We start from the raw sequence: 50,627 nt of genomic DNA on the forward strand, positions 1-50,627 counted from the left end.
GAGAGTCAGTGTGTGTGGGACCCGTACCCCAGTGAGAGTCAGTGTGTGTGGGACCCCCAGTGAGAGTCAGTGAGTGTTGGACCTGTACCCCAGTGAGAGTCAGTGTGTGTGGGACCCGTACCCCAGTGAGAGTCAGTGTGTGTGGGACCCCAGTGAGAGTCAGTGTGTGTGGGACCCTACCCCAGTGAGAATCAGTGTGTGTGGGACCTGTACCCCAGTGAGAGTCAGTGTGTGTGGGACCCGTACCCCAGTGAGAGTCAGTGTGTGTGGGACCCATACCCCAGTGAGAGTCAGTGTGTGTGGGACCCCAGTGAGAGTCAGTGTGTGTGGGACCCGTACCCCAGTGAGAGTCAGTGTGTTGGGACCCTGTACCCCAGTGAGAGTCAGTGTGTGTGGGACCCGTACCCCAGTGAGAGTCAGTGTGTGTGGGACCCTACCCCAGTGATGAGTCAGTGTGTGTGGGACCCGTACCCCAGTGAGAGTCAGTGTGTGTGGGACCGTACCCCAGTGAGAGTCAGTGTGTGTGGGACCCTACCCCAGTGAGAGTCAGTGTGTGGGACCCGTACCCCAGTGATAGTCAGTGTGTGTGGGACCCGTACCCCAGTGTGAGTCAGTGTGTGTGGGACCCGTACCCCAGTGAGAGTCATGTGTGTGGGACCCGTACCCCAGTGAGAGTCAGTGGTGTGGGACCCGTACCCCAGTGAGAGTCAGTGTGTGTGGCCCGTACCCAGTGAGAGTCAGTGTGTGTGGGACCGTCCCCAGTGAGAGTCATGTGTGTGGGACCCGTACCCCATGAGAGTCAGTGTGTGGGACCCGTACCCCAGTGAGAGTCAGTGTGTGTGGGACCCGTACCCCAGTGATCAGTGTTGTGGGACCCTACCCCAGTGAGAGTCAGTGTGTGTGGGACCCGTACCCCAGTGAGAGTCAGTGTGTGTGGGACCCGTACCCCAGTGAGAGTCAGTGTGTGGGACCCGTACCCCAGTGAGAGTCAGTGTGTGTGGGGACCCGTACCCCAGTGAGAGTCAGTGTGTGGGACCCGTACCCCAGTGAGAGTCAGTGTGTGTGGGACCCGTACCCCAGTGAGAGTCAGTGTGTGTGGGGCCCGTACCCCAGTGAGAGTCAGTGTGTGTGGGACCCGTACCCCAGTGAGAGTCAGTGTGTGTGGGACCCGTACCCCAGTGAGAGTCAGTGTGTGTGGGGACCCGTACCCCAGTGAGAGTCAGTGTGTGTGGGACCCGTACCCCAGTGAGAGTCAGTGGTGTGGGACCCGTACCCCAGTGAGAGTCAGTGTGTGTGGGACCCGTACCCCAGTGAGAGTCAGTGTGTGTGGGACCCGTACCCCAGTGAGAGTCAGTGTGTGGGACCCGTACCCCAGTGAGAGTCAGTGTGTGTGGGACCCGTACCCCAGTGAGAGTCAGTGTGTGTGGGACCCCATTGAGAGTCAGTGTGTGTGGGACCTGTACCCCAGTGAGAGTCAGTGTGTGTGGGACCCGTACCCCAGTGAGAGTCAGTGTGTGTGGGACCCGTACCCAGTGAGAGTCATGTGTGGTGGGACCCCCAGTGAGAGTCAGTGAGTGTGGGACTGTACCCCAGTGAGAGTCAGTGTGTGTGGGACCCGTACCCCAGTGAGAGTCAGTGTGTGTGGACCCCAGTGAGTGTCAGTGTGTGTGGGACCTGTACCCCAGTGAGAGTCAGTGTGTGTGGGACCTGTACCCCAGTGAGAGTCAGTGTGTGTGGGACCCGTACCCCAGTGAGAGTCAGTGTGTGTGGGACCCCAGTGAGAGTCAGTGTGTGTGGGACCCCAGTGAGGAGTCAGTGTATGTGGGACCCGATACCCCAGTGAGAGTCAGTGTGTGTGGGACCCGTACCCCAGTGAGAGTCAGTGTGTGTGGGACCCGTACCCAGTGAGAGTCAGTGTCTGTGGGACCCGTACCCCAGTGAGAGTCAGTGTGTGTGGGACCCGTACCCCAGTGAGAGTCAGTGTGTGTGGGACCCGTACCCCAGTGAGAGTCAGTGTGTGTGGGACCCGTACCCCAGTGAGAGTCAGTGTGTGTGGGACCCGTACCCAGTGAGAGTCAGTGTGTGTGGGACCCATACCCCAGTGAGAGTCAGTGTGTGTGGGACCCGTACCCCAGTGAGAGTCAGTGTGTGTGGGACCCCAGTGAGTGTCAGTGTGTGTGGGACCTGTACCCCAGTGAGAGTCAGTGTGTGGGACCCGTACCCCAGTGAGAGTCAGTGTGTGTGGGACCCCAGTGAGAGTCAGTGTGTGTGGGACCCCAGTGAGAGTCAGTGTATGTGGGACCCGTACCCCAGTGAGAGTCAGTGTGTGTGGCACCCGTACCCCAGTGACAGTCAGTGTGTGTGGGACCCGTACCCCAGTGAGAGTCAGTGTGTGTGGGACCCCAGTGAGAGTCAGTGTGTGTGGGACCCGTACCCCAGTGAGAGTCAGTGTGTGTGGGACCCCTACCCCAGTGAGAGTCAGTGTGTGTGGGACTCCTACCCCAGTGAGAGTCAGTGTGTGTGGGACTCGTACCCCAGTGAGAGTCAGTGTGTGGAACTGTATTCCAATGAGAGTGAAACACACTTAAAGGACCCTGTTTTCCTGTGAGACACTTCTATAATAATCTTTATTGTCACAAGTAGGCATTCATTAACATTGCATTGAAGTTACTGTGACGAGCCCCTAGTCTCCACATCCCGGCGCCTGTTCGGGTACACAGAGGGAGAATTCATTATGTCCAAATTTCCATACAGCACGTCTTTCGTGACTTGCGGGAGGAAACCGGAGCACCTGGAGGAAACCCACGGAGACACGGGGAGAACATACAGACTCCGCGCAGATAGTGACCCAAGCCGGGAATCGAACCTGGGACCCTGGTGCTGTGAAGCAACGATGCCAACCACTGTGATACCGTGCTGCCCTTACTTCCCACTTGAAGATATAGTGTCAGGGATGTAGGCAGGGAGAGAATGTTAGGCTACAGCTCAGGTTTCCCAGCCTCTGACCTGCCCTGGTAGCCACAGTATTAATGTGGCTGGGTCCAGTTCAGTTTCTGATCAATGGTAACCCCCAGGATGTTGATACAGTAGTGGGGGATTCAGCGATGGTAATGGGCGATGGTTATACCCTCCTTTATTACGATACTATAAAACACCTTAAAGAACCTTGGGTCTACCTGACGAACTTTGACAACCCCTGGAACACTTTTGAAAGTGTAGAAAATGCAGCCGCACAGTAAGCTGATAGCAACGTGATAATTATCAGACAATTTGATTTAGTGATGGAGGTGATAAATATCGGCCAGGGTCTACTTCAAGATTTTTTTTGCCACAAAAACATTTAGCCTGGGAAAGTAGACGGGGCTCCAGTTTTGCATCTCTATCTGAAGGCTGGCACCTCCGTCTACGCCACCGGGAGTGTCAGCCCAGATGTCCGCGTCCCAGTCTCTGGAGAGAGACTTCAACCCACAGACCCGCTCACAGTGAGGCGAGGGTGCTACCTACCGTGATACCAGAGCAGTCACGGCGACGATGAAAATGGCGCAGTGTCAACCTTGAAGTGAGGATTTGGTTTATTTAAATGTCAAGCTGTTTGTGCACAACACGTTACGTAGGGAATAACTGAGGGACAGAAGGTAGAACATAGAACAATAGAACATTACAGCGCAGTACAGGCCCTTCGGCCCTCGATGTTGCGCCGACCTGTGAAAACCCTCTACAGCCCATCTACACTATTCCCTTATCGTCCATATGCCTATCCAATGACCATTTAAATGCGTTTAGTGTTGGCGAGTCCACTACTGTTGCAGGCAGGGCATTCCACGCCCTTACTACTCTCTGAGTAAAGAACCTACCTCTGACATCTGTCCTATATCTATCTCCCCTCAATTTAAAGCTATGTCCCCTCGTGCTAGACATCACCATCCGAGGAAAAAGACTCTCACTGTCCACCCTATCTAACCCTCTAATCATCTTGTATGCCTCAATTAAGTCACCTCTTAACCTTCTTCTCTCTAACGAAAACAGCTTCAAGTCCCTCAGCCTTTCCTCGTAATATCTTCCCTCCATACCAGGCAACATCCTGGTAAATCTCCTCTGCACCCTTTCCAATGCTTCCACATCCTTCCTATAATGCGGCGACCAGAATTGCACGCAATTACTCCAAATGCGGCCGTACCAGAGTTTTGTACAGCTGCAACATGACCTCATGGCTCCGAAACTCAATTCCTCTACCAATAAAAGCTAACACACCGTACGCCTTCTTAACAACCCTCTCAACCTGGGTGGCAACTTTCAGGGATCTATGTACGTGGACACCGAGATCTCTCTGCTCGTCCACACTACCGAGAATCTTCCCATTAGCCCAGTACTCCTGCCTTCCTGTCAGTGGGATTAATACACAAGGGCCAGGTTTCCTGGTTAAGCTGGTGGTTCTTTCAATGTACTACCAAGCGGATGAAACCTCCATAAGATCCATTTGTATTTTGCTTCTGTATAAACTTATATCTTACAGATAAATTTCATTCACTGTTTTAGCCTGAAATATATGGTCTGTATAAACAGGAATGATCCAAATTAGGTGAGGGTGGGGTGTTCCCAATTTTCTCTCTCTTCTTCCCCCCCCCCCGCAAACTGCACCCCTCCCTTCCATCCTCACCTCTGTCTGCGACATGGCAGGCGCTGATGGCCCCCTCCTCCCCCATGTGGATGGGTAAGGCAGGCAGCGACGCAGGAATGGAGACCCAATGAAAAACCAGGAGGGAAGGGGCTAACAGTGTGCTGGCCTTTACATCTGGGGCCTTGGATACAAATTAAGTCATCTTCAGTTATGCAAAGACTCAAGTACTGAGAGGGCAGCACGGTAGCATGGTGGTTAGCATAAATGCTTCACAGCTCCAGGGTCCCAGGTTCGATTCCCGGCTGGGTCACTGTCTGTGCGGAGTCTGCACGTCCTCCCCGTGTGTGCGTGGGTTTCCTCCGGGTGCTCCGGTTTCCTCCCACAGTCCAAAGATGTGCGGGTTAGGTGGATTGGCCATGCTAAATTGCCCATAGTGTCCTAATAAAGTAAGGTTAAGGGGGGGTTATTGGGTTACGGGTATAGGGTGGTTACGTGGGTTTGAGTAGGGTGATCATGGCTCGGCACAACATCGAGGGCCGAAGGGCCTGTTCTGTGCTGTACTGTTCTATGTTCTATGTTCTAAGTTAAACCTGGAGTTACTATGAACAGATCTGGGCATCTCCACTCTGGGATGGATATATTGTCCCCGGATGGATTTTCCAGAATTTACCCAAATTAGTGCTAACGTTCATTAGCAGAGGGATTGAATTTAAGAGCCATGAGGTGATGATGAAGCTGTACAAATCCTTGGTCAGGCCACATTTGGAGTACTGTGTGCAGTTCTGGTCGCCTCATTTTTAGGAAGGATGTGAAAATTTGGAAAAGGTGCAAAGGAGATTTACCAGGATGTTGCCTGGAATGGAGAGTAGGTCATACAAGGAAAGGTTGAGGGTGCTAGGCCTTTTCTCATTAGAACGGAGAAGGATGAGGGGCGACTTGATAGAGGTTTATAAGATGATCAGGGGAATAGATAGAGTAGACAGTCAGAGACTTTTTCCCCGGGTGGAACACACCATTACAAGGGGACATAAATTTAAGGTGATGGTGGAAGATATAGAGGGGATGTCAGAGGTAGGTTCTTTACCCAGAGAGTAGTGGGGGCATGGAATGCACTGCCTGTGGAAGTAGTTGAGTCGGAAACGTTAGGGACCTTCAAGCGGCTATTGGATAGGTACATAGATTAGGGTAGAATGAAATGAAATGAAAATGAAAGGAATGAAAACCGCTTATTGTCACGAGTAGGCTTCGATGTGTCTGTGTACCTGTGTGTGTGTGGGTTTGAGTGTGTGTGTGGGTGTGAGTGTGTGTGTGTGTGTCTGAGTGTGTGTCTGAGTGTGTGACTGTGTATCTGTGTGTGTGTCTGTGTATTTGTGTGTGTGTCTGTGTATCTGTGTGTGTGAGTGTGTGTGTGTGTGTGTCTGTGTATTTGTGTGTGTGTCTGTGTATCTGTGTGTGTATGTGTGTCTGTGTATTTGTGTGTGTGCGTGTCTGAGTGTGTGTCTGTGTATCTGTGTGAGTGTGTGTGTGTGTGTCTGTGTATTTGTGTGTGTGTCTGAGTGTGTGTGTGTATCTGTGTATCTGTGTGTGTGTGTGTGTGTGTCTGAGTGTGTGTCTGAGTGTGTGTCTGTGTGTCTGTGTGAGTGTGTGTGTGTGCGTCAGTGTGAGTGTGTGAGTGTGTGTGTGTGCGTGAGTGTGTGTGAGTGTGTGTGTCTGAGTGTGTGCATTGGGTGCGGGCAGAGAGTGAGGGGAGAAGGTCAGAGCGAGGGGAGAGAGTTTGGGGAGGGTGAGAGGGGAGGGAGTCAGGGATGAGAGTGCGGGTCAGAATGAAGAGAGAGAGTGGAGAGAAAGGGAGAAAGTGATGAGTGAGAGTCAATGGAGAGAGTGAGGAGAGAGGGGCAGAGTGAGTGAAGGAAGATAAAAGAGCAGAGAAAGGAGAGAAAGAGGGGGCAGGTGCAGACTGAGAGGGAGTGGGAGAGACGGAGAGCCTATAATGCTGAAAGTACCCCCAACTTCACCCCCTCCTCCCCACCAGTAACCCCAGGAGAGGGTCATGGATAGTTGTCCCCTGTCCACATTGCACAGTACACAGAGTTAAATGACAGTGACGCTCTCTGAGGCTCTCGCACATTCCTCTTCCTGCACTTGGGCCTATCCAAATGGTGACTGCCAGGCCAGCACTGAGAGCCAGGCCCACAACATACAACAGCGAGACAAGGCAGCTCAGCTCCACTGCCGGCCCCTCGGGCGCAGGAACGTTGCTCACTGGGGGGGGGGGGGGGGGGAGAAAGAAGACAATCAATTAATCATCAAACCTTACCCCCACATCACCTTCCAACCTCACCCTGACCCCCAGCCCTCCCCTCCCCCAGCCCCAACCTCACCCCTCCCCCACCCCTCCCCCCCGCCCCAACCACACCCTGTCCCAAACCCACCCCTCCCCCAACCCCAACCTCACCCTGTCCCAAACCCACCCCTCCCCCAGCCCCAACCTCACCCCTCCCCACCCCTCCCCAACCCCAACCTCACCCCTCCCCCACCCCTCCCCCAACCCCAACCTCTCCCAAACCCACCCCTCCCCCAGCCCCAACCTCACCCTGACCCCCCACCCCTCCCCTTCCCCAACCTCACCCTGTCCTCACCCCCACCCCACCCCCCACCCCTCCCCCACCCCTCCCCTTCCCCAGCCCCAACCTCACCCTGACCCCCACCCCTCCCCCACCCCTCCCCCAACCCCAACCTCACCCTGTCCCAAACCCACCCCTCCCCCAGCCCCAACCTCACCCCACCCCCACCCCTCCCCCACCCCCACATCACCTTCCAACCTCACCCTGACCCCCCACCCCACCCTGTCCCAAACCCACCCCTCCCCCAGCCCCAGCTTCACCCTGTCCTAAACCCACCCCTCCCCCAGCCCCAACCCCACCCTGACCCCCACCCCTCCCCCAGCCCCAACCTCACCCTGTCCCAAACCCACCCCTCCCCAGCCCCAACGTCACCCTGTCCCAAACCCACCCCTCCCCCAGCCCCAACCTCACCCCTCCCCCACCCCTCCCCCAACCCCAACCTCACCCTGTCCCAAACCCACCCCTCCCCCAGCCCCAACCTCACCCTGTCCCAAACCCACCCCTCCCCCAGCCCCAACCTCACCCCTCCCCACCCCTCCCCTAGCCCCAACCTCACCCTGACCCCCACCCCTCCCCTTCCCCCCCACCCCACCCCTCCCCCAGCCCCAACCTCACCCCTCCCCCACCCCCACCCTCACCTTGTCCCCCACCCCCACACTTCCCCCCACCCCTTCCCCACCCCCACCCCTTCCCCACCCCCACCCTATCCCCCACACTTCCCCCCACCCCTTCCCCACCCCCACCCCCCACCCGCAACCTCCCCACCCCTTGCACACCCTCAATCCCTCACATTGTCGCTATCTCTCCAATTCTCTCTCTCTCTCGCTCTCTCTCTCCCTCTCCCTGTCTCTCAGTGTGTCAGACGCTGGCTGTATTCCCAGATATATTAGGGATGATTGAGGCTAAACTGTTGACTTGTGAAATTCCCCAGTGAACTTCCACAGGAAACGTGCTTCTGGCGACCGCCCCTCAGAGAGAGAGAGAGACACCTCACTCACGCTGAGCAGATGATTGAACCCATTGCAAGATTTCCCCACCTGGAGCCTCCTCGAGATGCTGACTCTGGCTTTGCACTGTGTGATTTGCCACCCAAATCGCCCAGGCCGTTACCCCAGGAGTTACATTGGGGCTGGGCGTCCCCTGATTTGCAATGTGCACCGGCTGGGGAGAGGCGGTGAATCCCAGCCACCCTCTACTGGTAAACGGTCCACCTAGCCTTTGCTGTGGAGTTGGACCGAGGTAGGGGCGGTGCAGACTTGATGGGCCGAATGGCCTCCTTCTGCACGGTAGTGACTCTATGATTCACATTAGAAGGATGAGCAGAGATGTCATTGGGATTACTTCACACCTTATCCTCCTTATATTTGGGGGCAGCACGGTAGCATGGTGGTTAGCATAAATGCTTCACAGCTCCAGGGTCCCAGGTTCGATTCCCGGCTGGGTCACTGTCTGTGCGGAGTCTGCACGTCCTCCCCCTGTTTGCGTGGGTTTTCTCTGGGTGCTCCGGTTTCCTCCCACAGTCCAAAGATGTGCGGGTTAGGTGGATTGGCCATGATAAATTGCCCGTAGTGTCCTAATAAAAGTAAGGTTAAGGGGGGGGTTGTTGGGGGTATAGGGTGGATACGTGGGTTTGAGTAGGGTGATCATGGCTCGGCACAACATTGAGGGCCGAAGGGCCTGTTCTGTGCTGTACTGTTCTATGTTCTATATCCGACATTCCCTCTAAGCAGCCCAAAGCGTCTCCTCAACCAGAGATAGATTTACACACACTTACCATGAAGGATTGTGATCACTTTAGATTCATTGGTTCCTGGATGTGCCTCATTACCTGGCAGGCAAGAGGGGATAACGTGAGTTTATATCATTCACATCTCCAGAGTCATCGAACTTGACAGCACAAAAAGAGGCCATTCGGCCCATCGTGTGTTTGTCGGCCATCGAGCCCCTCTCTACTCTAATCCCATTGTCGTTCCAATCGCTCATCTAAATGCTTCTTAAATGTGGTGAGGGTTCCCGCCTCTCCCACCCTTTCAGGGAGCGAGTTCCAGACTCCCAGCATCCTCTGGGTGGTTGACGTTAATCAAAGTACTGTACACACCCCTGTCAGCATCAACGGGGCCGAGGTGGAGATGGTTAGCAGTTTCAGATTCCTGGGGTACACATCACCAAAAATCTGTCCTGGTCCACCCACGTCGACGCTATCACCAAGAAAACACAACAGCGCCTACACTTCCTCAGGAAACGGAGGAAATTCGGCATGTCCACATTAACCCTTACCAACTTTTACAGACGCACTATAGAAAAAAAAATGAAAATCGCTTTATTGTCACGAGTAGGCTTCAATGAAGTTACTGTGAAAAGCCCCTAGTCGCCACATTCCGGCGCCTGTCCGGGGAGGCTGGTACGGGAATCGAACCGTGCTGCTGGCCTGCTTGGTCTGCTTTCAAAGCCAGCAATTTAGCATTGTGCTAAACAGAGGTTGATAGCACCCTCTCTGGCTGCATCACAGCCTGGGTATGGCAACTGCTCGGCCATGGACCGCAAGAAACTTCAGAGAGTCGTGAACACAGCCCAGTCCATCACACTCTCCCATCCACTGACTCCATCTACACCTCCCGCTGCCTGGGGAAAGCGGGCAGCATAATCAAGGATCCCTCCCACCCAGCTTACTCACTCTTCCAACTTCTTCCATCGGGCAGGAGATACAGAAGTCTGAGAACACGCACGGACAGATTCAAAAACAGCTTTTTCCCCACTGTCACCAGACTCCTAAATGACCCTCTTATGGACTGACCTCATTAACACTACACCCTGTATGCTTCATCCGATGCTGGTGTTCTGGGCCAGAGTTTATAGAACCCCAAAGTGTATCATGGAGTTCACCTGACCCCCAACTGTTACTAGATTGTGGTATGGGGAGCACACGGCCCACTCTACAGGGGTGGTACAGCAGAAATGGGAAAGTATTTTTTAAAGCAAAACAATGTTTATTCTATGAACTAAAGTTAACCTTTTTAAAACATGCAGTGAACATCTTAGCAACCATCAATTCAAATACAACCCCCAAAGAATACAACACTAAGTAATCCTTAATAAATTCCCAAAGAACATCCAGAAGACAAAAGAAACACCTTTTACCAGAAGCACATCAGGTTTACATTCACTACTGAGAACATTTCTAATTCTGAATTCACCAAATGATCAAGAGATAGTCTTTTCATGGCAGAGAGAACAGAACTCCTGCTCTGTCTGGCTTCAGCTCCAACACTGAAAACAAAACTAAAACACACCCTGCAACAAACAGCCTAAAACAAAAGTAGAAACCTGACAGACAGCCCAGCTCCACCCACTCTCTGACATCACTGCAGCAATAAACACCCATTTCTTAAAGGTACTCTCACATGACACCGGTGTTTATGTAGTTACATTGTGGATCTTGTGTTGCCCTATTATGTATTTTCTTTTATTTTCATGTACTTAATGATCTGTTGAGCTCCTTGCAGAAAATTACTTTCCACTGTACCTCGATACACGGGACAATAAACAATATCCAAATAATCAACTGATGTCTCATTAATTCACTGCCAGACAATGCACAGGGACTCGGTAAAACAGTGGGGCAGAACTTCGAGACTCCATTACTCACCGGACAGATCTGCCAGGACTTTGGGCCCAGTTGCTTCCCTGATGTAGCCCCTTCCCTGAGAGATAATGAGGATCAACCTGACTTTACACCTGGCAGACCCGGAATGTCGCAATGCCATTCCCGACGGATTTCTCTCGAAGCCGATTTGCAGCTGCCCATTGCGCCAATGTCGTCACACCTGGGCCCAGCAAGATTCCCGGGCTGAGGAAAACGGGATGGGCGACGAAGCAAACTGGGGTTTGTTTTCGCTGACGGTGCTGGTGGGAGGAATGTTGGCCGAGGGGGGGTGGGAGGGGGGGGGGGGGGGGCGGGCACCGATACCCTCCTTTGAGCCGTGTCACGGGGGCCTTTTACGTCACACCTGAGCCAGTAGACAGGATTCTCCTCAGGCCACGCATGGAGGATGGCAGCCGCCGCCGTGAGTGTTCGCCCAGAACGGCACGGGAATTTCTCATTTGCGGGCAGGGTGGAGCTGGGGGCGGAAAGTGCGACGTGGGTGTCGTGTTTATGCACCCTGGGATAACGCAGGCTGCAACTCGATGCAGCTTTGACCCGAAAGATGCTCCAGACTCTGAAGTAAGTTCAATGTGATTTATTGAACCATTAGCAGAGTTCTCTATGAGTTCGACTCTCCTGCTAATCTTGCTACAGTCTAACTAACCAGTCTGCTCTAAGCCACGTGGTGGGTGTGATGCTTCTGATCTGCCCCTGTCCTTCTCTCTCAGTATTGCCTGTGGAAAGAGACAGAGCATGTGTGCCCTGTCCTTATATATGGGTTGTGTAATGCCCCCTTGTGGTAGTGTCACCTCTGGGTGTCTTGACTGCCCATTGGTCGTGTCCTATTCTATGTGCTCATTAGCTGTATGTCTGCGTGTCATGATGTCTCTGGTGCTCCCTCTAGTGTTTACTTAGTTGTAGTGTATTTACATGAACCCCTTGTGTATTTACAGTGATGCAGATCACCACAGTGGGAGCTGCCGGGACCCAGGGTGGATTCCCCTGCTGTGTTTTGGTCGGGACGTTCGAATACAAAGTGAAGGATCTGTTCCCGCAATGTCACGGCTCCGATTCAGCTGACCCCGCCAGCAACTCCATTTTCAAAAGATTTCGTTCAAGGGCGCACTGATATACAGAAAAGAGAAGCCCCCTCTACACAATCCCCCCCTGCACGACACACCTCCCCATCCACACAACACCCCCTTGAAAAAGGGTGGGCACTTCCCATTGGCAACGCCCCCATGCACTGTTCATCCAGGGCCACAGGGTGCCAAGGGTCAGTGCCAGGGCCTGGCCCTGTCCACCCTGCAAACCTCCAGTGGGTTCTGCTCACCTCATGCACTTTCCGAGGGAACTGTCAGATGTTAAGTCCACTTACTTAGATTTTAATCAATATAAATGGGATGTCAGGATTCCCATTATGTCATTGGTGGGGGGGGGCGGAGACAATCGGAATGGGAAATATCGCCGGCGTAAACTGCGTTCTGCCTAACCCTAACCCGCACATCTTTGGACAGTGGGAGGAAACCGGAGCACCCGGAGGAAACCCACGCACACACGGGGAGGACGTGCAGACTCCGCACAGACAGTGACCCAAGCCGGGAATCGAACCTGGGACCCTGGAGCTGTGAAGCATTTATGCTAACCACCATGCTACCGTGCTGCATATGGGAGTGTAAAACCCCTCCCAGAGTGGGGATCGAACCCACAACCTACAGACGCAGGCGCACAATTGATAGCACAGAGCCCAGCTGCTATGAATACGCTGTCTGATATCGCTACTTCTTTATACTCTTTCATCTGCCAATAAATCTGACTGACCGTTTTAGCCTGCATGCATTGGCACAGTGATACGCAACTCCCTGCCACTTGAAGGAAATGGAGGATGCGGTGGGAATGTGGCGATTATCGGCAAAATGTGGATCACTCGCCGCTCACTGTGGGTCAGTAAGTTTTGGGAAGTTCTTGCAAAAACCCTGCACAGACTCGATGGGCCATTCAGTGCTGCTCTTTAACAATCACAAACTGATTACTCCTCTTTCTCCTCGTAGTCCCACAGGCAAGTCACATGCCGAGCTGAGCTGATAAACTATTTTCTCTGACTGTGACACGAGGTGGGCGAAATAAGGTTCGGCGCCCATTCTTTGGCAGGAATCGAGCCAGAAAAGTATTCACCGACAACCTTGCCCACTCCCAGGCTGAGAGAATCCCGCTGACCCACCATTCTCCAGGATAAGGAAATTCCCAACTCCGTTTTAAATGGAAGACTCCTAAACTGTGTCCCCTGCTTCTAGACTCCCCCAGGACAGGAAACATCCACTCAACATTGACCCCGTCAAACCCTCCAGAATCGTCTATGTTTCAGGAAGATCACTTAACATTCCTCCACGGTAGCGCAACAGTAATATTAGCTTGGACTGGATCCAGGACTATGGGGAGGGATTAGGGCAGTGAGAATGAGTTTGGGAATCATTCATGGCTACGGGGAGAGAGTGGGGCAGTGGGATTAGTTTGGGATTGATACAGGGCTATGGGGAGAGAGTGGAGCAGTGGGATTAGTTTGGAGACTGATACAGGGCTATGGGGAGAGTGTGGGGCAGTGGGATTAGTTTGGGACTGATACAGGGCTATGGGGAGAGAGTGGGGCAGTGGGATTAGTTTGGAGACTGATACAGGGCTATGGGGAGAGAGCAGGGCAGTGGGATTAGTTTGGGGCTTGATACAGGGCTATGGGGAGAGAGTGGGGCAGTGGGATTAGTTTGGGATTGATACAGGGCTATGGGGAGAGAGTGGGGCAGTGGGATTAGTTTGGGACTGATACAGGGCTATGGGGAGAGAGTGGGGCAGTGGGATTAGTTTGGAGACTGATACAGGGCTATGGGGAGAGAGCAGGGCAGTGGGATTAGTTTGGGGCTTGATACAGGGCTATGGGGAGAGAGTGGGGCAGTGGGATTAGTTTGGGATTGATACAGGGCTATGGGGAGAGAGCGGGGCAGTGGGATTAGTTTGGGGATTGATACAGGGCTCTGGGGAGAGAGCGGGGTAGTGGGATTAGTTTGGGGATTGATACAGGGCTATGGGGACAGAGTGGGGCACTGGTATTACTTTGGGATTGATACAGAGCTATGGAGAGAGAGAGGGGCAGTGGGATTAGTTTGGGATTGATACAGGGCTATGGGGAGAGAGTGGGGCAGTGGTTTTAGTTTGGGGATTGATACAGGGCTATGGGGAGAGAGCGGGGCAGTGGGATTAGTTTGGGATTGATACAGGGCTTTGGGGAGAGAGTGGGGCAGTGGGATTAGTTTGGGGATTGATACAGGGCTATGGGGAAAGAGCAGGGCACTGGGATTACTTTGGGATTGATACAGAGCTATGGAGAGAGAGAGAGGGGCAGTGGTTTTAGTTTGGGGATTGATACAGGGCTATGGGGAGAGTGTGGGGCAGTGGGATTAGTTTGGGATTGATATAGGGCTATGGGGAGAGAGCAGGGCAGTGGGATTAGTTTGGGATTGATACAGGGCTTTGGGGAGAGAGTGGGGCAGTGGGATTAGTTTGGGGATTGATACAGGGCTATGGGGAGAGAGCGGGGCAGTGGGATTAGTTTGGGATTGATATAGGGCTTTGGGGAGAGAGCGGGGCAGTGGGATTAGTTTGGGGATTGATACTGGGCTATGGGGAGAGAGTGGGGCACTGGGATTACTTTGGGATTGATACAGAGCTATGGAGAGAGAGAGGGGCAGTGGGATTAGTTTGGGTTTGATACAGGGCTATGGGGAGAGAGTGGGGCAGTGGGATTAGTTTGGGGATTGATACAGAGCTATGGGGAGGGAGTGGGGCAGTGGGATTAGTTTGGGTTTGATACAGGGATATGGGGAGAGAGTGGGGCAGTGGGATTAGTTTGGGGATTGATACAGGGCTATGGGGAGAGAGCGGGGCAGTGGGATTAGTTTGGGATTGATACAGGGCTATGGGGAGAGTGGGGCAGTGGGATTAGTTTGGGATTGATACAGGGCTATGGGGAGAGTGGGGCAGTGGGATTAGTTTGGGACTGATACAGGGCTATAGGGAGAGAGTGGGGCAGTGGGATTAGTTTGGGATTGATGCAGGCTATGGGGAGAGAGTGGGGCAGGGGGATTAGTTTGGGGATTGAGACAGGATTATGGGGTGAGAGTGGGGCAGTGGGATTAGTTTGGGGTTTGCAAATAGAGATCAGAAATTGCTGCTCTCTCTAACCCCAAAAGGCTATGACTGCTGTACTTCTGACGTTGCCGAGAAACCTGGATGAATAACCCGACAGAGATGACCATTACAGGCTGCGGACAGACTTGAACTTGCAAGCTTGCTGTGAAGGATGGTGTGTTAAAAAAAACCTCACCTGAATCAAAGACTCTTTTTCCTTTTATTATTTTTACCCCTTTCCACCTCTCTGTGTTTGTCTTGTGTGCGTGTATATGAAAATGAAAAAAATGAAGATCGCTTATTGTCACGAGTAGGCTTCAATGAAGTTACTGTGTAAAGCCCCTAGTCGCCACATTCCAGCGCCTGTCAGGGGAGGCTGGTACGGGAATCGAACCGTGCTGCTGGCCTGCTTGGTCTGCTTTAAAAGCCAGCGATTTAGCCGAGTGAGCTAAACCAGTCCAGAGGATGTGGGCCAAATTAAAGTGTAGAAATTAGTTAATAGTTGAATATTATTCTTGTTATAAATAAGGAGTAATTATGTATAAACTAACAAACCTAGTGACTGTAATTATTGAGCAGCCAAGGGTATCTTTGTAAGAATAATTGTTTAACCCACTTGGGTTCTGACCCCCGGGTCAAGTGGGGCTAGAGTTGACCGTGTACTGACCCAGGGTGGCGTAACATATTCCTGGATCAGAGACGTCTTTATCAGCACTTACCGTGAAGAACTATGATCGCTTTAGGCTCAATGGTTCCTGGGAGTGTCTCATTACCTGGCAAACGAGAATGGATAGATAATCTGTCTTTATTTGGTTGTAACTTTCACATCTCCAAAATGTCTCATTAATTCACTGTGACACATAGAACATAGAACATAGAACAGTACAGCACAGAACAGGCCCTTCGGCCCTCAATGTTGTGCCGAGCAATGATCACCCTACTCAAACCCACGTATCCACCCTATACCCGTAACCCAACAACCCCCCTTAACCTTACTTTTTAGGACACTACGGGCAATTTAGCATGGCCAATCCACCTAACCCGCACATCTTTGGACTGTGGGAAGAAACCGGAGCACCCGGAGGAAACCCACGCACACAGGGGGAGGACGTGCAGACTCCACACAGACAGTGACCCAGCCGGGAATCGAACCTGGGACCCTGGAGCTGTGAAGCATTTATGCTAACCACTGTGCTATCGTGCTGCCCTATTGACACAGCAGAGTTTTCCAAAGTGTGGGTCGCGACCCGCAGGTGGATGATGGGCAGGCCGTCGGGAGCGATCGGACACGCCGTTCCTGCCCAACAGCGGCCTCTGACTTTTACATCGAGAATGGTGGCCGCTATCACCTTTCAAATGGAAATAAGTAAGGCTGTGCGGGGTCTTCCAGCCAGGAGTGGCAGTAGAGGGCAGGTCATGCGCCCTGCACACACACACTCAGTGTCAAGCACCCTCCAGGTATGTTCCTTTGGTGGCAAATCATAGAGCGGACGTGCTGGCATTTGCCCGCTGCTGGCAAGCAAGACAAGTGAACGGTGAAGATGAATGGTTTTCTTCATGGTTTAGCACAGGGCTAAATCGCTGGCTTTTAAAGCAGACTAAGGCAGGCCAGCAGCACGGTTCAATTCCCGTACCAGCCTCCCTGAACAGGCGCCGGAATGTGGCGACTAGGGGCTTTTCACAGTAACTTCATTTGAAGCCTACTTGTGACAATAAGCCATTTTCTTTTTTTTTCAGATGGCCAGAGACTCAAATAGGCAGTTTACCTGTTAGACAGGAACTTACAACAGAATCTGCTGGAGAGGGCTGCACAGGAGAGTCCCAGACAGGGCAGAGCAGTGCTACAGAGCTCCAGGGCTTACAAAGAAAAACTTAACTCAGGAACAAAGATGATTTCTCGCGGTATGGTTTTGTCAATAGTGCCAATGAAAATAAGGGATACAAAGCTCATGGCTGTTATGTGCAGGGAAGTACTGGCAAATGAGAGAAGTTTCAGATTTTGATAGGGAAGTGGTGGGTGAAAAATTTCTTTTGAGATTGAGACCTCAGAGTCAGTTATTAACTTACAGCTGACTCTAAATTAAAAGGCTGCGCTGCTGTAGCTGACCTGTAATGCCGCGTTAAAAAGACATGATAAAAGCCCATGTGGCTGTCAGCATTCTGGTGCATCTCCCAGGAGTATTGAGCGCTGAGTAAAACAAGCATTTTGTTGCTGTTGCCCTTCAGGACGACCTACATGTGCAAGATTGGATTTTCCGTTTACATAAAGGTGAAGACAGGAACTGGCTGTAGTCGGTGCCTAATCTGTGCATTGACCTCTCCTCCTTTGAACCTGATTCAAGTGAGATTGTGAGGGCCAAGCAGGATACGCTTTCGTAAAAGAGGTAAGTAAGCGTGTCACCTGTTGCGAAGGTCGGCCGACGTGGGTCGCTAAGGTCGGCCAGTTGGCAAAGGTGGGGCCCGAGGAAAAAAGTTTGAAAATGCTGAGGTAGAGGGCGACAGTAAAAACAGTAGGGCAGAACCTTAAGACCCCAGTACTTACCGGACAGATCTGGAATGACCTTGGGCTCATTGCTTCCCTGGTGTGTCACATTACCTGGGAAATAAGGAGGAACAACTTGCCTTTATAATAAGCCTTTCAGGCTCCCAGAATGCCGCAATGCAATTCACAATTAATTTCGCTTGAAATTGATTGGCGACTGCCCACTCACAACCTTTGGACTCAGATGTACAGTTGATAGCATTGAGCCAAACTTCCATTGTTCTGCAGAAGGGTCTTATATCGGTATTTCAATATACTCTTTCATCTGCTAATAAATCTGACTGACAGTTTTAGCCTGCATGCATTGACACAGTGTCGAGCAATTCCCAGCTGGGTGGGTGGGCTGAATGATTCGATGTTCCAATATAACACTGCCTTTTAAGTGATGTTATGTACAATTTTGTAACAGGAAGCTATAGTAAAGAACATCTTTATAATCCAGGCTCCACCTTGTGCTCCTCATATCTGACATTCTCTTACTTACAAGCGGTGTTATGGGCCAGGGTTTAGAGAACCCCAAAGTGTATCATGGAGTTCACCTGACCCCCAACTTTTAATAGATTTTAATAGCACACGGCCCACTCTACAGGTGTGGTACAACAGAAATGGAAAAGTATTTTTAAAGCAAAACAATGTTTATTCTATGAACTCAAGTTAACCTTTTTAAAACATACAGTGAACATCTTACCATTAATTCAAATACAACCCCCAAAGAATACAACACTAAGTAATCCTTTAAGCTTTCCTTTTAACATCCATACGACTTAAAACACCTTTTTACCAGAAGCACATCAGGTTTACATTCACCACTGAGAACATTTCTAATTCTGAATTCACCAAATGATCAAGAGATAGTCTTTTGACGGCAGAGAGCTCAACAGTGCAACTGCTCTGTCTGGCTTCAGCTCCAACCCTGAAAAAAACTAAAACACAGCCTGCAGCCTGCTCAAAAATGAAAGTAAAAAGCTGACAGACAGCCCAGCTCCACCCACTCTCTGACATCACTGCAGCAATAAACACCCATTTCTCTCACTACAGATATTTATATACACAACCATGTATAAACACCCATTTCTTAAAGGTGCACTCACATGACAGCGGCCCTGAGATTTTCCTCCATCGGAGAAACTTTTACAAGCACTTACCACGAAGGACTGAAGGACTCATTGGTTCCTGGATGAGCCTCATTAGCTGACAGGCGAGAGGGAATAACCTTTATATTGTACCATTCCCATCTCCAGACACCATGTAAAACAGAGGGACAGAACCTCGAGACTCCAGTACTTACCGGACAGATCTACGATGGCTTTGGACTCGTTTCTCCCATGATGTGTCGCATTCCCTGGGAGATAAGGAGGAACAACTTGGCTTTATACCTGTCGTTGCACCGCCACACCACAATGCCGCCGTGTAATGCACAGTGCATTTCGCTTGAAGTTGATTTGAAACTGCTCATTTTTGCCAACGTTTACAATGTACACACAGCAAGATCCCACACTGAGTAAATGGGTTCAGTGATTAAGCAATCTGCCTTTATTTTCACTGAGGGTGCTTGCAGGCGGAATGTTGGCCTGGGCTGTGAGCAGGCACAGATACCCTGTGATGAATGGAGAAATTATTATATATATTGCCAGAAATCTCCGGACATTGGGATTCCCTTTTCCCACTGGCAGTGGGTTTTTCCAGAGACCTAGGGCGGCCTCAATGGGAAATCCAATTGATAAGAGAGCCGCCGCAAAACACCCAGAATCATAGAATTCACAGTGCAGAAGAAGGCCATTCGGCCCATCGAGTCTGCACTAAATTTATGCTAATAAATCCGACTGACCATTTTAGCTTGCGCGCATTGATAGACAATTGCCTGCCACTTGACAGCATTGGGGGGTGCAGTGGGAATGTGACGCTGTCTCCCACTGATGACATAAGGAGCACATTGGTAAAATCGGATTGCTACCCTCTCACTGTGGGTCAGTAACCTTCGATTGCTCTCGTAAAGAGCTAGCACGGTGTCGATGGCTTGAACGGCTGAAGTCCGTCCTGCCCTGTAACGGCCGCAAACCATCTGCCACCCTTTCCCCGCTTAACCTTGTGGGCAACCCACGTGCCTGCCTGGCTTAAATGTCTCATTAATTCACCGTGAGGCTCTGTAGAGGCCAATAGTGGGGCAGAAACTCGAGATTTCACGACTTACCGGACAGATCTGTGAGGGCTTTGGGCTCGTTTCTTCCACCATCTTTCGCCTGACCTGGGAGAAAAGGAGGAACAACTCGCCTTTATACCATCGTTGCACATCCTCCAGAATGTCATCAGTTAATTCCCAATGAACTTTGCTCGAAATTGATTTGCAACTGCCCATTGAGCCAAAGGTTACAATATACGCACAGCAAGATCCCAGGCTGAGCCAATGGGATCGCTGATTAAGCGAGCGTGCTTTTTTTCCACATTGACAATGCTTGTGGGAGGAATGTTGGCTCGGACTGTGGGCACGAACCGATACTCTTATTCGAGCCGTGTCATGGAATCTATTACCCCCACCTGAGCAGGTAAACTGAATCCTCTTTGGGTCACACCTGGAGGACAATGCATGCGAGGGTGAGCATTCATTTGGAAAAGCACAGGGACATCCCCCCCCCCCCGAGTAATTCTTCTCAAGGCCTGGTGCGGGGATTGAACCCACAACCTTCTGATGGTGCGGCGGCACAGCCGTCCGCACTGCTGCCTCACAGCGACCAGGAACCCAGGTTTGATTCCGACGATGGGTGGAGTCTGCGCGTCCCCTCCCCGTGTCCGCGAGGGTTTCCTCCGGGCGCTCCGGTTTCCTCCCACAGTCCAAAGACGTGCAGGTTCGGTGAATTGGCTACGTTGCACCTTAGTGTCCAACCATGCGCAGATTAGGTGGGCTTACGGGTTAGATGGACGGAGTTGGCCTCAGTACGACGCTCCTTCAGAGGGTCAGTGCAGACTCGATGGGCCGAACGGCCTCCTTCAGCACTGTCCGGATTCTATGGACTCAGATGTCCAATTAATTATCTCCGTTTCGATTCCACGTGTAGTTATGGTGGAATTGGAGCGGCTGTTCACTAAGTTATTAGACGGACTCACCAGATTACGGGCCAGTGACAAACACTGTCTCCCCAGTTAATGGTCGCTCACTCTCCATGATGGCGAATGGACGGGAATTTTTGGTCGCGCCCTTCGAACCTGAAACTCCCTCCTGAGGTCAACGTATCGTTTAACTATCCCGTCAAATTGTGGCTCCCGCCCTCGATGATTCCAGCGGAGGGTAGGATGGGGAAGCCTACCCGAATATCTTGACCACTTTGATTAAATCGGCCCTTAGCTGTCCGCAATCTAGGAAACGGATTATTCCGTTTGTCTCCCAATTTCCTCCTCGCCAGTTCACCCTTTGGGTCCGGGCGTTATTCTGGGAAATGCACTCCCTCCGATCGGTGTTTGCCGAGGCGAGGGAAGGGGGAGGGGATGGGGGTGGGGGGGGTGGGACAGAGGCTCGAGTCTGCGCCGCGCCCGTCTGTACCTGGTACAATATGGAGCTGGGTACCGCCCCCGATCATTCGAATAATGGGCAGGGGCTCCAGAAGCTCGATGACGCAGACGTAGCGGCCGGCGTCGCTGGCTCGGGCGTCGCTGATTCGCAACGTGGCGCTGCGGGATGGCAGATCCGCGTCGAGCGTCATCCTCCCGCTGTCATTGCCCACCGTCGCGCCGCCTGGCACTAGCCTGTAGATGTCGCTCTCCGGCAGATCCCACTGGAAGTTCACCCTCTGCGGCTGCTTCCTGGGACGGTCGAAGCGGCAGCTCAGAGTCACGGCGGCGCCTTCCTCGGCTTCGAGCGACACGGGTAGACTGATGGACGGCTGCTCGGGCACAGGCCCCTGTTAGAGAAGACCAGGCATTGGGGTTAATCAGGCCCTTGGGTCCTAACCTCCAGCTCAGAATGTGTGTTCAACCCCCAGGAGCTGAAGAAGAAGTTGCATTTATATAGCGCCTTTCGCTCGCACAGGATGCCCCAGAGCGCAATGCAGCCAATGACATACCTCCTGGTGTCTTCCCCCTGTTGTGTTACAGGGAACCAATCTGCGCACAGGAAGCTCCAACAAGCGATGATGTGATCGGGCCCTCATCAGCTGTTCTGGAGATCTTCCTTCAAGGAGAACTTGGGCCCCAGGATAACGCTGAATGGCCACGGGAGCTCCCACATCCTCCTGTAAGGGTAGTCGGGACGTCAGCTTAACTCTCCTGTGAAAAGAGTACCGGTGGCAAGGCAGCACTGCCTCGGTACTGCGTTCGAGAGTTAGCCGGGGTTCCCACACTCCCGTCTCTGGAGTGGAGCTCGACCCCACACCCTCCTGCCTGAATGGTGAGGGTGCGAGTCTCTAATTCACAGATAACAAGGCAGGCTGGCGCTACAGTGCAGTTACTGAGGGAGTGCCGCACTGTCCGAGGTGCTCGCACAGAAAGATAGGCGATCTGGTCATTATCACGTCACACGTTTTGGGACCTTCGAATGCAACAAATTGTATTTCCCATTTCACGTTCAAAATCTACCTCATTGGCTGCAAAGCACATGGCAATGTCCTGAGATTATCAAACATACTCAGAAACGCAAGTATACACTGTCCCCATCAAACACTCCCAGGACAGGTACAGCACGGGGTTAGATACAGAGTAAAGCTCCCTCTACACTGTCCCCATCAAACACTCCCAGGACAGGTACAGCACGGGGTTAGATACAGAGTAAAGCTCCCTCTACACTGTCCCCATCAAACACTCCCAGGACAGGTACAGCACGGGGTTAGATACAGAGTAAAGCTCCCTCTACACTGTCCCCATCAAACACTCCCAGGACAGGTACAGCACGGGGTTAGATACAGAGTAAAGCTTCCTCTACACTGTCCCCATCAAACACTCCCAGGACAGGTACAGCACGGGGTTAGATACAGAGTAAAGCTCCCTCTACACTGTCCCCATCAAACACTCCCAGGACAGGTACAGCACGGGGTTAGATACAGAGTAAAGCTCCCTCTACACTGTCCCCATCAAACACTCCCAGGACAGGTACAGCACAGGGTTAGATACAGAGTAAAGCTCCCTCTACACTGTCCCCATCAAACACTCCCAGGACAGGTACAGCACGGGGTTAGATACAGAGTAAAGCTCCCTCTACACTGTCCCCATCAAACACTCCCAGGACAGGTACAGCACGGGGTTAGATACAGAGTAAAGCTCCCTCTACACTGTCCCCATCAAACACTCCCAGGACAGGTACAGCACAGGGTTAGATACAGAGTAAAGCTCCCTCTACACTGTCCCCATCAAACATTCCCAGGACAGGTACAGCACGGGGTTAGATACAGAGTAAAGCTCCCTCTACACTGTCCCCCATCAAACACTCCCAGCGTTGGTCGAGCTGGGGGCAGAGTGATATCCCAATATTTAGTGTCATTTTCAAACCAGGGTGGATTCAGTGGAAGGCTGTTTTGATAAACGTGACAGCCTCGTGGAGAATGAAACAGAGGCTGGGTGAGGATCGTCCTGCGCTGTTCGTGTTGTGTCTACAGGAGCGACTCAGAGTTCCTGAACACCCGATGTGCTGAGAATCGTGAGGAGATACTCCTCTTTCCGCCGGCAATATTCAACCTCTGGGAAGATAAACCACTCGTAACATTCCCCCCACTCTCCCCGTGAGAGATTCACTCGCTAAGCTGCCCCCAACTCCCTCCTCAACCCTGCCAAATCTTCCTTTCTGCACCACTGTCCGGCTGGGTGACTGGGGCCAGCCAGCTGAATTGTCACTGAGTTTGTTCATTGATTTAATCGATCCAACCCAAAACCGGACACTTTTGGATGATTGGGCAGACAACCGGGGCCAGTGGATGTATCTAAGTGGGAAATAGGTGGACTCCGGTTCCAATTCTCTTCCCCCACACTGAGAGCGAGTTAAGGCCGACCTCCATCATTCCCGGAGCTGGCCGCTCGTCCGTCATGATTGGCTTGAGAGGGGGTGGGGGAGGGCGGGAGAGAGCAGGAGTCTAGTGTTGAGGTGGAGCCATGATCATAGTGAATGGCAGCATAGGCTCGATGGGCTGAATGGCCTCCCCGTGCTCCTATTTTCTCTGTTTAGTTGGACAGGCAAATTGGACAGACAGACAGGCTGATGGACAACAACACTGGCCGACAATAAATACAGGCAGATTGACGAACAGCTACAATTGCAGAACATGGCGGGTTGACCTGTTTTACGTACCTGCAGTCATTAACAGCCAGATCACCGTGACAGTGGGCAGCTTCACACTCATATCTGCCCCCTCCTCCGCTGGCTGGGGACGAAACTCGGGCCCTAGGTCCCCTCACGACTCTCTCTGTCTCACACTGGGAGACAATCGGCGTCTGGAGGTTGGACTGCAAACTGAACCCTGTGCAGAGGGACGGCAACTCTCAACCCATCAGAAGGCTGACTGCACGAGCGTCCCTTCCTGCCCCCCCCCCCCCCCCCCCCCCGTCTGCACACGACACAAATTGACCTTTGCCAGTCATCAGCCAAGGGGCCAATCATGGCTGGGCAGCCGGATTCAGACTTACCGTCTCTGGGTGATGTCGTCAACGGGTCAACCACGAACTTTCGGCCTCTCTCCAGTTCCTCCTCCGCTCGTTAAGGGACGTGTTTCGCAATCGCAAAGGCTTGTCGGTGTCAGGTCACAGCCAAAGCGTCTTTTACTCTTTATTTTTTTGAGCATATTTTTTATCGGCAACATTGACAGAATTTTTAAAAAATGGAGCTGGGGCGTCAGACGCGACAAAGAGGAAAGCTGTACATTGTCGGAACGATCAGCGTCGGGGTCCCTCGCTGTGGCTCAGGCACTGGATCATTTCTTTTACGGCCACGTTTGATCTTTCGGAGGGTATGTCAGGTCCCACTGGGGCCCCGCCGCTTGGCGGGGAGGGCTTGCCTCCAGTTTCCCCCCTCTGTGTCCTGGTGTGGTTGCCGTTTCTCCCCTGGCTCATCTGTAGCCGTCATTCCGCAGGGGAAGGGAGGGGAGGGGGCTAGATCTCCCCCCCCCCCCCAACCCCCCATGGCCTTGAGGCCTTCGATTCAGGCTGCGTCTACTTGGTACCCCGGTTTCCCCCCGTGCAGGCGAGGGCCTGTGCTCCCACCAGTAGGTGGCTCTCCTTGCCATTCCATGCCTGTTCCTCTGAAGTTCTCCTCTCTCTGGTTGGCCATCCTTAACCCATCCAGTCCTGTTTCCCCCACCCCCCAATCCGCACCTCCCTACCTTCCCCTCTCCTCCCCCTAGCTAGCTCCATTCCCCCCCCCCCCCTCCCCTCCCCTCCCCACCCCGGCACCTCTCGCACTTGTCCTCCTCCTCCGGGAAGAACCCGCTCTCGCATGTCTTCGTGCGGCGTGGAAAGAGGTCATTCGGCCCATTGAGTCCGCAGCGACCCTCGGAAAGAGCTCCCTACCTAGGCCCCACTCCCCCGCCCTCTCCCCCAACATATCCTTTTGGACGCTGAGGGGAAATTTAGCACGGCCAATCCGCCCTCACCTGCACATCTTTGGGGTGCGGGAGGAAACCGGAGCACCCGGAGGAAACCCACGGAGACATGGCGGGGGGGGGGGGGGGGGGGGGGGGGGCGAACGTGCCGACTCCGCGCAGACAGTGACCCGAGGCCGGAATCGAACCGGGATCCCTGGTGCCCTGAGGCAGCGGCGCTAACCACAATGACACCGGGTTGACAGCCTCTCAGCTGTACAAAGTCGAAATGCAGAAGGGAGAGGATTTTCCTCACTAAATCCTCTTCTTAGCATCGCGCCATTGACCATTCAAGGGCCGCCCCGGGAGTTTGGGCTTGTGCAGTGACTGGGGATCAGGATTGGGGGGGGGGATGGGGTGGGGGGGGGGGGGGGTGAGAGTCAGGGCGAGCAGCCCTCAGGGTCGATGTTTAGTATTAACCACATCAATCAGCGCCCAATCATTGTCGGAAACCTTGAACCCGCCCGTTCCTGGTATTAGTCAGGTCAACCTTCTCAGAACGGCTTCCAAAGCATCTGTCCCCAAATACGGAGGCCAATACCGTTGGGGCAGCACGGTAGCACAGTGGTTAGCACAGTTGCTTCACAGCTCCAGGGTCCCAGGTTCGATCCCCAACTTGGGTCACTGTCTGTGCGGAGTCTGCACGTTCTCCCCGTGTGTGCGTGGGTTTCCTCCGGGTGCTCCGGTTTCCTCCCACAGTCCAAAGACGTGCAGGTTAGGGTGGATTGGCCATGATAAATTGCCCTTAGTGTCCAAAAAGTTTAAGTGGGAGTTACGGAGGACTGGAGGATAGCAAATGTGGTCCCTTTGTTCAAGAAGGGGAGTAGAGATAACCCCGGTAACTATAGGCCGGTGAGCCTAACGTCTGTGGTGGGTAAGGTCTTGGAGAGGATTATAAAAGATACGATTTATAATCATCTAGATAGGAATAATATGATTAGGGATAGTCAGCATGGTTTTGTGAAGGGTAGGTCATGCCTCACAAACCTTATTGAGTTCTTTGAGAAGGTGACTGAACAGGTAGACGAGGGTAGAGCAGTTGATGTGGTGTATATGGATTTCAGTAAAGCGTTTGATAAGGTTCCCCACGGTCGGCTATTGCAGAAAATACGGAGGCTGGGGATTGAGGGTGATTTAGAGATGTGGATCAGAAATTGGCTAGTTGAAAGAAGACAGAGAGTGGTAGTTGATGGGAAATGTTCAGAATGGAGTTCAGTTACGAGTGGCGTACCACAAGGATCTGCTCTGGGGCCGTTGCTGTTTGTCATTTTTATAAATGACCTAGAGGAGGGCGCAGAAGGATGGGTGAGTAAATTTGCAGACGACACTAAAGTCGGTGGAGTTGTAGACAGTGCGGAAGGATGTTGCAGGTTACAGAGGGACATAGATAAGCTGCAGAGCTGGGCTGAGAGGTGGCAAATGGAGTTTAATGTGGAGAAGTGTGAGGTGATTCACTTTGGAAAGAATAACAGGAATGCGGAATATTTGGCTAATGGTAAAATTCTTGGTAGTGTGGATGAGCAGAGGGATCTCGGTGTCCATGTACATAGATCCCTGAAAGTTGCCACCCAGGTTGATAGGGTTGTGAAGAAGGCCTATGGTGTGTTGGCCTTTATTGGTAGAGGGATTGAGTTCCGGAGCCATGAGGTCATGTTACAGTTGTACAAAACTCTAGTACGGCCGCATTTGGAGTATTGCGTACAGTTCTGGTCGCCTCATTATAGGAAGGACGTGGAAGCTTTGGAACGGGTGCAGAGGAGATTTACCAGGATGTTGCCTGGTATGGAGGGAAAATCTTATGAGGAAAGGCTGATGGACTTGAGGTTGTTTTCGTTAGAGAGAAGAAGGTTAAGAGGTGACTTAATAGAGGCATACAAAATGATCAGAGGGTTAGATAGGGTGGACAGCGAGAGCCTTCTCCCGCGGATGGGGGTGGCTAGCACGAGGGGACATAGCCTTAAATTGAGGGGTAATAGATATAGGACAGAGGTCAGAGGTGGGTTTTTTACGCAAAGAGTGGTGAGGCCGTGGAATGCCCTACCTGCAACAGTAGTGAACTCGCCAACATTGAGGGCATTTAAAAGTTTATTGGATAAGCATATGGATGATAAGGGCATAGTGTAGGTTAGATGGCCTTTAGTTTTTTTTTCCATGCCGGTGCAACATCGAGGGCCGAAGGGCCTGTACTGCGCTGTATCGTTCTATGTTCTATGTTCTATGTACGGGGACAGGGTAGAGATGTGGGCATGAGTAAGGGCCGATGCCTACTCGCTTCACCCATCGATGTCCCTTCTTACGTCCGCTTCACAACTTACTGTCCTGATATATTTGTATTTGGGCTGTCTCTTTTCCAGAGGGAACCAACATTGATCCCGCTATCCCGCGCCCTCATTCTCTCCCCATGGCCTCCATATCTTCCTGTCTCTTTGTCTGCAAAGCCCTCACTGGAGTCTCTTTGTCCTTACAGCCCATACGAGCATACATGGCAACATACGAATAAGGAGCTGGCCTGGCAGATGGGTTGGCTCGTTCTTTCAAAGAGCTGGCATGGGTCGGATGGGCAGAAGGGGCTCCTTCTCTCACAGGAGTTGCTGATGCATGAACCTCCAGCCCGCTGTGCTACTGAAGAGGCCCCGTGGTCATGGGGGCCCTCGTAGATCCCGCCAGCTCTAAAGCCTGGACGACCCCATGGTAAGTTATGAGGGCCACCTCAAAATGGAGGAGGGCACCCTCGGAGTCGTCAAAACCAATAATTATTAAAGGGAAGCAACAGTCAGAGGGAAACACCCTCCACTTGGATCATTGAGTTTACAGGGTGGCTGGAGAGTCAACTCTTTTGTGTTTAATAATGTGAGTCTGGCAACTAAATCGTGCTCACTGTGCTTGATCGGTTTAAGTCTGGGTCCAGACTCAGCGCAAAGTAATCAGACGCCACAGAAGCTACTCAAGGCGTGTAAGCATACTGTAAGCATGGCTTGGATATTTTGTGGTTGCAGAGATATTTTAAACGAACATGTTGCACACTTTTGTCGTGTGAGAGTACCTTTAAGAAATGGATGTGTATATAAATATCTGTAGTGAGAGTACCTTTAAGAAATGGGTGTCTATAAATGGGTGTGTATGTAAATATCTGTAGTGAGAGTCCCTTTAAAAAATGGGTGTTTATTACTGCAGTGATGTCAGAGAGTGGGTGGAGCTGGGTTGTCTGTCAGCTTTTTACTTTCGTTTTAGGCTGTTTGCTGCAGGGTGTGTTTTAGTTTCGTTTTCAGTGTTGGAGCTGAAGCCAGACCAAGCAGCTGTTCTCTCTGCCATCAAAAGTCTATCTCTTGATCATTTGGTGAATTCAGAATTAGAAATGTTCTCAGTAGTGAATGTAAACCTGATGTGCTTCTGTTAAACGGTGTTTCTTTCGAATTCTGGATGTTGTTTGGGAAGTTATTAAGGATTACTTAGTGTTGTAGTCTTTGGGGGTTGTATTTGAATTAATGGTTGCTAAGATGTTCACTGTATGTTTTAAAAAGGTTAACTTGAGTTCATAGAATAAACATTGTTTTGCTTTAAAAAGTACTTTTCCATTTCTGCTGTACCACACCTGTAGAGTGGGCCGTGTGCTCCCCATACCGCAATCTATTAAAAGTTGTGGGTCAGGTGAACTCCATGATACACTTTGGGGTTCTCTAAACCTCGGCCCATGACAATTTGGAACTAATGCAATCGCTGCATAGCTCCGAGCTAGATATAAGCTACAACACTCAACTTTGATGTTTGCGTCTCACCCCTCTGACTCTGACGCCCGCCCACCCCAGCCCCCTCTCCCCCAGTAGAGAGGCCCCCTCTTCGATTTGGCAGCCTCTGGAGTTGGCGATGGGCGAGGCTGGTAACCCGCCCTGAATTGGCGGCTTTATGGGGGTAAGTTGATTGCCTGGCTCAGGGCACGAGGGCAGCAATCCTGACCTCTCCGGGGGAGCCTGCCTGGAAGCAGGGATGTTTGAGGTCGACCATGCCAGTGTGGCGAGCAGCCCTCCATAACTCACCCACCCAGCGCCCGCCAAACCCCCGGGGACCCTCACCACCTCAAAGCTCCACCACCGCCAGCTGTGGAGATATTCCAGCTTCGAGACCCGGGCACAAAGGGGAAAGATCAAAGAAGGAGACGGAGAATGGTTTAATGCGCACGGCTCAATTTATTAATTTCTCAATCATTTCAATTACAAAATTGGAGCCTGGTGATCAGTGACTGGATTGGCTGTCTGTTGTTTCACTGGAGAAAAGAGCATCTTCGAAATGGGCCTAAACTAGTCTTGAACCGGTCTCCCCTTTCCCCGAGACCCTCCTTAAACTCCCAGTGTCCTGCCAGGGAGCATGATGGGATATCCTCCGTGTTGGTTTACAGGTGCAACAGGTGATTAAGAAGTTTTGTCCTTCATTGCTGGAGGGATGGAGTTTAAGACTAGGGAGGTTATGCTGCAATTGTATAAAGTGTTAGTGAGGCCACACCTGGAGTATTGTGTTCAGTTTTGGTCTCCTTACCTGAGAAAGGACGGACTGGCGCTGGAGGGTGTGCAGAGGAGATTCACTAGGTTAATCCCAGAGCTGAAGGGGTTGGATTACGAGGAGAGGTTGAGTAGACTGGGACTGTACTCATTGGAATTTAGAAGGATGAGGGGGGATCTTATAGAAACATAAAATTATGAAGGGAATAGATAGGATAGATGCGGGCAGGTTGTTTCCACTGGCGGGTGAAAGCAGAACTAGGGGGCATAGCCTCAAAATAAGGGGAAGTAGATTTAGGACTGAGTTTAGGAGGAACTTCTTCACCCAAAGGGTTGTGAATCTATGGAATTCCTTGCCCAGTGAAGCAGTTGAGGCTCCTTCATTACATGTTTTTAAGGTAAAGATAGATAGTTTTTTGAAGAATAAAGGGATTAAGGGTTATGGTGTTCGGGCCGGAAAGTGGAGCTGAGTCCACAAAAGATCAGCCATGATCTCATTGAATGGCGGAGCAGGCTCGAGGGGCCATATGGCCGAATCCTGCTCCTAGTCCTTATGTTTGTGTTCCTGGATGGGTACGGCCGTAAGACCATTCAAGAAGCCTGACACCACCCAAGGATGAAGCAGCCCCACTTATCTGGCGGGTGTTCTCCCCCCCCCCCTCCACCGCCCACGCACAGCGGCAGCAGAGTGCGCGCCCTCAACACGACGCGCTGCAGGGGGCGCTGCTCGTCGTCCACACCCATTGTGGGGCATTGACGTAAACAATGGAGGCCAGCGGGTCAAGGCCTGGCTGGGGAGGGGGGGGGCGGTCAGCCAGGCAGGCAGCAGCGGGGGAAGGGGGGGTGGGGCAGGTGGAGCCGGAACAGGAGAGAGAGAGAGAGAGAGAGAGAGACGCTCCACCTCCAGGCAACCCGGGGCTACAGGTTCGGGGTTGGGTCCACAGAGGTGTCACACATCTGGATGTGCACGTGAGAGGTAATTCCCGGGTAGACACTTTGCATTCTCAGCAACTGGCCGATAGTCTCTCCTTTGGCGACGTTCCCAGAGTAGCTCTGTGGCTGGATGTAGAAGATCTTCACGCAGTAACCTGGAGTTGGAGAGATTCAATTGAAGAGAGATTGACCCCACACTCCACAAGAGTAGTTCTCTAACATTGACCCCGCACAGTGTCTGCGACTGCCACACGTAACCATCTATTAGGCTTTAGCGCATGTTCACGGACATGCTTGCTTTGGCGCAGAGCTGGTGGAAGGTTCCCCCAGTCGAATAGTGGCCGGTTGAACCCTGCTTTTAACCCTTCCATAGCCAAAACAATTGCTGCCGTTGGACTTGAACCCAGAGCGTCTAGTCCAGAGGTAGGGGGCGCCACCCACTGCACTGTAAGACCCTCAGAGGGCCCTCGGAGTCGGATGCGGGTGTTGGAGAGCGTGTTGCCCATCTCTAATTGCCCTTTGTTGGAACCAACAATTCTACGGACACGTGCTTGTAGGATTAGAATAGCGGTTTTAATATACTCACAACAGAGCCAGCCTGTTAGCCATTGAACTTTCGGTGAACTGGCCGGCTGACCATGTGGCACTGATCTATATACAGCAGCTCCCGGGGGAGGAGTCCTGGGCAGAGCCAAGGGAGAAGCCCCGTACAACTCGAGCATTCCCAGAGCTACTCCCCCTGGAGGACAGGTAGTGCATCTGCACTTACAATACAGACACATGTATATACAGATTATAATCCGGTGTGAATCACATTCACCACACCCTTGAACGGAGTGTCTCCCTCGGCCATTTTGGTAAAGGGTCAACCACCTTGCCCTGGGCCTGGAGTCACGTGTAGGCCAGACCATGGTAAGGACGGGAGATTTCCTGCCCCCAAGTGAACCAGGTCGATCGATAATTGTTTCATGACTCCACATATAAGCCAATGAGTTGGATCGAACCCTCGGCTCCAAGAGCAGTGGGCCCAGGCTTCCAGGTTTCTAGTCCAGTGACATTACCGCTACGGCAATCTCCCCTCACTGATCGCTCCAATCGCTGGATTCGGAGGCCAGAGGGTTCAACGTTAGACCAGCACCTTCGACGCTGCAGCGGTCACTACATGCTGCACTGTAGGGGAAGGTTGGTATGAATTAGGAGCAGGAATAGGCCACTCGGCCCCTCGGGCCTGCCCCGCCGTTCAAGTAAATTCCGGCTGAGCAGATTGAGGCCTGTACTCCGCTTTCCTTCCTGCCTCCCTCCACCCCTTTGTCGGTCAAAACTCCGTCTCACCCGGCCGCGAATATATTCATTGACCCGCCTCCACTTGTCTCTGGGCGGGAGGGGGGGGGATTCCACAGACTCGAGACCCTCCTGAGAGACGGAAGGATCGAGAACGAGGGCACGGCGGAGGCAGGTTCAGGCGAGGTTTCCCAGAGGGCATTTGGAGCATTGTCTGAGGAGAACGTGCCAACAGAAAGAGCAGGAAGAAGCCATTCAGCCCCTCGAGCCAACTTCGCCATTTGAAGAGATCGTGCCTGATCCTGCCGACAACTCAAAACTGCGTCCCCGTGACCACCCCCCCCCCCCCCCACCAGATAACCGTGCGCCCCCTTCTTTACCGAGAATATATCCACCTCTGCCTTAAAAATATTCAAACGCACGGCCTCTGCAGGAAGAGATATCAGGCAGGCGAATCTCTCAGGGCCACCCGTAAAGGTGTGACGGGTGGGAGGAGGTGAGCGGCCCTTGCTGAGGGCCAGCACGACACAACGGGCCGAATGGTCGCCCTTCTGTCAAACGGGCCTTGTTTTGAAGGCCTACGGCCTGGGTTTAGGCTCCGCCTGCCAGAGAAAGCGTGGGGCAGAGAATCCCGTGAATGTGGTCAGGAGATTTTATTCCCTCCCTGTCCTGGGGTAGCTCCATGTGCCCCCCCCCCCCCCCACCCCACCCCCCGAGCACTTGGTCGGGTATAATACTTGGCACCTCCCGCGTAGGCCAGGATTCGGGTCACATGGTCGGCGGAGTTACGCTGGAAGCTGGGAGGCGCGGAGTGCTCCGAAATCCTCTCTCACCCGATCCACGCAGCATCACCCCGTTGTTAATCGCGTTGCTCCGGCTGTAGGGATTCGCCCTTCTCACCAGCGTGCCATCGAAGGGGGCGTAAACATCCGATCCATCGCTGCAAACCACGTCGACCCCCTTGTGCGTGCGGCTACCCCTGCGGTCAACAGGACACAATTAGCCCCCCCCTCGGCCTTCTCCGTTCAAACCCCGGGCTGCGATCTGCTCCATTCCTGGTGGCCTCCCCCGTTACTGAGTCCACGCTCCCGCCAACCCCCAGATCCCGCGTCAGACACCGGCCAGTGATGGTGGCATTTCACCCAATCAAATCTCGGGGAGGCCGAGGGCATCGATTTCAATCCCTGTACCAAATACAGGCCGGAGATCTCCGGTCAATGTGATTCTCCGTCCTCGCCTATCCCATCACCCCATCCACCTTCATCCCCCTTCACCCCATCCTCCCTCACCCCCCCCTCCACCCCCTTCACCCCATCCTCCCTCACACCCCCTCCACCCCATCCTCCCTCACCCCCCTCCACCCCTTCACCCCCATCCTCCCTCACCCCCCCTTCACCCCCTCCTCCCTCACCCCCCTCCACCCCCTTCACCCCCATCCTCCCTCACCCCCCTCCACCCCCTTCACCCCCATCCTCCCTCACCCCCCTCCACCCCCTTCACCCCATCCTCCCTCACCCCCCCTCCACCCCCTTCACCCCCATCCTCCCTCACCCCCCTCCACCCCCTTCACCCCCATCCTCCCTCACCCCCCCTCCACCCCCTTCACCCCATCCTCCCTCACCCCCCCCTCCACCCCATCCTCCCTCATCCCCCCTCCACCCCCATCCTCCCTCACCCCCCTCCACCCCCTTCACCCCATCCTCCCTCACCCCCCCTCCACCCCATCCTCCCTCACCCCCCTCCACCCCCATCCTCCCTCACCCCCCCTCCACCCCCATCCTCCCTCACCCCCCCTCCACCCCATCCTCCCTCACCACCCCTCCACCCCCTTCACCCCATCCTCCCTCACCCCCCCCTCCACCCCATCCTCCCTCATCCCCCCTCCACCCCATCCTCCCTCACCCCCCTCCACCCCCTTCACCCCATCCTCCCTCACCCCCCTCCATCCCCTTCACCCCATCCTCCCTCACCACCCCCCTCCACCCCATCCTCCCTCACCCCCCTCCATCCCCATCCTCCCTCACCCCCCCCTCCACCCCCTTCACCCCATCCTCCCTCACCCCCCCTCCACCCCCTTCACCCCATCCTCCCTCACCCCCCCTCAACCCCCTTCACCCCATCCTCCCTCACCCCCCTCCACCCCCATCCTCCCTCACCCCCCCTCCACCCCCATCCTCCCTCCCCCCCCTCCACCCCCTCCACCCCCATCCTCCCTCATCCCCCCTCCACCCCATCCTCCCTCACCCCCCTCCACCCCCATCCTCCCTCAACCCCCTCCACCCCCATCCTCCCTCAACCCCCTCCACCCCCATCCTCCCTCACTCCCCCCCCTCCACCCCCTCCACCCCATCCTCCCTCACCCCCCCTTCACCCCCATCCTCCCTCACCCCCCTTCACCCCCATCCTCCCTCACCCCCCTCCACCCCCATCCTCCCTCACCCCCTCCACCCCCTCCACCCCCTTCACCCCATCCTCCCTCACCCCCCTCCACCCCCATCCTCCCTCACCCCCCTCCACCCCCACCCCCCTCCACCCCCTTCACCCCCATCCTCCCTCACCCCCCTCCACCCCCATCCTCCCTCACCCCCCTCCACCCCCATCCTCCCTCACCCCCCTCCACCCACTTCACCCCATCCTCCCTCACCCCCCTTCACCCCATCCTCCCTCACCCCCCTCCATCCCCTCCCTCATCCCCCTCCATCACATCCTCCCTCACCCCCATCCCCCCTCACCCCCCTCCATTACATCCTCCCTCACCCCCATCCCCCTCACCCCCCTCCATCCCCTCCCTCACCCCCCCTCCACCCCCTTCACCCCATCCTCCCTCACCCCCCTTCACCCCCATCCTCCCTCACCCCCGCTCCACCCCCATCCTCCCTCACCCCGCCTCCACCCCCATCCTCCCTCACCCCCCCCACCCCCATCCTCCCTCACCCCCCCACCCCCATCCTCCCTTACCCCCCCACCCCCATCCTCCCTCACCCCCCCCCACCCCCATCCTCCCTCACCCCCCCACCCCCATCCTCCCTCACCCCCCCACCCCCATCCTCCCTCACCCCCCCACCCCCATCCTCCCTCACCCCCCCCCCCCACCCTTCACCCCCCCCCCTCCCCCTCTTTCAGTGGGCTCAGCTTCAGCAGTTTATTTGACGACCTTCAAGCAAAACAATTTAACAGGTAGAAGGTTCCGGATAATTCCGAATATTTCTTGTTGACGGACAGCCCGGCTGCCACAAGGCGGTGATTACCTGGGTGCTCCATAAGCCCCGCTGCCCCAGGTGTCACTGCCTCTCACTCTGTTTGTCGGGTTCCCAGCGCAGAGTGACCCCCACCTCCGACCTGTTACTGTACCAGGCAGAATCCAACAGAGAAATGGGACAATGCAATAAGAATAATCATCTTTATTATTGTCACAAGTAGGCTTACATTAACACTGTGATGAAGTTACTGTGAAAATCCCCTAGTCGCCACATTCCGGCGCCTGTTCGGGTACACTGAGGGAGAATTCAGAATGTCCAATTCACCCAACAAGCACGTCTTTCGGGACTTGTGGGAGGAAACCGGAGCACCCGGAGGAAACCCATACAGACACGGGGGAGAACGTGCAGACTCCGCACAGACAGTGACCCAAGCCCGGATTCGAACCTGGGACCCTGGAGCTGTGAAGCAACAGTGCTAACCACTGTGCTACCGTGCCGCCCCCTCAGTTCAACTGCTTATACACGAGACAGCCCCTCCGACACGGCAGCACTCCCTCGGTACTGCATCAAGAAGGAGAGCCAAGAAATGTGTATTCACGTTCCAGTGAGGCGACTTACCCTGAGTGAAGAGAATAAAGAGGACGATTCCCCTCAGCATCTCGGCGCTTCCGAATATCTGGGGAGAGATTTTCAGTTATTAGAACAAAGAACAAAGAAAAGTACAGCACAGGAACAGGCCCTTCGGCCCTGCAAGCCTGTGCCGACCATGCTGCCCGTCTAAACTAAAATCTTCTACACTTCCTGGGTCCGTATCCCTCTATTCCCATCCTATTCATGTATTTGTCAAGATGCCCCTTAAATGTCACTATCGTCCCTGCTTCCACCACCTCCTCCGGCAGCGAGTTCCAGGCACCCACTACCCTCTGTGTGAAAAACTTGCCTCGTACATCTCCTCTAAATCTTGCCCCTCGCACCTTAAACCTACGCCCCCTAGTAATTGACCCCTCTACCCTGGGGAAAAGCCTCTGACGATCCACTCTGTCTTTGCCCCTCATAATTTTGTAGACCTCTATCAGGTCGCCCCTCAACCTCCAGCGTTCCAGTGAGAACAAACCGAGTTTATCCAACCTCTCCTCATAGCTAATGCCCTCCATACCAGGCAACATCCTGGTAAATCTCTTCTGCACCCTCTCTAAAGCCTCCACATCCTTCTGGTAGTGTGGCGACCTGAATTGAACACTATACTCCAAGTGTGGCCTAACTAAGGTTCTATACAGCTGCAACATGACTTGCCAATTCTTATACTCAATGCCCCGGCCGATGAAGGCAAGCCGTATGCCTTCTTGACTACCTTCTCCACCTGTGTTGCCCCTTTCAGTGACCTGTGGACCTGTACACCTAGATCTCTCTGACTGTCAATACTCTTGAGGGTTCTACCATTCACTGTATATTCCCTACCTGCATTAGACTATCCAAAATGCATTACCTCACGTTTGTCCGGATTAAACTCCATCTGCCATCTCTCCGCCCAAGTCTCCAAACGATCTAAATCCTGCTGTATCCTCTGACAGTCCTCATCGCTATCCGCAATTCCACCAACCTTTGTGTCGTCTGCAAACTTACTAATCAAACCAGTTACATTTTCCTCCAAATCATTTATATATATTACGGACAGCAAAGGTCCCAGCACTGATCCCTGCGGAACACCACTAGTCACAGCCCTCCAATCAGAAAAGCAGAGTTGTCTTCTCAAACGTCATTAACATTGGACACGGCTTGACCGAGATTTAACCCTTCGAATGCTATGAGTGACTAAAGGTGTCTGTTCCGTCATCGCAATCTGTCTTCCTGCAGCCCAATAGAATTCGAGAATCTTCCAGCATTTCCAGCAGGCCATTCAGCCCATTACATCTGTGCTATCTCTTTCTGGAAGAACCACCTAATTGGACACAATGGCCCCCGAAAATTTCCTCCCGTTCAATATTCATCCAATTTGCTTTGGAACGTTATTATTGAATCTGTTTCCATTGCCGTTGCAGACAAGGTTTACAACAAAATCGTCTCCTGACCTTTCCTCCAGCTCTTTCCCCAATTTAGCTTCAATCTGCGTTCAACCCTGTGGTTGGCCACCGGCCGATCAATGGAAACAATTTCATAGGAACAGAGAAACAAAGAGCAGGAGGAGGCCATTCAGCCCTTCGAGCCTGCTCCGCGTTTCATTATGATCATGGCTGATCATCCAACTCAATAGCCTAATCCTGCTTTACCCCCATATTCTTTGATCCCCTATTGCTATATCTAACTGCTTCTTGAAAACGTACAATGTTTTGGCCTCAACTACTTCCTGTGGTGATGAATTCCACAGGCCGACCACTCTCTGGGTGAAGAAATGTCTCCTCATCTCGGTGCCTAAATGGTCTACCCCGTATCCTCAGACTGTGACCCCTTGGTTCTGGACCCCCCCCCACCATCGGGAACATCCTTCCCGCATCTACCCTGTCCCCATCGGGAACATCCTTCCCGCATCTACCCTGTCCCCATCGGGAACATCCTTCCTGCATCTACCCTGTCCCCATCGGGAACATCCTTCCTGCATCTACCCTGTCCCCATCGGGAACATCCTTCCTGCATCTACCCTGTCCCCATCGGGAACATCCTTCCTGCATCTACCCTGTCCCCATCGGGAACATCCTTCCTGCATCTACCCTGTCCCCATCGGGAACATCCTTCCTGCATCTACCCTGTCCCCATCGGGAACATCCTTCCTGCATCTACCCTGTCCCCATCGGGAACATCCTTCCTGCATCTACCCTGTCCCCATCGGGAACATCCTTCCTGCATCTACCCTGTCCCCATCGGGAACATCCTTCCTGCATCTACCCTGTCCCCATCGGGAACATCCTTCCTGCATCTACCCTGTCCCCATCGGGAACATCCTTCCTGCATCTACCCTGTCCCCATCGGGAACATCCTTCCTGCATCTACCCTGTCCCCATCGGGAACATCCTTCCTGCATCTACCCTGTCCCCATCGGGAACATCCTTCCTGCATCTACCCTGTCCCCATCGGGAACATCCTTCCTGCATCTACCCTGTCCCCATCGGGAACATCCTTCCTGCATCTACCCTGTCCCCATCGGGAACATCCTTCCTGCATCTACCCTGTCCCCATCTGGAACATCCTTCCCGCATCTACCCTGTCCCCATCGGGAACATCCTTCCTGCATCTACCCTGTCCCCATCGGGAACATCCTTCCTGCATCTACCCTGTCCCCATCGGGAACATCCTTCCTGCATCTACCCTGTCCCCATCTGGAACATCCTTCCCGCATCTACCCTGTCCCCATCGGGAACATCCTTCCTGCATCTACCCTGTCCCCATCGGGAACATCCTTCCTGCATCTACCCTGTCCCCATCGGGAACATCCTTCCTGCATCTACCCTGTCCCCATCTGGAACATCCTTCCCGCATCTACCCTGTCCCCATCGGGAACATCCTTCCTGCATCTACCCTGTCCAGTCCTGTTAGAATTTTATAGGTTTCTCTGTGAGATTCCCCCCTCATTCTTCTGAACTCCAGTGAGAACAATCTCAACCGACTCAATCTCTCCTCGTACATCAGTCCCGCCATCCCTGGAATCAGTCTGGGAAACCTTCGCTGCACTCCCTCGAGAGCAAGAACATCCTTCCTCAGGTAAGGAGACCAAGACTGCGCACAATACTCCAGGTGTGGCCTCACCAAGGCCTTGTATAATTGCAGCAACACTTCTCTGCTTCTATACTCGAATCCTCTCGCTATGAAGGCCATTAGCCTTCTTTACCGCCTTCTCTACCCCACGCTTACCTTCAGTGATGGATGTATGAAGACACCCAGGTCTCGTTGCACACTCCCCTCTCCTGATTTATGACTATTCAGTTAATAATCTCCCTTCTCGTTTTGGCGACCAAAGTGTATAACCTCACATTTATCCACATTGCACTGTATCTGCCCTTTCATTCGCCCACTCACTCAACTTGTCCAAATCACACTGAGGGATCTCTGCCTCCTCCTCAGCTTACCCTCCCACCCAGGTTTGTGTCATCTGCAAATCTGGAACATTTAGTTCCCTCATCTAAATCATGAATGGGTCAGCATGGTAGCATGGTGGTTAGCATCAATGCTTCACAGCTCCAGGGTCCCAGGTTCGATTCCCGGCTGGGTCACTGTCTGTGCGGAGTCTGCACGTCCTCCCCCTGTCTGCGTGGGTTTCCTCCGGGTGCTCCGGTTTCCTCCCACAGTCCAACGATGTGCGGGTTAGGTGTATTGGCCAGGCTAAATTGCCCGTAGTGTCCTAAAAAATAAGGTTAATGGGGGTTGTTGGGTTACTGGTATAGGGTGGATACGTGGGCTTGAATAGGGTGATCATTGCTCGGCACAACATCGAGGGCCGAAGGGCCTGTTCTGTGCTGTACTGTTCTAAAAAAAATATATATCGTGAATAGCTGGGATCCCGGCACTGAACCCTGTGGTATACCACTCGTCACTACCTGCCAATTTTCAAAAAAGACCCGTTTATTCCTCCTCTTTGTTTCCTGCCTGCCAACCAGTTTTCTATCCACACTACCCCCAATCCCATGCACTTTAATATTTAATCACTTCTGTGGGACTTCGTCGAAAGCTTCTGAAAGTCTAAATATACTACATCCACTGGCTCCCCCTCATCAACTCTACTAGTTACATCCTCAAAGAATTCCAGTAGATTTGTCAAGCATGATTTCCCCGTCATAAATCCAAGCTGACTCTGTCCGATCCTGTCACTGTTTTCTAAGTGCTCAGCTGTAAAATCTTTGATGATGGATTCTAGAAATTTCCGCACTGCCAACATCAGTCTGGCTGGTCTGAAATTCCCTGTTTTCTCTCCCCCCCCCCCCCCCCCCCTACTTTTTAAATATGGAGTTACATTAGCCACCCTCCAATCTGTAGGAGTCCCGTACCAGCCTCCCCGAACAGGCGCCGGAATGTGGCGACTAGGGGCTTTTCACAGTAACTTCATTGAAGCCTACTCGTGACAATAAGCCATTTTCATTTTCAACTGTTCCAGAGTCTGTAGAATCCTGGAAGATGACCACCAATGCAGCAACTATTTCCAGAGCCACCTCCTTAAATACCCTCATTTACTTTCTCGAAACGTATTCGAGATTGGGAACGCCTCTACTGAATCCTCCTTTCCACTCAGAGCAGGCCCCCCTCAGTAAAGAGATCCGAGTAAATTCACTGAGGTCGTGTGGGGGGTAGAGACAATTGGACGGTCGTGTTTGACAGACAAGTGGTTGAAAGAAGGGGATTTTGGTCATTACCTGTCTTGCTGATCCAGCTGAATGCAGGAGTCTTCTCGACCCTCTCTTTCCCCGCTCTTCACCTGAAAGCGTTTTTATCTCTTTCTCCCGTAATCATTAACTGCTTACCGTACAGACAAGGGAAAAGTGGACTGAGAACAAGGTCGGCGAATCATCTGAGGACAGCTGATGACCCGAACTCCGATATCCTCTGTCGCAAACCCCAGCTGAACACTTGTCAAAGCTGCTGAGGCGGTCATTGACCAAAAGCCACGCAGTGTTGGCCCCCAAGCTTTTGTTGACATCTGTTCAATGATTAATCCCAGGGACCTGACCCTTGATGGAGCAGGGCGAGGTGAATCGGGGTGGCAGAGCAAGAGGAATGGTCTGGGTGAATATCGACCAGCTCCTCGTTACCCAACAGGGTGGCGGGGCCTACGCACCTGAGGTGAGGTCCGAATTTCTGTGTCCCTTCGCGAGCAAGTCGGGGGAGCAGAGACAGGAATCCATCAGGTTATTTACGCGTCACCCAAACTGGGCCTTTATTTGTCTACTCTCTCAGAGAGCTGGCAAATATTGATCAAGGCATTTTGGAAAAAAAAATGAACCCTGGGAGGTGAGCAACTCTCGTAAGGACCACCTCCCAAATTGCTGCCATTTCAGAGTCACCCACAATGCCGTGGGGTCAGAGGTCACCTCCAGGCCAGGCCCGGGCAAGGACTAAATCGCTAAATCTGATAGGATTCGGCCATTCAGCCCCTCGAACCCGCTCCGCCATTTAATACGATCATGTCTGGTCTCACCTCCACTTCCCTGTCCACACCCCGTGACCCTTCAAACCGCGACTAATTGAAAAACTATCCAGCTCCTCCTCCAATGTGTTTAGTGTTCCCGCGTCCATCGCGCGCTCTGGGGTTGAGTTCCATAGATTCGCCACCCTTTGAGTGAAGCAATTCCCCCTCAGTTCTGTTTTTAATCTCCCCCCCCCCTCAGCCTAAAACTACATCCTCGCGTTCTAGAATGTCCAACAAGGGGAAACATCAGCTCTTCATCCACCCTTCCAATCTCCTTTATCCTTTTTCTAAATTCCAGCGGGCGAAGGCCTCAACTGCTCAATCTCTATTCACAAGACAATTCCTTCCCTCCCTCTCTCGTTCATCGAAGATCTATCCAGCTCTGACTCAAAAATATTCCAAGATTCTGCTCCCGCCGCCTGTTGAGGAAAAGAGTTCCAGAGACTCCGTCCTCTGAGAGAAAATATTTCTCCCCATCTCCGTCTTAAAGGGGCCACCCCCTTATTTTTAAACGGCGACACCCCCCTCCCACCCCGCCGAGTTCTAGATTCTTCCACAAGAGGAAACATCCTCTCCACATCCCCTCCTGTCAACACCCCGTCAGGATCTTAAAGGTTTCGATCGAGTCGCTGCTCACTCTTCAAACTCCAGCGGATACAAACCCAACCTCGCCAACCTTTCCTCATCGTCCGTTCCTGGTCTGTGCTGCCATATATACCCGAAATGAGGCTTCCGGAACTCTCCGTCAACTCATCCTATCAACACAGTCCTTCCCCCACCCCACCCCAATGTGACCCCGAGTGACTATTTTCTCCTCCAGACAGCCGGCGAAACTGAGGCCAACTCCTGGAGTCGCCATCAATGCTGATTCGGAGGGGGGCATTTCTTGGCCCTGTGTAGGCGGCACTGGGTGAACCCATTAAACTACCGAGAGAACATCGTCAACAGCAGGGAACGGAATCTTCCATCAGATTCCAGCTCTGTTGCTTTGAGGGCGATCCCGTTGGTGGGAGCTAAAAAACGTTCCGAGGCGGATAATCCCTGGCGGAATGACGGAACGCTGTGCGAGCGAGCAAGAACGTTCCTGGCACCCAGAGGTGAAGGGGTTAATGGTGATGGCTGAGGCCCAGGCCTCTGACATCACTGAAGCCTCAATCAGGGTCATTCCCTGACCTCTGCTGGCTGCACTAGGGGCCTGTAACCCCCTGGTCTCAGTGCCTCTTGACGTGGACAGGTTGGTACCTTGCCCAGTGACTGCAGACGGGCACAGGCTGGGCTGACAGCCAGCTGACAGGCCCGTCATCAGATCACATCTTTTGCTGACATCCGCTGTTCAGACTAAATGGATTAAAGGCCAAGTTGACAAGCTGGAGAGAACGTGATCCTGGAACTGAACCCAAATAACAGCAGTGTCCTTTGGAGATGCGAAACTGAAATCTGGTTATAGTTCAGCAACAGGACTCATCAAACGCATCCGAGTTAGATACAGAGTAAAGCTCCCTCTGCACTGTCCCCATCAAACACTCCCAGGGCAGGTACAGCACGGGGTTAGATACAGAGTAAAGCTCCCTCGACACTGTCCCCATCAAACACTCCCAGGACAGGTACAGCACGGGGTTAGATACAGAGTAAAGCTCCCTCTACACTGTCCCCATCAAACACTCCCAGGACAGGTACAGCACGGGGTTAGATACAGAGTAAAGCTCCCTCGACACTGTCCCCATCAAACACTCCCAGGACAGGTACAGCACGGGGTTAGATACAGAGTAAAGCTCCCTCTACACTGCCCCCATCGAACACTCCCAGGACAGGTACAGCACGGGGTTAGATACAGAGTAAAGCTCCCTCTACACGGTCCCCATCAAACACTCCCAGGACAGGTACAGCACGGGGTTAGATACAGAGTAAAGCTCCCTCTACACTGTCCCCATCAAACACTCCCAGGACAGGTACAGCACGGGGTTAGATACAGAGTAAAGCTCCCTCTACACTGTCCCCATCAAACACTCCCAGGACAGGTACAGCACGGGGTTAGATACAGAGTAAAGCTCCCTCTACACTGCCCCCATCGAACACTCCCAGGACAGGTACAGCACGGGGTTAGATACAGAGTAAAGCTCCCTCTACACGGTCCCCATCAAACACTCCCAGGACAGGTACAGCACGGGGTTAGATACAGAGTAAAGCTCCCTCTACACTGTCCCCATCAAACACTCCCAGGACAGGTACAGCACGGGGTTAGATACAGAGTAAAGCTCCCTCTACACTGTCCCCATCAAACACTCCCAGGACAGGTACAGCACGGGGTTAGATACAGAGTAAAGCTCCCTCTACACTGTCCCCATCAAACACTCCCAGGACAGGTACAGCACGGGGTTAGATACAGACTAAAGCTCCCTCTACACTGTCCCCATCAAACACTCCCAGGACAGGTACAGCACGGGGTTAGATACAGAGTAAAGCTCCCTCTACACTGTCCCCATCAAACACTCCCAGGACAGGTACAGCACGGGGTTAGATACAGAGTAAAGCTCCCTCTACACTGTCCCCATCAAACACTCCCAGGACAGGTACAGCACGGGGTTAGATACAGACTAAAGCTCCCTCTACACTGTCCCCATCAAACACTCCCAGGACAGGTACAGCACGGGGTTAGATACAGAGTAAAGCTCCCTCTACACTGTTCCCATCAAACACTCCCACGACAGACAGAGTGAGAGATAGAGAGATGGAGAGAGAGAGAGAAAAACAGTTTGAAGAGATTTCCCAGATTAGGGATCAATCTCCAGGTTTTCGCTAAACTCTCCAGTTCAGTGTTGTGGGTGCCTCTTCTAACGATTCATCGCGTTTCCCCCATCCCGAAGACTTTTCGAAACCCCGGCTAAGCCCCACATTGGTCCGACGCTCGTGCCGACAGAGAAGGAAACCCCAAAGCAGGACCAGGTGATAATTATGAATCGGGGAGGCCATTCTGCCCGTCCGATTGGATTCCGTTCCCATGATCTGGAAGGCCCTGCCTGAAATATGGTGGGAGGAGATCGAGAAATAAAATCCAGAGAGGAAGTGGATAAATACTTGCAGAGGGTAATCGAGGCTACGGTGGGGGGGGGGGGGGGGGGGGGGGGGGGCGCAATGATTGGAAAGTTCTTCCATAGAGCTAGCACAGGCAGGATGGAGCAAATAGCCACTTCCTGCACTGCATCATTCTAGGAACGACTCTATCTGGCTGTGACTCATTCCGATCATACATAACCTCCTCGTATCGGTTCTACATTTGCCTTCCGCTAGCTGTGCGTTAGCAAAGCCGTATCATAGATTATCATAGAATTTACAGTGCAGAAGGAGGCCATTTGGCCCATCGAGTCTGCACCGGCTCTTGGAAAGAGCACCCTACCCAAGGTCAACACCTGCACCCTATCCCCATAACCCAGTCACCCCACCCAACACTGACGGCAATTTTGGACACTAAGGGCAATTTAGCACGGCCAATCCACCCTAACCTGCACATCTTTGGACTGTGGGAGGAAACCGGAGCACCCGGAGGAAACCCACGCACACACGGGGAGGATGTGCAGACTCCGCACAGACAGTGACCCAAGCCGGAATCGAACCTGGGACCCTGGGAGCTGTGAAGCAATTGTGCTATCCACAATGCTACCGTGCTGCCTAAAAAGAATTAAAAAGAAACATTTAGCTGTCAGTCTCTCTTCAAACTCTCTTCGTTTCTTTTTTAAACTTATTTTTTTACCAATTAAGGGGCAATTAAGCGTGTCCAATCCACCTATCCTGCACATCTTTGGGTTGTGGGGGCGAGACCCATGGGGAGAATGTGCAAACTCCCCACGGACAGTGACCCAGAGCCGGGATCGAACCCTTAGACTTCAATTTATTCAGCCCAGATCTATTCTTATCTCAATGCAATGATTGCTGTTTCCTAAATGCTCCCCCCCCCCCCCCCCCCACTAAGACTTGATCCATTTGGCCCACTTCATATCCGAGGACCAGGTCCTGCAATGCCGCCTTTCTTATAGGACTAGATAGATACTGCTGTGGAAAATTCTCCTGAATGTACTCGGATCATGAGTGAATGTGCTATCCATGACGATCTCAGTCTCAGGGAGTTATCGCGTTGATTCTTGCCACCGTACAACTTCCAAATCCCGGAGCTCAGGCTTCGGCAACTGATGATGCTTCCTGCAAAAATGGCTGTCCGGGACACAGGAAGCTTTCTGAGTTCCCACATTGCACAGGATGCGCATCTCAAAATTGGAGCAGCCCTGTTATTCCTTTATTTGTTGCTACTGATAAAGAACCTTACCAATAAGTCATGTGAGAGTACCTTTAAGAAATGAGTGTTTATAAATGGGTGCGTATCTGTAGTGAGAGTACCTTTAAGAAATAGTGTTTATTACTGCAGTGATGTCAGAGTGTGGGTGGAGCTGGGCTGTCAGCTTTTTACTTTCGTTTTAGGCTGTTTGCTGCAGGGGGTGTTTTAGTTTCGTTTTCAGAGCTGGATAGCTGCAGTCACAGCCAGAAGGTGTATGAATCTCTCTCTGTAATCTAAAGCCTGTAAATCGATCCTTTGGTGATTTAAAACTAATAACTGCTCTCAATAGTGACTTTAACCTGATGTGCTTCTGGTAAAAGGTGTTTCAAGTCTTATGGATGTTAAAAGGATAGCTTAAGGATTACTTAGTGTTGTAGTCTTTGGGGGTTGTATTTGAATTGATGGTAGCTAAGATGTTCACTGTATGTTTTAAAAAGGTTAACTTGAGTTCATGGAATAAACATTGTTTTGCCCCCCCCCCCTCATGATTCTGCCACCCTTCCGGGTTTGATTCCAGATGGGACCCACCATATTTGGCCCCACTCGTCTTTCCCGCCGGGAACCTCCCCAGGCTCCAGAATTTTTCTTCAAATTTAGAATAGCCATTTCTTTTTTCTTTCCCCCAATTAAGGGGCAATTTAGCATGGCCAATCCACCTAGCCTGCGCATGTTTGGCCTGTGGGGGTGACGGGGGGAGTGGAAACTCCACACGGACCTGCGTACGGGATCGAACCCGGTTTCCTCGCCGCCGTGAGGCAGCAGTGCCAACCACTGCGCCGCTGGGCTGCCCCCAGGCTCCAGAAAAATGACCGCGGCGTGGGAGGCTTGCGACAGGAACCACGTCGGAACAGCCAGAATTCCCGCGCGGAACTAAGATCTGGGGTGGGATTCTCCATGCGTCTTTAGCAGCCGGATTCTCCGGGAGGGAACGTGCCACCGGAGAGCCCTGGCAATGTTCAGTAAAGGCCAGGCGGAGTCGAGAGGAAGGTGAGACGCCAGGTAGACATCTGAAGGGATTTTCAGATTCGCGCGAGATTACTAGTCCGTGAAACAAGAGTTAGAACAGCTATGGCTGGATCTCATAGTTTATGCTCAGACAGAGGATTCCTACAAGGGGTGGTGCAAAATCCTGGACTGGATTCATCGTTAAAAGTGGAGCAGAAGCTTTGTTTCAAAGTGTCATTTGCAAAACCCGGACTGGATTTCGGAATACAAACCACCAAGGGAAAGCATTATTATAAGGCGAGATTCTAAAGCGTGTTTGTTGGGATTGGAGTTTGGAAACCCTCATGTGACAGTCACCCCTGGGGGGACTTGTAGAATCCCTGCAGAGCAGAAGGAGGCCATTTGGTCCATCAAGTCTCCACTGCTCCTGAAAGAGCACGCTACCTAGATCCAATACCCCACTCTATTGTGGTAACCCTACCTAGGGACAGTTCAGCAAGAGCAATCCACTTAACTTGCACCTCTTTGGACTGCAGGAGGAAACCGGAGCACCCGCAGGACACCCACGCCGGTACAGGGGAGAAGGTGCAACCTCCACAGTCACCCGAGGTCGGAATCAAACCCGGATCCCAGGCGCTGTGAGGCACCAGTGCGAACCACTGAGCCACCGTGCCGCCCCTATTCCGAGAGAGAAAACCACAGACACCGTCTTGGGTTCCCGGCAGAATGCGTGTATTAGACCATAACCATCCTGTCTGCTTAAAAGGGACTTTATGAGTGAATGAGACCATTGTAGTTTAAGGTGCATTTTGTAATCCACGGTAACCTTTAACTTTGTGTGCAATTGTTGGGGGGAGGGGAGAGAGAGCAAAGATGTTACAAACCAATTGTTTCATCAATATTTGTTCATTAGCGGTCCTGGGACTTTGTTACTCCGTGTTTAAGAAACGAAAAGTAAAAGTTACCATCGATCTTCCTGTTCAGCGATAACATCAACTGGGATTGTAACATACAAGAAAATGAACGGTTCTATCAGGGCCGGATGTGGTGGGGAGTATATTCAGGAAGCCGGTGCACGGGGTTCCTGCCGTGAGTTGAAGATTGATCATGCTGTGATCAGCGACGGAGCGGAGTCTTCCTCAAAGCATGGTCAGCGTTACTCAAACTCTCACCATGAATCCTCTTCACTTCTCTCCGCATCCGGATGGACTGTGTCCCCCCCCCCCCGCCCCCCCCCCCCCCCCGCTCGCTCCTGGCAAGGTGGGCCCAGCCCCGAGCCCCACCCTGTGCTTTTTGTGATTCCCCGTCCACATTGTCCAGAGAATCATCGCGACTGAAAAATTCAACAAGGGTTTATACATTTTCCGGATGATCAAAAGAAACGCCGTGATCCCAGAGGGAGTGCGGCCATCGTCAGAACCTGTGGGATTGAGGAGGAGAGGGGGCAACAAGAGAGAGAGAGAGAGAGAGAGAGGGGGGGAAGAGAGTGATAGGCTAGAGGGAAGGGAAAGTCAGAGAAAGGAGGGCGAGAACGGGAAGGGAGAAAGAGAGAGAAAGGAGGGAGGGAAAGAGAAGGGAGATCTTGGGAAAATGTACAGACAAAGGAGAGAGATATTTAGAGAAGAAGTTATTAAAAAGCAGAGGGGTAGAAAGAGAGAGGGAATTGTCACAAGTAGGCTGACATTAACACTGCAATGAAGTTACTGTGAAAGTCCCCTCGTCGCCACATTCCGGCGCCTGCTCGGGTCACAGAGGGAGAATTCAGAATGTCCAATTCACCTAACAAGCACGTCTTTCGGGACTTGTGGGAGGAAACCGGAGCACCCGGAGGAAACCCACGCAGACACGGGGGGGACGTGCAGACTCCGCACAGACAGTCACCCAAGCCGGGAATCGAACCTGGGACCCTGGCGCTGGGAAACAACAGTTCTAACCACTGTGCGATCAAAGCTAACTTTGCAAGTTGCTTTCATAGATCATCTGTGCTCCTAAATTGTCAAGGACAGAGATACTGGGAGGAAATCACAATCTTTATAACCGATTGCTCCACTGGAGCCACATTCTCAAGTCAACCTCCCAAAGCCTGACAGTCCATCTCCAGCGTGGGTTAGATACAGAGTAAAGCTCCTTCTACACTGTCCCCATCAAACACTCCCAGGACAGGTACAGCACGGGGTTAGATACAGAGTAAAGCTCCCTCTACACTGTCCCCATCAAACACTCCCAGTACAGGTACAGCACGGGGTTAGATACAGAGTAAAGCTCCCTCTACACTGTCCCCATCAAACACTCCCAGGACAGGTACAGCACGGGGTTAGATACAGAGTAAAGCTCCCTCTACACTGTCCCCATCAAACACTCCCAGGACAGGTACAGCACGGGGTTAGATACAGAGTGAAGCTTCCTCCACACTGTCCCCATCAAACACTCCCAGGACAGGTACAGCACGGGGTTAGATACAGAGTAAAGCTCCCTCTACACTGTCCCCATCAAACACTCCCAGGACAGGGACAGCACGGGGTTAGATACAGAGTAAAGCTCCCTCTACACTGTCCCCATGAAACACTCCCAGGACAGGTACAGCACGGGGTTAGATACAGAGTAAAGCTCCCTCTACACTGTCCCCATCAAACACGCCCAGGACAGGTACAGCACGGGGTTAGATACAGAGTAAAGCTCCCTCTACACTGTCCCCATCAAACACTCCCAGGACAGGTACAGCACGGGGTTAGATACAGAGTAAAGCTCCCTCTACACTGTCCCCATCAAACACTCCCAGGACAGGTACAGCACGGGGTTAGATACAGAGTAAAGCTCCCTCTACACTGTCCCCATCAAACACTCCCAGGACAGGTACAGCACGGGGTTAGATACAGAGTAAAGCTCTCTCTACACTGTCCCCATCAAACACTCCCAGGACAGGTACAGCACAGGGTTAGATACAGAGTAAAGCTCCCTCTACACTGTCCCCATCAAACACTCCCAGGACAGGTACAGCACGGGGTTAGATACAGAGTAAAGCTCCCTCTACACTGTCCCCATCAAACACTCCCAGGACAGGTACAGCACGGGGTTAGATACAGAGTAAAGCTCCATCTACACTGTCCCCATCAAACACTCCCAGGACAGGTACAGCACGGGGTTAGATACAGAGTAAAGCTCCCTCTACACTGTCCCCATCAAACGCCCAAATACAGGACAGAGGATTGTGTGATGGGTAGTGAATTGGTGAGCTGCTCCATGATGTAACGTACTGAGCATGGTCTGTGGCGGGCGATTGGCCGAGAGCGGACCTGTCCTCTGGCAGGGTAGCCGGACAGCGGAGGGAAGAGTTTTGCCGAGCCCATTTGCGGTCACTTTGTGTCTCTCGATAGCTACGCTGCGAGCTGCTGCGAGTGCAGTGACCGAGAGTCTGTTGCAAGCTCCTACCCCCAGGCCTGTCACCAGCGGTCAAACCTTCTTCCTCATTCTGGTTGTGTAGTCGCTTCCTGGATCCTGAGAACTGCCGGATTATTGCAAGCTTCCAATCTAACGGCAAGATAGACACTGGGATGTCCGTAATTCATGAAAGGTGTTTGACTGCTCTGCCACCCAATGTGCAGCCAACATGTATCATTCGCTGCATTTCCCTCTCTCCCCAATATCCGCTTTTGTCCTCAGTACCTTTAGCACGGTAGCACAGTGGTTAGCACAGTTACTTCACAGCTCCAGGGATCCAGGTTCCATTCCCGGCTTGGGTCACTGTCTGCGTGGAGTCTGCACGTTCTCTCCCCGTGTTTGCGTGGGTTTCCTCCGGGTGCTCCGGTTTCCTCCCACAGCCCAAAGATGTGCAGGTTAGGGTGAATTGGCCGTGCTAAATTGCCCCTTAAGTGTCCAAAAAGTTTATGTGGGATTACTGGGATGGGTTGGAGGCGTGGATTTGGTGGGGTGGTCTTTCCAAGGGGGGACGGGGGGGACGTCGATATTTAAGGCCCGGCTGGTGATCCCCTTTCAGTCCGGCCTCCGCCCGCTCAACGCCGGAGCTTGTGTGCTACGAATCCCACAGAGAAGCCAATCAGCGATTCCCCCCCCCCCCCCCAACCGAGGTCCTCTTGAAGGATACACCTGTCTCTGACTGGGCAGTGCTCTCTCTCCGTACCCCACCGGGAAACCCATTGGGATGTGGCACCGAGTCCCTGTTGAT

The 50,627-nt window shown here is 52.8% G+C and overlaps 2 protein-coding genes across 2 annotated transcripts; both read right to left on the bottom strand.

Moving 5' to 3' along the window:
- Window positions 1-6,629: 6,629 nt before the first annotated feature.
- Window positions 6,630-23,923, bottom strand: LOC119958318. The gene is made up of 9 exons (XM_038786756.1): window positions 23,872-23,923; window positions 21,662-21,768; window positions 21,142-21,499; window positions 19,798-19,851; window positions 18,895-18,948; window positions 17,607-17,660; window positions 15,784-15,837; window positions 9,017-9,070; window positions 6,630-6,880 (listed from the first exon to the last, which is right to left on the bottom strand). Exons 1-9 carry the CDS (start codon window positions 23,921-23,923, stop codon window positions 6,630-6,632), a joined length of 1,038 nt encoding a protein of 345 aa, XP_038642684.1.
- A 6,550-nt stretch (window positions 23,924-30,473) lies between these two features.
- On the bottom strand, window positions 30,474-40,454 carry LOC119958416 (leukocyte cell-derived chemotaxin-2-like). The gene is made up of 5 exons (XM_038786937.1): window positions 40,400-40,454; window positions 35,682-35,739; window positions 35,112-35,208; window positions 32,697-32,842; window positions 30,474-30,737 (listed from the first exon to the last, which is right to left on the bottom strand). Exons 2-5 carry the CDS (start codon window positions 35,719-35,721, stop codon window positions 30,568-30,570), a joined length of 453 nt encoding a protein of 150 aa, XP_038642865.1. The 5' UTR covers window positions 35,722-35,739; window positions 40,400-40,454; the 3' UTR covers window positions 30,474-30,567.
- Window positions 40,455-50,627: the final 10,173 nt, after the last annotated feature.

Source organism: Scyliorhinus canicula, chromosome 29, assembly GCF_902713615.1.
Source record: "Scyliorhinus canicula chromosome 29, sScyCan1.1, whole genome shotgun sequence".
In the NCBI taxonomy this organism is placed as follows: Eukaryota; Metazoa; Chordata; class Chondrichthyes; order Carcharhiniformes; family Scyliorhinidae; genus Scyliorhinus; species Scyliorhinus canicula.

What these genes read in the sequence shown, in the direction of transcription:
- LOC119958318 (XM_038786756.1), bottom strand. Translation starts at nt 23,923, where the DNA reads ATGAGTGTGAAGCTGCCCACTGTCACGGTGATCTGGCTGTTAATGACT. An exon ending in CTGGCTGTTAATGACTGCAG is followed by an intron (nt 21,769 to 23,871) that starts GTACGTAAAACA and finishes TTCTCCTTGAAG; the next exon opens with GAAGATCTCCAGAACAGCTG. An exon ending in GGTCATTCCAGATCTGTCCG is followed by an intron (nt 15,838 to 17,606) that starts GTAAGTACTGGG and finishes CTCGTTTGCCAG; the next exon opens with GTAATGAGACACTCCCAGGA.
- LOC119958416 (XM_038786937.1), bottom strand. Translation starts at nt 35,721, where the DNA reads ATGCTGAGGGGAATCGTCCTCTTTATTCTCTTCACTCAGG. An exon ending in CTTTATTCTCTTCACTCAGG is followed by an intron (nt 35,209 to 35,681) that starts GTAAGTCGCCTC and finishes TGCCTGGTACAG; the next exon opens with TAACAGGTCGGAGGTGGGGG. An exon ending in GGGGCTTATGGAGCACCCAG is followed by an intron (nt 32,843 to 35,111) that starts GTAATCACCGCC and finishes TGTTGACCGCAG; the next exon opens with GGGTAGCCGCACGCACAAGG.